The sequence below is a fragment of the Arachis hypogaea genome, chromosome 19, assembly GCF_003086295.3.
Source record: "Arachis hypogaea cultivar Tifrunner chromosome 19, arahy.Tifrunner.gnm2.J5K5, whole genome shotgun sequence".
NCBI lineage: Eukaryota > Viridiplantae > Streptophyta > Magnoliopsida > Fabales > Fabaceae > Arachis > Arachis hypogaea.
The window spans coordinates 144,127,208-144,199,296 of record NC_092054.1 but is presented as its reverse complement, the minus strand read 5'-3'; the positions used below and the strand labels follow the sequence as shown (position 1 = coordinate 144,199,296).

At 36.9% G+C, this 72,089-nt stretch overlaps 3 protein-coding genes across 9 annotated transcripts; 2 read left to right on the top strand and 1 right to left on the bottom strand.

The window, feature by feature from the left end:
* The first annotated feature begins 14,148 nt into the window (after positions 1-14,148).
* Positions 14,149-16,375, top strand: LOC112778955 (uncharacterized). The gene is made up of 2 exons (XM_072228580.1): positions 14,149-16,252; positions 16,359-16,375. Exons 1-2 carry the CDS (start codon positions 14,149-14,151, stop codon positions 16,373-16,375), a joined length of 2,121 nt encoding a protein of 706 aa, XP_072084681.1.
* Positions 16,376-33,177: 16,802 nt separating this feature from the next.
* On the top strand, positions 33,178-54,233 carry LOC112776898 (protein MOR1). Of its 4 annotated transcripts, none has more exons than XM_025821164.3 (54): positions 33,178-33,697; positions 33,878-33,983; positions 34,106-34,229; positions 35,263-35,342; positions 35,422-35,599; positions 35,690-35,754; positions 37,482-37,564; positions 37,677-37,762; positions 37,881-37,994; positions 39,300-39,419; positions 39,775-39,877; positions 40,259-40,395; positions 40,699-40,764; positions 40,846-40,963; positions 41,087-41,127; positions 41,909-41,980; positions 42,066-42,173; positions 42,279-42,384; positions 42,835-42,947; positions 43,059-43,146; positions 43,254-43,354; positions 44,827-44,934; positions 45,059-45,164; positions 45,240-45,319; positions 45,420-45,569; positions 45,692-45,767; positions 45,904-46,028; positions 46,118-46,228; positions 46,299-46,448; positions 46,561-46,635; positions 46,714-46,795; positions 46,906-47,018; positions 47,097-47,195; positions 47,285-47,359; positions 47,449-47,544; positions 47,639-47,740; positions 47,829-47,930; positions 48,148-48,330; positions 48,411-48,522; positions 48,786-48,862; positions 48,941-49,020; positions 49,261-49,320; positions 49,449-49,569; positions 49,749-49,871; positions 49,957-50,034; positions 50,126-50,284; positions 50,421-50,579; positions 50,832-50,929; positions 51,011-51,167; positions 52,694-52,810; positions 52,915-53,010; positions 53,139-53,210; positions 53,326-53,605; positions 53,696-54,233. In XM_025821164.3, exons 1-54 carry the CDS (start codon positions 33,538-33,540, stop codon positions 53,908-53,910), a joined length of 6,006 nt encoding a protein of 2,001 aa, XP_025676949.1. In that variant the 5' UTR covers positions 33,178-33,537; the 3' UTR covers positions 53,911-54,233. The 4 variants fall into 4 exon arrangements, with proteins under 4 accessions (XP_025676949.1, XP_072084183.1, XP_025676950.1 ...); XM_072228082.1 differs by having other exon boundaries at positions 33,242-33,697; positions 53,699-54,233; XM_025821165.3 differs by having other exon boundaries at positions 33,270-33,697; positions 37,674-37,762; positions 53,699-54,233.
* Positions 54,234-62,918: 8,685 nt separating this feature from the next.
* On the bottom strand, positions 62,919-66,069 carry LOC112779533 (uncharacterized). 4 transcript variants are annotated; one of them, XM_029295361.2, is made up of 9 exons: positions 65,763-66,041; positions 65,599-65,677; positions 64,988-65,061; positions 64,549-64,590; positions 64,116-64,157; positions 63,798-63,881; positions 63,410-63,497; positions 63,209-63,306; positions 62,919-63,127 (listed from the first exon to the last, which is right to left on the bottom strand). In XM_029295361.2, the coding sequence occupies exons 2-9, from the start codon at positions 65,627-65,629 to the stop codon at positions 63,110-63,112; spliced, it is 477 nt and encodes a 158-aa protein (XP_029151194.1). In that variant the 5' UTR covers positions 65,630-65,677; positions 65,763-66,041; the 3' UTR covers positions 62,919-63,109. The 4 variants fall into 4 exon arrangements, with proteins under 4 accessions (XP_029151194.1, XP_025679617.1, XP_072082597.1 ...); XM_025823832.3 differs by lacking the exon at positions 65,599-65,677 and having other exon boundaries at positions 65,763-66,069; XM_072226496.1 differs by having other exon boundaries at positions 62,919-63,306; positions 65,763-66,030.
* Positions 66,070-72,089: the final 6,020 nt, after the last annotated feature.

The window sequence follows — 72,089 nt, the reverse complement described above, 5'->3', positions numbered from 1 at the left end:
AAAAGAGCAAGTAAGGAAACAGACTAGAATAGTATCTTCAACGGATGTGATGACTCTTCAATATCCAAAAGCAAAAGCATAAAACTAATAAACTATGAATGTAAAGAAAACCTAGAGGGAGAGTAATCCTCTCTAGATTCAGATCTAAAAACCTAAAACTATCCTAATGAGAATGTGTGTTGAGTCTCTGCATGTTCCCTGACTTTAATCTGTGTTTCTGGGCCGAAAACTGGGTCAAAACGCGGCCCGAAATCGCCCCCAGCGTTTTCTGTTATTTCTGCAGATCGCGCAGGTCACGCGTATGCATCAGTCACGCGTGCGCGTCATTTGGTAAATTTCCTTGTCACGCGTACGCGTCGTCCACGCGTGCGCGTCTTTTGTGCAGACTCCAATCCGCGCGTACGCGTCAGGCACGCGCACGCGTCGCTGATAATTTCTTCATATCGCGCGCACGCGTGAGCCATGCGTGCGCGTCGATGCTCGCTGGTCATCTCCTTAGTTTCTTGTGTTCCTTCCATTTTTGCAGGCTTCCTCTCCATTTTCTAAGCCATTCCTGCCCTATAAAGCCTGAAACACTTAACACACGGATCACAGCATCGAATGGTATAAAGGAGAATTAAAATACACAAATTAAAGGTCTCTAGGAAGTAAGTTTTCAACCATAGAACATAACTAGGAAGGAATTGTAAAATCATGCAATTAGTATGAATAAGTGGGTAAAGACTTGATGAAACCACTCAATTGAACACAAGATAAACCATAAAATAGTGGTTTATCAACCTCTCCACACTTAAACATTAGCATGTCCTCATGCTTAGCTTAAGGAGATAAAATAAATGAGTAAAAGTAAGACTCATGCAATGCAATGCAACCTATGTATATGAATGCAACTATATGTTAAAATGATTTTGCCCACTTGGTTAAAAGTAAATAAGTTCTTCAAGACAAAAATAACTCAAATTTCACTAATTAAAATCATGCAGTAAAAACAAGTAAACTTGTAAGAAGACAGCTCATGAAAGCAGGGAACATAGAATTAAGCATTGAACCCTCACTGATGGTGTATATGCACTCTAGTCACTCTAGTGTATTGGGGTAATTCACTCTATTCTTTCTCTAATGATGCTTTCTAAACCTTGTTCTTCACCTAACCAATCAACAAGTTTTTAATGTATCAATGCAAACATCATGAGGTCTTTTCAAGGTTGTAATGGGGCCAAGGTAAAGGTGAGTGTATATATATATGGCTAAGTGAACTATAAATTGAATCCTCGATTAACCTAAGCTCTTACCTATACATACTCCATATTCTTCTTAAATCATGCCTAGCTACCCAAAATTTTCCCACTTTTGTATTACATACTCATGCATCAACTTTTCTCTTAACTTGTATCACATATGCATTGATATTTATTAAACTTAACTTAGCATTGGGATAATTTTGTCCCCTTATTTATTTATTTAATTACTTTATTACTTGAATATTTTTGGATTTTTTTTATAAAAGCAAACATAACATATCAATGCACATGGATATTTGATTTTTTTGATTTCACATAAGTAGGTACCCAAATTCCCAATATTTTGTCAATGACATACTATACACTTTCATCAACCCAAGTTCCCATAGTTCCCCACACTTAATTGATACACAATCTCTATCTTAAGCTAACCAAAGATTCAATTTGGGGTATTTAATTGTTTTTCCGCTTAAGGCTAGTGATGTAACACCCTACCACACAAAGCTTTACGCTTAAGTCGTAAAACAAAGGTGATGTGGTATTACGACCTCTAAAATAAAATAAGTACATATAATAGCAGAAGAGTTATAATATGCTAGGAGCCTTGAAGGATAGGGAAAATAAAAATCGCGAGATAAAAGCGCAACGCTCAAGGAACGAGTTAACTTGCATGCTAAGAAAACTGTAACTGTCAAACATAAGATAACAGAAGTAGGAATAGAGTACCAAAGATACAAAATATCAAGCTCCTAACTCAGCCTGCGAAGTCAAGACTGGCCGGAGAATATTTACACATATATATACATACATATCCAAAACCCAAAAGTACATATACACAATCCTACCTCTCCATAAACCTCTAAGAGGATCAAAAAGAATAAGTCATGCGGAGAGAAAACTAAGTACATATATATACATCATAGCATAACAAAATATCCCAGTAACCACTCCGCTTCAAGAGTCCAGACGCCTAACGAGATGCCTCTCGACCTGCATCTGAAAATTAACAACATAGTATGGAATGAGAACCGGAGGTTCTCAGTATAGTAAAGGTGCCACACACATAATATATAAGGTCCTGGGAATGCCAGAGGCAATCCTAGAACGCCGACACTCAGATTGTAGAGCTTAAAGTATTAAACAGAAGCCATAAAAGGTGGTTTCCTAGAAATATTTAATCCTAACTTAACTTAACCTTAAATCTAAGTCCTATACTGCCATTCCTCCATACCTCCAATTCCATCATGCATTTTCACAGACAAATAAACAGATAAGGGCAAACACAAGAAAGTTACAACTACTGCAGGTAACAAATACACATTTAGCATGGCAAATACAGATAGGCACACCCAATTAGAGCACAAGCAAGTAATTCAAGTAATATGCATATGATGCATGCCTGTCCTATGGCTGATGAGGCTCATCTGTCGGTTATCCAGCCAACCCGACAAGTCTGAATTGTCCTTAGACTGTCCCCCGACGTGCATCCCCAAGAGTCTATGCATAGATTTTTTCTCAAATAATCAATATTGCTCAATGGGGGTAACATTCCCGGGAATTTATATAGTGCCCGGTCACACTTACGTCGTAGGGTCAACAGAGTATCGAGTTTTCAACCTGGTACACGTGGTGGCAAGCCACGGCACTTAATCCAGGGAATCTCGTATCTCAGATTATTCAAATTCATAAGCCATATAAATAATTCAATTATAATTCATCAACATCCACATCATTCCCAATTGCATCTCATTCATCATCATACATTAAACATATTCAATCCTTATCCTTCATTTTATCACCTCCCATTCCATCCATCAATAGTTTCAATTCAAAACATAATTCATTCTTTTCTAAGAATCAAACTTCAAACTTAAAACATACTCACTTTCTTAATAACTCAAAATCAAACCATATAACATTTAAATCTAAATCTCTTTTAGATAATCATCTAAACAAAATCTCTAATTTTTTTATAAAATTTCGGCAGCATCTCCTCTAAAACTCGGACTTTGCCACCCTTTTCGGGTCCAAACCTGCTTTCTTTTCAATTCAACATACCCTTCCTCATCATCATAACAATCACCACAATAAATCTACTTCAAATCAACAATTAAACTCATACAATATTCAAATCCAACAACCAAAATTCAACTAAGGATCATAGTTCACAAATCCTAGGCTTTTAACACAAAATACCTCATTATCACAACAACCTCCACAATAGTTATACCTCAAATCAATAATTCACCAAATCATTAGTTAATCAACAATAACATTCAACCATAATTCTCTCCAAATTAACATAACAACATTCACCATCCAAAATTAAAAACTAATTATCCAATAAACTTCAACCAAATATATTCATCGATAAATTACTAAACATTAAACATACACCTGCATTCCAACTTATCCAATGGTCATCTAGCCTAAGTTTTCACAGAACATTATATATTAAATGCAAGAAACCTAAACCATACCTTAGCCGATTTCCACGTAACGACCAAAGCTATTTATTCAAAACCAAAACAGCCCCTCAAAACTCAACTAATCCGCTTCCTCCAAGTTCCAGTATTCACAATTTCAAGCTCCAATTATTTATTTTCAACCTAATACACATTCATAATACATATATACCCAATTTAATACTCAAAGCTCAAATTTAATGAAATTAAAATAGAATTATCGTATCCTCACCTTACCCAAGCTTCACATAAGCAAGAGTGAACGTTTCTCTCAAGCTAATTGGATCCTAAAACATCAGAAATCAAAGAAATTCAATATTCCCACTTAAAATTCGAAAATTGGGGGAAATGAGAGGCTGAAGTGGAATATCAAGTTACCTATGAAATTATTCCGGTAGAAACGTAGAGCTCGACGCGGTGAACGCGTGGCCGCAAACGGTGCGGCGATTGGAGCTCGGATCGAAAAGTTACGGTAATTTGAATTTACCGTAAAGCGTTGGAACGTTTTCTCGTTCTCCCATTCCCTTTGCTCGCTGGAACGTGTGTATGGAGAGAAAGAGGAAATGTTTGGTTTCATTTAATGTCCTTTTGGGCTGGTTTGGGCCCACGGGCCCGGTTCGGCCTGTTCGGTCCAATCTTGGACCGATTTTTTTGAAATTGGTGTCAAAATTCTCATTTCGATGAGCTCTATCCTAATTTAATATAATATTCACATTTTTAATCCTCCTTATTAAAAAATAATTTATTAACTAATTATCTACTAATTTAACCGGGGTTTACATTCTACCCACCTAATAAAGAATTTTGCCCTCAAAATTCAAATATAGTTACCTGAAAAGAGATGTGGATAGTCCTTTCGCATATCTGCTTCGAGTTCCCAGGTATGTTCCTCGATACCAGCTCGTCTCCAAGCTACTTTTACCAATGATACTTCCCTTCCTCGTAATCGTTTAACACTGGTGTCATCAATCCTCACCGGAATTACTGGGAGTGTTAGATCTTCTCTCACTTGGATTGGTTCTGGTTCTAGAACATGACTTGCGTCAGGATTATACTTCCGAAGCTGTGACACATGGAACACATCGTGCAAATTCGAAAGGTATGGCGGTAAGGCAATTCTATAAGCCACTGGTCCAATTCTTTTCAGAATCTCAAACGGTCCAATATAACGGGGATTCAGTTTCTTGGTCTTAATAGCTCTTCCCACTCCAGTGGTTGGTGTAACTTTCAAAAAGACATGTTCTCCTTCTTCGAACTCCAAAGGCTTTCGCCTCTGGTCAGCATAGCTCTTTTGGCGGCTTTGGGCTATAAGCATTCGACTACGAATCTTCTTTATCTGCTCAGTCGTTTCGGCTATCATCTCAGGCCCTAATAAACTCCTTTCTCCAGTTTCATACCAACACAATGGAGATTGACATTTCCTGCCATACAGAGCCTCATATGGAGCCATTCCGATGCTCGCATGATAGCTATTATTATAAGCAAACTCTACTAATGGCATATACCGGTCCCAGCTCGCCGGTTGGTCCAAAACACAAGCTCTTAGCATATCTTCCAAGGTCTGAATAGTTCTTTCTGACTGACCATCTGTCTGAGGGTGATACGCAGTACTCAAGCTTAATTGAGTCCCAAATGCACGCTGAAAAGCTCCCCAGAACCTTGATGTGAAACGAGGATCTCTGTCAGATATGATAGTAGAAGGCACACCATGCAACCTGACAATCTCTTTGATATACATTCGAGCCAATTCCTCCATTGTGCAACTTATTCGGATAGGAAGAAAGTGAGCTGATTTTGTCAGTCGATCCACAACCACCCAAATAGCGTCACAACCAGATCGGGTTCTAGGCAAACCTATCACAAAATCCATTGCGATACTCTCCCATTTCCATTGTGGAATCTCCAAAGGCTGAAGGGTCCCTAATGGTCTCTGATGCTCAATCTTAACCTTCTGACACGTTAAACATTTAGATACATGCAATGCCACATCATTCTTCATACCTGGCCACCAGAACATCGCTTTCAGATCCTGATACATTTTAGTGCTCCCTGGGTGAATTGAAAACCCGCTCTTGTGAGCTTCCTTCAAGATACTTTGTCGTAGGTCTCCAACATCAGGCACAATAATCCGGTTCTTGAACCTCCATAAACCATCCTGACCTTTTGACACTCTCCACTGTTTCTCCTGTTCGACTGCTGGTAATACCTTACGTAACGCTTCACTATCTTGATGAGCCTTTAGAAGTTCTGATTTAAAATCACTAGAAATTTGCAACTGACTCAAACACAGGATTCCAGATTCTTCTCTAACTCCCAAATTCAAACCTTGAAATGCCTTTAGTAACTCTTCCTCCCGTAGCATCATCCAAGCTGCATATAAAGACTTCCGACTCAAAGCGTCCGCCACAACGTTCGCTTTTCCTGGATGATAATTCAATTCAAAATCATAATCTTTCAGAAGCTCCATCCACCTCCTCTGACGCATATTCAACTCTTTCTGCTCAAAAAGATACTTCAAACTCTTATGGTCTGAGAAAACATGAAACTTAACGCCATAGAGGTAGTGCCTCCAAATCTTTAAAGCAAACACAACAGCAGCAAGTTCTAAATCATGTGTCGGGTAGTTCATCTCATGCGGCCTTAACTGCCGTGAGGCGTATGCTACAACATTCTGGTGCTGCATCAAAACACACCCCAACCCTTTCAGAGATGCATCACAATACACTTCAAATGATTCACTTGGTTCAGGTAATACCAATACAGGTGCAGTAGTCAACCTGTGCTTCAATGTTTGGAAACTTTCTTCACATTCCGGAGTCCAGATAAAAGGTGTATCCTTCCTAGTCAACTTAGTTAAAGGTAAGGCGAGCTGTGAAAATCCCTTAATGAATCTGCGATAATACCCTGCCAAACCTAAGAAACTCCTGATCTCTGTCACTGAAGTTGGTCGCTCCCAATTCATCACTGCTTCCACCTTAGCAGGATCCACAGCTACCCCCTGCTTACTCACCACGTGGCCGAGAAACTTCACTTCACTCTTCCAGAACTCACATTTAGATAACTTAGCATATAACTTCCTATCTCTTAGAATTTGCAGCACAGTTCGCAAATGATCAGCATGTTCCTCTTCAGTCTTAGAATAAACAAGAATGTCATCAATGAAGACAATAACAAACTTGTCCAGATACGGTCGAAAAATCCTGTTCATATAATCCATAAATACTGCCGGGGCATTAGTTAACCCGAAAGACATCACTGTATACTCATAATGACCATAACGGGTTCTGAAAGCAGTTTTCGGAATATCCTCGTCTCTAACCCTTATCTGATGATATCCGGATCGCAGGTCAATCTTAGAAAACACACTGGCACCCTGTAGCTGATCCATTAGATCATCGATTCTAGGCAACGGATATTTATTCTTCACAGTGATCTTATTCAATTGCCGATAATCGACACACAGCCGCATACTCCCATCCTTCTTCTTTACCAGTAACACTGGCGCTCCCCACGGAGAAACACTTGGTCGGATAAAATGCTTACCCAACAGATCTTCCAGCTGAGCTTTCAGTTCAGCCATTTCTAAAGGCGACATCCTATAAGGAGTAATTGAAATTGGACCGGATCCAGGTACCAACTCAATTGCAAATTCAACCTCTCGGTTAGGTGGGAATTCATTAATATCATCCGGAAACACATTTGGAAATTCACATACAACCGGAATTTGCTCTAAACTCTGATCATCACCTGATACTCCCGCAGTTAATAACATAATACCCTGACATTCGGTTCCAGAACAGTTTACTATCATAGAGTTCAAATAGTAACTATTCACCACAACCGGTGCTTCTGACCCTTCTGGCATAAACTGTACTGACTTCTCAGAACAATCAAGCAAAACATGATTCTTGGATAACCAATCCAATCCCAAAATGAGATCAAGACCAGTCATAGGCAAACAAATCAAATCATGCACAAATTCACGCTGTTGTACTCGAAAGGGAACTTGTGGACATTCTATCCTAGTCACCATAGCTTCATGAGTAGCATTATATACTTTCAAATCATAACCTAGAACCACCATTCTCAATCCTAATTCATGGGCCTTTTCAAATGCAATAAATGAATGACTTGCTCCTGAATCAAATAAAGCATTTAAGATTTTACCAGCCATTTCACAATTACCTCTAATCAGTGTCTCAGATCCCTCAGCACCAATGGTAGAAGTGGTGTATACTCTCCCCGGCTGCTGCACCCTACCAGTCTCATACTTCTTCTTCTCAGGGCAATTACTGGCTATATGCCCGGGCTGTCCACAGGAATAGCACACTCCAAGTCCTAGTCTGCACGGAACTCCAGGATGATACTTTCCGCACTTCTGACAATTCAGATCTTGCTGTGGCTGCTTCCCAAACCTTTTTCCTTGACTAGCATTGGTATTCGGCCTTCTGTAATTACCTTGACCCTGAGTCTGCTGTGAAACAAAACCTCCACGTTTGAAATTCCTACCTCTCGGAGCAAAGTTCCTCCCTGAAGGCCTCTGAAAAGGCATCCTCAAACTCCCTTTCTCTGCTGCCGCCTTCCTCACACAATCCTCAGCCACCCTACTCTTATTCACCAATTCAGAAAATACCCTGATCTCCATTGGGGCAACGAAGCTCAGAATATCGCTCCGAAGACCTCCCTCATATTTAATACACTTCCATTCAGCAAAATCTTCAGGCGCACCTTGACAGATACGAGAAAAGCGACATAACTCCTCAAATTTGCTGGTATACTCAGCAACAGTCATTTGTCCCTGCTTTAACTGCATTAATTCAAGTTCCTTGGCATTTCTAGCTGAATTAGGAAAGTATTTCTTATAGAACTCTGTCCGAAAAACCTCCCAAGGAATCGCAGCACCATCAGGCTGCAGGATACGTCGTGTTCCCTGCCACCAATACTGAGCTTCACCTTGCAACTGATAAGTCCCAAATTCAACCCATTGCTCTTCAGGAACCTGTTGTGCTTGTAACGCCCTTTCCATAGCCTGAATCCAATTATCTGCATCAGTTGGATTTGAGGTTCCCCTAAAAGTCGGAGGGCGAACTTTCAGAAATGTAGCAAGTGTCATAGGACCGTCTCCATCATTATTGTTCCCATGATTACCCTGATTTATCTGATTACCCAGTGCCTCAGCTGTTGCCTGCATAGCTGCAGCCATATTTCCCAAGGCAGCCATAAAGTCTACTGGATCAGTCCCTGTGGGTACAGGAGTAACGGTGCCTGTCCTACCTCTACCTCGCCCGCGACCGCGTCTGCGAGTCGACATCTGGTCCCTATACACACCGAACAAGTGATATTAAGTTGATCAGTCTCAATATCGCAGGTCTAATGCTTTAAGTTCCAAATGCATGCTCACAAACGTTTATGCCATATATATCAATCAGATATCCTAATAGCACATAAACACATATACAGAGAATGCACAGAAGCACAATCAGTCCGTCTTTCAGGCTCTATAGGAACGAACTGCTCTGATACCATTAATGTAACACCCTACCACACAAAGCTTTACGCTTAAGTCGTAAAACAAAGGTGATGTGGTATTACGACCTCTAAAATAAAATAAGTACATATAATAGCAGAAGAGTTATAATATGCTAGGAGCCTTGAAGGATAGGGAAAATAAAAATCGCGAGATAAAAGCGCAACGCTCAAGGAACGAGTTAACTTGCATGCTAAGAAAACTGTAACTGTCAAACATAAGATAACAGAAGTAGGAATAGAGTACCAAAGATACAAAATATCAAGCTCCTAACTCAGCCTGCGAAGTCAAGACTGGCCGGAGAATATTTACACATATATATACATACATATCCAAAACCCAAAAGTACATATACACAATCCTGCCTCTCCATAAACCTCTAAGAGGATCAAAAAGAATAAGTCATGCGGAGAGAAAACTAAGTACATATATATACATCATAGCATAACAAAATATCCCAGTAACCACTCCGCTTCAAGAGTCCAGACGCCTAACGAGATGCCTCTCGACCTGCATCTGAAAATTAACAACATAGTATGGAATGAGAACCGGAGGTTCTCAGTATAGTAAAGGTGCCACACACATAATATATAAGGTCCTGGGAATGCCAGAGGCAATCCTAGAACGCCGACACTCAGATTGTAGAGCTTAAAGTATTAAACAGAAGCCATAAAAGGTGGTTTCCTAGAAATATTTAATCCTAACTTAACTTAACCTTAAATCTAAGTCCTATACTGCCATTCCTCCATACCTCCAATTCCATCATGCATTTTCACAGACAAATAAACAGATAAGGGCAAACACAAGAAAGTTACAACTACTGCAGGTAACAAATACACATTTAGCATGGCAAATACAGATAGGCACACCCAATTAGAGCACAAGCAAGTAATTCAAGTAATATGCATATGATGCATGCCTGTCCTATGGCTGATGAGGCTCATCTGTCGGTTATCCAGCCAACCCGACAAGTCTGAATTGTCCTTAGACTGTCCCCCGACGTGCATCCCCAAGAGTCTATGCATAGATTTTTTCTCAAATAATCAATATTGCTCAATGGGGGTAACATTCCCGGGAATTTATATAGTGCCCGGTCACACTTACGTCGTAGGGTCAACAGAGTATCGAGTTTTCAACCTGGTACACGTGGTGGCAAGCCACGGCACTTAATCCAGGGAATCTCGTATCTCAGATTATTCAAATTCATAAGCCATATAAATAATTCAATTATAATTCATCAACATCCACATCATTCCCAATTGCATCTCATTCATCATCATACATTAAACATATTCAATCCTTATCCTTCATTTTATCACCTCCCATTCCATCCATCAATAGTTTCAATTCAAAACATAATTCATTCTTTTCTAAGAATCAAACTTCAAACTTAAAACATACTCACTTTCTTAATAACTCAAAATCAAACCATATAACATTTAAATCTAAATCTCTTTTAGATAATCATCTAAACAAAATCTCTAATTTTTTTATAAAATTTCGGCAGCATCTCCTCTAAAACTCGGACTTTGCCACCCTTTTCGGGTCCAAACCTGCTTTCTTTTCAATTCAACATACCCTTCCTCATCATCATAACAATCACCACAATAAATCTACTTCAAATCAACAATTAAACTCATACAATATTCAAATCCAACAACCAAAATTCAACTAAGGATCATAGTTCACAAATCCTAGGCTTTTAACACAAAATACCTCATTATCACAACAACCTCCACAATAGTTATACCTCAAATCAATAATTCACCAAATCATTAGTTAATCAACAATAACATTCAACCATAATTCTCTCCAAATTAACATAACAACATTCACCATCCAAAATTAAAAACTAATTATCCAATAAACTTCAACCAAATATATTCATCGATAAATTACTAAACATTAAACATACACCTGCATTCCAACTTATCCAATGGTCATCTAGCCTAAGTTTTCACAGAACATTATATATTAAATGCAAGAAACCTAAACCATACCTTAGCCGATTTCCACGTAACGACCAAAGCTATTTATTCAAAACCAAAACAGCCCCTCAAAACTCAACTAATCCGCTTCCTCCAAGTTCCAGTATTCACAATTTCAAGCTCCAATTATTTATTTTCAACCTAATACACATTCATAATACATATATACCCAATTTAATACTCAAAGCTCAAATTTAATGAAATTAAAATAGAATTATCGTATCCTCACCTTACCCAAGCTTCACATAAGCAAGAGTGAACGTTTCTCTCAAGCTAATTGGATCCTAAAACATCAGAAATCAAAGAAATTCAATATTCCCACTTAAAATTCGAAAATTGGGGGAAATGAGAGGCTGAAGTGGAATATCAAGTTACCTATGAAATTATTCCGGTAGAAACGTAGAGCTCGACGCGGTGAACGCGTGGCCGCAAACGGTGCGGCGATTGGAGCTCGGATCGAAAAGTTACGGTAATTTGAATTTACCGTAAAGCGTTGGAACGTTTTCTCGTTCTCCCATTCCCTTTGCTCGCTGGAACGTGTGTATGGAGAGAAAGAGGAAATGTTTGGTTTCATTTAATGTCCTTTTGGGCTGGTTTGGGCCCACGGGCCCGGTTCGGGCCCGGTTCGGCCTGTTCGGTCCAATCTTGGACCGATTTTTTTGAAATTGGTGTCAAAATTCTCATTTCGATGAGCTCTATCCTAATTTAATATAATATTCACATTTTTAATCCTCCTTATTAAAAAATAATTTATTAACTAATTATCTACTAATTTAACCGGGGTTTACAAGTGATGTGGTAAAATATAGAACAAATGGGGATTAAAAGGCTCAAGGTGGCGAACAAAGGTAATTGGAGGGGTAGGCTATTTGGGATAAGTGAGCTAGTAATCAAATAATGGCCTCAGTCATATGCATACATGTAAATACACTAAACATTGGACATATAGAATGGAACAAAGCAAGGACTGAAATCATAGGAAAGAAAAACACACAAGAATAAAATATTATGGTTAAATATTGTAACCATATAATTAAGCTCAAATTCTCACAAGTTGTGTGTTCTATGCTATAATTTATGTTTCAAATTACAATCCTCAAACAAGTTTAACACAAATTTTTAATTTAAATTAGTGAAATACTATAAAATAGAGTCTTGAAAAGAAATTTATTACTTTAACCAAGCAAAACATACATGCAAATAAACATGCAAATGCAACAACTAACAAGGAAAATAAATTATTGGAGTTGAAAAGAAGGTAACTAACCCATGGAAGTCGGTATCGACCTCCCCACACTTAAAGATTGCACCGTCCTCGGTGCATGCTAAGATGTGCAAGTGGACGGGTTGCTCCAACTGACGCTTGTAGATAGAGGCGCCTTAGCTGGAGGTCTCTTGGTTCCTCTCCGTGTCGGTGTCTTGTCAGTGGCCTTCTCTTTTCCTTTCTTGGTACCCATGCCTACGGAAGAAGAAAAAGGAAGAGTGTGAAATATAGATAACTAAGACCGGAAGGGAGGAAATTCCAAGTGATAAGGAATGCCAAAGGAAAGATGATAGCCCAACTACATGGTAGCTACAACATGTAGGGAAGACATCAATAAAGATCAAAAGGGCAATTCAAAATAATTAGATGTAAGAGGGTAAAAACATGCAAATAACAGGCATGAGAAGCATAGCTCAAGCATCAAGTAATAAATGTGCCAAATTAAAGAGCATGTGTAATGATGACAATTGTGAATGATAATTTCAAACACATGTGGAGTACAAGTGTTGTGAAAAAGAGGCATGCAAGTGAAAGAGTAAAATAAAATAAGATTCAAAATGCCATAAAAGCTTTTTCACAAACACCGGGTGTGCAAGTTAAAATAGGGATGAAAATAATGTAATCCAAATGTATATGAGAACCAAATTAATATGTCCAGGGGCGCAGGTAGGTATAAACAAAGGGGGGCAATGGCCCCCCCCCCCCCCCAAAATTTTAGCTTTTATTCAAAAAAAAAAAAATCTGATCCCCCTTTTTTTATTTCTCAGCCCCCCTCTTTTTGTTCTATCTTTTCCAACCCCCCTCCCCCTCTCACTTTTAATTTCTACAAAACCCAGCCCATTGACCCATTCCCTATCCCTTTTTCTATTTCCCAATCCTTATTCCTTTTTTATTTCCCAACGTATAATCACTAATCAGTTCCCCAATCCCCTTTTTTTATTTTTCAACATACAACTGAACCGGTCTCTTCCTCTCCCTCTCTTCCCACCTTGGCTTTCAAAAAATTTAGGTAACAACTTTTCCTATTCTTCTTCTTCTTTATCTCTTTAATCTTCTTATCTTTTACAATTTTACCTTTTTAATTCTTATTTTTTTTTTGCAGATTAAAAAAAAGAGAGTAGTTTAACAAGTGATTTTTCACTCCTCTTTCTCAAAAAAGGTTCTATTTTTATTCTTTTTTATATATTTAGTTATTTACTTAATTAGTTAATTTATTATTATTTGTTAATTAAGTTTATGTTATTATATGTTAGTTTGTATATTTAGTTTTTTTATTAGTTAACTATTTAATTACAATTTTATATTATTTATACTAGGATGTTAGTATTATTGTTCTGAAATTTTAATATTTTATTTTAAATTGAAATATAATTTTTATATTTTATAAAGATTTAGACTGTAATTTATACTTTTGGCTAAATATATTTTAAATTATAGGAACTTATTTGGCCATTTGAATTATGAGTAAGTTCAAAACCATTGATACATTTTTTAAAAGAAAAGATCAAGAGAATGAAGATGCTTCTACTATTACTACTCCAATACTTGAGGGGTCATCAAATTTCATTACTTCAAGTTCTTCATGAATAGCTCAAAGCGTCCACGACTTCTTCCAAATCAACTGGATGTTTTTCGTTTGGAAAGAGATCCTGGAATGCGACCAATGATTTGGAAGTTTCCTCCAAATAAAAGAGATGAAATCCGTCGGGCTTATATTAAAGTTGGGCCAAATCAGCCAATTCTTGATAATTATCCATTTTCTGGTGATAAAAGTCATCGTCGCTTTCAAGCTTCATGGTTTAAATTGTTCCCATCTTGGTTAGAATATTCTATAGAAGATGATGCTATATATTGTTTTCCGTGCTTTCTTTTTGCTAAGGAACCTTCAATCAATACGGGTTCAAATGCTTTTATTGAGAATGGTTTCAGGAATTGGAAGAAAGTAAATAGTGGAAAAGAATGTGCTCTTTTGAATCATATTGGCAAAGGTCCTAACTCATTCCATCATAAGGCGCTGAAATCATGTGATGATTTGATGAAACAATCACAACATATTGACAGACTTCTTCATAAGCAAACATCAGAAGAGATTGAAAAGAATCGAATTCGACTAGGAGCATCTATAGATTGCATTAGATGGTTGACATTTCAAGGTTGTGCATACAGAGGACATGATGAAAGCCAAAGTTCAAGCAACAGAGGTAACTTTTTGGAAATGTTAAAATTTTTGGGATCTTACAATGAAAGAGTGAAACAGAATGTTTTGGAAAATGCTCCAAAAAATGCTAAGTATACTTCAAATGATGTCCAAAAAGAAATTCTACATATTCTTGCTACTAAGGTGAGAAATTCAATTAGAGAAGAGATTGGAGATGCCAAATTTTGTATTATTGTTGATGAAGCTAGAGATGAATCTAAAAAGGAGCAAATGGCCATTGTTTTGAGATTTGTTACTCTAGATGGTTTTGTTAAAGAGAGATTTTTTGATCTTGTGCATGTCACTGATACTTGTGCAATAACTTTAAAGAAAGAATTGATTTCTGTCCTTTCTCATTATAATCTCCAAGTTGAAAATATTAGGGGTCAAGGGTATGATGGTGCTAGCAACATGCGGAGTGAGTGGAATGGTTTGCAAGCTTTGTTTCTTAAAGATTCTCCACAAGCATACTATGTGCATTGTTTTGCTCATAGGTTACAATTAGCATTGGTGGCAGCTTCAAGAGAGGTACTTCAAATTCATGAATTTTTTACTCAATTAAACTCTATTGTCACTATTGTTAGTGCTTCTTCAAAAAGACATGATCAATTACAAGAAGCTCAAGCAATTGAAAATGCAAACTTGGTTGCTCAAAATGAATTAGAAACAGGCAAAGGTGCGAATCAAATAAGCACTTTACAAAGAGTTGGGGATACTCGATGGAGCTCTCACTTTAATTCTATTTGCAGTTTGGTAAAAATGTTTACTGCTACCAATATTGTTCTCAATAATATCATTGAAGACGGGACAACTTATGCACAAAGAGGTGAGGCTTATGGTGTTAGTAAAATATTATTGTCATTTGAATTTGTTTTCACTTTGCACTTGATGAAAGAGATTATGGGAATCACTAATGTTCTTTGCCAAGCACTGCAACAACAATCTCAAGATATTCTTAATGCAATGCATATTGTTTCTACATCAAAGTTACTTCTTCAACAATTAAGAGATGGTGGATGGTGCAATTTTCTTGCAAATGTTAAAGATTTTTGTGAAAAACATGAAATTGAAGTCCCTAATATGAGTGCACAATATATTTTTGGAAGAGGTCGATCTCGTCAACCAAGTGTGACAGTTGAGCATCATTATCGAATAGATGTATTCTTGGCAACAATTGACTCTCAAATACAAGAGTTGAATAGTAGATTTAATGAGCAAACAATAGAGCTTTTGACTTTGAGTTGTGCTTTGGATCCTAAGGACAATTTCAAATCATTCAATATTGAAGAAATCAGCAAGTTAGTAGAGAAGTTTTATCCCCTTGACTTTCCTTCTAATGAGCTAAATATTTTGAAATCTCAGTTGCAACATTATCAGCATGATATACCAAATCATTTGAAAGGCATTGGTACACTTTCTGAATTGTGCAACAAGTTGCAAGAAACGGGAAAATCAAGAACTTATCACATGGTTGATAGATTAATACGTCTTGTTTTGACTCTACCAGTGTCTACAGCAACAACAGAAAGAGCTTTTTCAGCAATGAAAATTGTTAAGACAAGACTCCGAAGTAAGATGGCTGATGAATTTCTTGCAGACAATTTGGTCATCTATATAGAAAAAGAATTAGCAGCTATTTTTGACACAAATTCAATTATAGATGATTTTGAAAATAGAAAAAAACGTCGAATAGCCTTTTCATGATACAAAATTGTAAGTAGTAATTTTTATATATTATTGTCTTATTTTGATTGAGATTATATATTTATTTATTTTTTAATTTTATCAATAGAAATAGTAATATAAAATATAACACCACCCCCCTAAATAGTTAGCCTAGCTCCGCCCCTGAATATGTCAATTGTCAAATCACTCCATATAATATCCACAAGCTCAAGTATAATAAGGTACTATCCAAATAAAGCTCCAACACCAACAAAAAAAATGTATGAAGAAAAAGAAAAGTATGAAAAAGAAACCATAAATAACTAAGCATGAAAGAAAAAATTTTAGAAGAAAGAAAAATAATTAAATGCAATAATTGAAAGAAGAATGAAGGAAGAAAGGAGAAAGGAGGGAGAGAGAAGGAGAAAGGAGAGAAGAAAATGAGAGAAATTAAAAATGGGACGCGACGCGCGCGCAGGGCACGCATGCGCGTGAAAACTGCATTAACCATGTGATGCGTACGCATCGCCCACGCTTACGCATGGGTGGTCTGAAAGCGAAATGACGCGCACGCGTTAAGGACACGTACGCGTGGGTGATTTTGTGCCTCTAGCACATTTCCATCACATGGGCAGCACAACTCTTTGTTCAGGTGCTCTTTACGCCGATTTTCATCCCCACACGTACGCGTCACCGATGCTTACGCATGGGTTGAATTTTCTGCAGGGGACGCATACGCGTGAGGTATGCGTACGCGTGGGGTGGCTTTGTGCTTCACGCACCCCTCCCGCGCGTCTCTTGGGCAACTCTCTGTCTAATTGCGCAGACACATAAGACGCGTGCGCGTCGTTGATGCTTGCGCGTCGACCCCCTTTTTTTTATGCAGTATGTAGAATGCAAAATGCAGATGCTGATGCAGACATTATGAATGAACATTAAGAAAAATAGAATAAAATAAAACTAAGAATAAAAAAAACAAAATAAAACTAAGATTGAAAAAGAACTATCATACCATGGTGGGTTGTCTCCCACCTAGCACTTTGCTTTTACGTCCTTAAGTTGGACGGTCTTCAGGCTCATTCTGCTTCTGTTGGTGGGTCTTCCAAGAGAAAAACCTCTAGTTCTTTGTGATCCTTCATCTTTTCTCCATGATAAAGCTTTAGGCGATGTCCATTGACCTTAATAAATTTGGAGCTAGAAGGATGACGTAGGTGAAAAACTCCGTATGGCTCTGCCTTCTCTACTCTATAGGGACATTCCCATCTTAATCTCAGTTTGCCTGGCATGAGCCTCAATCTGGAGTTATAAAGAAGAACTAACTCCCCTGGTCTGAATTCTCTCCTTTTTATGTGCTTGTCATGGACAACCTTCATCTTCTCTTTGTATCGCCTGGAGTTGTCATATGCTTCTAGGCGAAGATTCTCTAATTCTGCTAGTTGCAGCTTTCTTTCAGCACCAGCTTCTTCAAAATTCATGTTGCACTCCCTCACAGCCCAGAAAGCCTTGTGTTCCACCTCTACTAGAAGGTGGCAAGCCTTTCCATATACTAAGCGGAAGGGACTCATCCCAATGGGTGTCTTGTACGCTGTTCTATATGCCCAGAGTACATCTTGTAGCTTGGCACTCCAGTCCTTCCTATGAGGCTTTACTATCTTCTCCAGAATGCGTTTAATTTCTCTGATAGACACTTCTGCTTGCCTACTGGTCTGGGGATGATAAGTTGTTGCTACTTTGTGAACTATCCCATGCTTCTTTAGCAATCCTGTTAGTCTCCTGTTACAAAAGTGAGTGCCTTGATCGCTCACGATTTCTCGTGGTGATCCAAAGTGACAGATAATATGGTTTCTAACAAAGGAAACGACAGTGTTAGCATCATCAGTACGGTTAGGAATTGCTTCCACCCATTTAGAAACATAATCTATAACTAATAGTATATAAAGGTAATCATTAGAGTTTGGAAATGGACCCATGAAGTCAATGCCCCAAACATAAAAAATTTCACAGAAAAGCATAATCTGTTGAGGCATCTCATTCCTCTTGGATATATTACCAAACCTTTGGCATGAGGAATAAGATTTACAAAATTTAGCAGCATCTTTAAAAAGAGTAGGCCACTAGAATCCACAGTCTAAAATTTTCCTAGCTGTTCTTTGAGGGCCAAAATGTCCACCACTCTCAAAAGAGTGGCAGTCCTCTAAAATGGACTGGAATTCTGATTGAGGCACACACTTTCTAATTACCTGGTCAGCGCCACACCTCCATAAATATGGGTCATCCCATATATAATATTTAGACTCGTTTTTCAGTTTGTCCCTCTGATGTTTAGTAAAATTGGGAGGGAAAGTATGGCTAACTAGATAATTAGCTACAGGTGCATACCAAGGAACTACTTCAGATACTGCATGCAAGCTATCAAATGGAAAAGCATCATTTATAGGAGTGGAGTCATCCTTAATGTGCTCAAGGCGACTCAAGTGGTCTGCCACTAAATTCTGGTTACCACTCCTATCCTTAATTTCTAAATCAAATTTTTTGCAGCAGCAGTATCCAACGTATCAACCTTGGTTTGGACTCTTTTTTAGCTAATAAATATTTTAGAGCTGCATGGTCTGAGTATACTACCACCTTAGTACCAAGTAAATAGGCTCGGAATTTATCCAGAGCAAAAATAATAGCAAGAAGCTCTTTTTCAGTAGTAGTGTAATTAGACTGAGCAGCATCTAAGGTCTTAGATGCATAAGCAATTACGAAAGGATCCTTACCTTCGCGCTGAGACAACGCCGCTCCTACTGCATGGTAGGAGGCATCACACATAATTTCAAATTGCTGGCTCCAGTCTGGTCCTCTCACAATCGGAGCTTGAGTCAGGGCGATCTTTAGCTTATCAAATGCTTGTATGCAATCCTCACTGAACTCGAACTCAATATCTTTCTGTAGCAGTCTAGATAAAGGTAATGCGGTCTTACTAAAGTCCTTAATGAATCTCCTGTAGAAACCTACATGGCCAAGGAACGAACGGACTTTCCACATGGAGGAGGGGTAAGGTAAACTAGAAATGACATCTACCTTTGCTGGATCTACTGAAATACCAGTTTTGGAGACAACATGTCCTAGAACAATCCCTTGTTTTACCATAAAATGACATTTTTCAAAATTCAATACAAGGTTTGAACTAACACACCTGTCTAATACTCTAGCTAAACTATCCAAGCAGAGGTCAAATGAATCACCATACACGCTAAAATCATCCATAAATACTTTCATACAGTTTTCAATAAGATCTGAGAAGATACTCATCATGCATCTTTAGAAAGTAGCAGGTGCATTACATAAGCCAAAAGGCATTCTTTTATATGCATACGTTCCAAAGGGACATGTAAAAGTAGTCTTCTCCTGATCTTCAGGAGCTACATGAATTTGAAAGTAACCTGTATAACCATCTAAAAAGCAATAATAAGATTTACCTGACAGGCGATCAAGCATCTGATCAATAAATGGCAAGGGATAATGACCCTTGCGAGTAGCTTGGTTGAGACGTCTATAGTCAATACAAACCCTCCATGAATTCTACACTCTAGTTGTTAGGAGCTCTCCATGCTCATTCTTTATTGTTGTGACTCCAGACTTCTTGGGCACCACTTGTACTGGACTGACCCATTCACTGTCTGAGATGGGGTAAATGATATCTGCTTCAAGTAGCCTGATTACTTCTTTCTTGACAACTTCTAAGATGGTGGGATTCAATCTTCTTTGGGGTTGACGGACAGGCTTTGATTCCTCTTCTAAATATATTATGTGCTCACAGACTTGAGGGCTGATGCCTACTATATCTGCCAAGCTCCACCCAATTGCTTTCTTGTGCTTTCTCAGCACACTGAGCAGTTGCTCTTCCTGTTAGGAAGTGAGTTCCCTTACAACGATAACTGGGAACTTCTAATTATCCTCAAGGTAAGCATACTTGAGGTGTAGAGGAAGGGGCTTCAATTCTAATTTCTGCTCATGGCTAGGCTCTGGATCATCCGGGGATAGTGATAATGGCAAAGTGTCCTCATTGTGTTCAGAGAGTGTCCCCACAATTGGACCTTGCTCCATGTGCTTCTCTTCTACTTCTTCTTGGTGAACTTCAGCTATAGTTTCATCAATGATGTTACACTGGAAGATAGAATGATCTTCCAAAGGGTACTTCATAGCTTCATTTAAACTGAAACTCACTGTTCTGCCATCTATCTCAAAGGAGTAAGTTCTTGAGAATGCATCCAGCTTGAACTTCGAGGTCTTCAGGAATGGTCTTCTAAGTAGGATTGATGATGGTCTTCCTGAGTCATTAGGGGGTATTTCCAGAATATAGAAGTCAATAGAAAATGTGAGCCCCTTAATACTCACTAATACATGTTCAGCGATTCCAACTACTGTAATAATACTTTTATCTGCTAACACAAAACGAGCTGCCGACCTTTTTAAGGGAGGGAGCCTTAAAGTATCATATATAGATAATGACATTATACTAACACACGCTCCTAAGTCACACATGCAATTAGAAAATATTACACCTCCAATGGTACAGTTAACCATGCATGTGGACCTGGATCACATTTTTTTGGTATACCTCCCATTAAAGCAGATATAGAACTACCTAAAGGAATAGTTTCTAATTCATTAATTTTCTCTTTATGTATGCATAAATCTTTCAGAAACTTTGCATATTTAGGTACTTGTTAAATAACATAAAAAAGGGGAACAGTTACCTCAACCTTTTTGAAAATTTCTACCATTTTGGGATCAAGTTCCATATGCTTTCTGGACTTCCTTGCAAGGTGTGGAAATGGGATAGGAATGGCGCCACTTGCAACTTCTGCATCCTTTGGTGCTTCATTCCTTTGCTGAACTACTTCTTCTTCAACCTTGTCTTGTACTTCCTCTTCTTCTTCAGCATCTTCCACTTCTACCATATCCTCAGCTGGGGTGTGTACCTGTGGGCTTGGCTCCTCTTGGTTCCTCTCTTGCAGTGTGGTTCCGGACCTTAAAGTGATGGCATTGATGCTATCCTTGGGGTTAGGTAAGGGTTGAGAAGGAATTCCACTGGAGCTTAAAGGTTGGTTAGTGAAAGTAGGTAATGAATCTATCCGGGCGGCGAGAGCTTGTAAAGTGGCATTCAGACCGTTTAGAGTAGAGTTCAGTGTAGTCTGCATGTCTTGTTGTCCTTGTGCGAGAGAACGAAGCATCTCGTCATTTGATGAGGAAGTGGGATAAGTGATCTGAGGGACCTGTTATTGGTTGTGCTGGGGTCCTTGTGATGGCCTTAGGTGAGGAGTTCTGTAAGGTTGGTTCTGATTCTGCTGTCTGTTGTTGTTATTCTACCTCTGGTTTTCACTGTTGTCTCTGCCTCCTTTGTTATAGTTGTCCCTCCAGCCATGGTTGGAATTATCCCTCTAACCTTGGTTGGAGTTGTCTTGCCATCCTTGGTTATAGTTCCCACCTTGGTTGTAGTTGCCGCCTTGCTGATTGTATCCTTGATTCGGGCGGTCATAGAAGTTATCAGTAGCTGCCACAGTATTGTCTTCTTGTTGGAGCTGCGGACATTTATCAGTATAATGACTATAATCAGCACATATGCCGCATACTCTTTGGGGGACTAACTGTTGGCTTTGCTGTGGTGGGGAAGGCTGAGATTGTTGTTGTTGATTCAACTATAATTGCTTCAGTAGGTTGGTCATTTCACATATACTCTGTGTAAGAGCAGAAGTCTCAACGCTAGAGAAAATTTTTGCAACAACTTTTGAGTGGCTGTTTCTGTGCCTGTGATTCCTGGTGGACTCAGCTAAGTCGCTGATCAGTTGCCATGCTTCATCTGCGATCTTGTACTTCTTCAGAGAACCATTACTAGCACCATCTAATGTAGTTTTATCCCGAGGCTTCATGCCTTGAGTGAAATAGCTGATCAACACTAGCCTGTCAATCATGTGATGGGGGCATGCGTCTAGAAGGTTCTTAAAATGTTCTCAGTACTCATAGAGAGTTTCTAATTCACCTTGAACAATGCATGAGATCTCTTTTCTCAATCTATCTGTAACCTCAGCTGGAAAGTATTTTTCCAGAAATTCTCTCCTGAGCATATCCCAATTGGTAATAGTCGCTTCAGGTTGGGAGTAGTACCACTCCCTCGCCTTTTCCTCAAGAGAAAACGGGAAGGCAGTTAATAGAATAGAAGTTTCATTTGTACCCTGACGCCTAACAGTAGAACAGGCTGTCTGAAAATTCCTGAGGTGCTTGATGGGCTCCTGAGTAGGTAAGCCATGAAACTTGGGCATCAAGTTGATTAGTGCAGTCTTCAGTTCAAAATCTGTAGCCAGAGTTGGATGATGCACTTGATACGGCTGCATTGTAAAATCTGGGGCTCCAGCTTCCTGGAGAGTAATTCTCCTAGGTGCCGCCATTCTATCTGCACGTGAATCAACTGAATCAGTAGTAAAGGAGCTTGTTTCGCTCTCGGATGGTGGTTCATATTCGCCCTCAAATGAGACTGGTGAATCGATAACAATCACTTCACCACCCACAGAGGCTAACCGACGTCGAGCTCGCCTAATACGTGAAATAGTTCTTTCAATTTCAGGATCAAATGCGGCTAAGATCGGATCAGGCAGTGAACGCGTCATTCAATGAGAGAAACATATAGCTCATGGTAATAAAAATAAAATATGCAAATAAAAATAAAATGTGTATACTAATTAATAATTTAGCACACTATTGCAACTCCCTGGCAACGGCGCCAAAAATTGGTGCGTGGCAGAAATTAGGCCAATTAAGAGATTGTAATATAAGAATAGCGTTGCGAGTATAGCTCTTAACCAGCTAAAATCCGCCTCATCAATTTAGAAAGGTTCTCACAAAGTTAGAATAAAAATACTGGGAGTATGAATCCCAGGTCGTCTCCCAATGAGTTGCTAGAAAGGGTGCTAATTTATTAATCAGGAATTTTTTCGAGAGATTTTGAGATTTGAATGACAAAAAATAAATAATTGTAATCAAAACAAAATTATATATCCGAATTAAAAAGCCTTGACTGGGGGAATGATTAATCGGAAGTTCTATCCTTGTTGGGATCTCTTAAGTGTAGTATCAAAAAGATTGTTGTTTTCACTTAGTTAATCCTTACTAAATAAAGGAAAGTCAAGTGATTGAGCTAACTCTTATTTGCAAATCCTAGTCCTCTCCCTTGGGAAGGTCTAGCGTTAGTAAATACAGAACTAGCCAACAACTTCCAGTTTAATCATCACTTAAGCCTTCCAACTCAAGTGTCTCCTTTTAATCAACCCCCTCAAGTAAGGAATCTACTCCATTGACATGAATATAACACTCAGAGAAATATAAGAAGAAGACATGATAATTTAAATAAAATAGGGATTCAAAATTATAAAAGTAAAAGTAATCTTTTGCATTAACAATCCATGAAAATAATCCAATTACCACTCTAAACAAGAATTAAGAATATGGAATAAATAAAAGAGCAAGTAAGGAAACAAACTAGAATAGTATCTTCAACGGAGGTGATGACTCTTCAATACCTAAAGCAAAAGCATAAAACTAATAAACTATGAATGTAAAGAAAACCTAGAAGGAGAGTAATCCTCTCTAGATTCAGATCTAAAAACCTAAAACTATCCTAATGAGAATGTGTGTTGAGTCTCTGCATGTTCCCTGACTTTAATCTGTGTTTCTGGGCCGAAAATTGGGTCAAAATGCAGCCCAAAATCGCCCCCAGCATTTTCTGTTATTTCTGCAGATCGCGCAAGTCACGCGTACGCATCAGTCACGCGTGCGCATCATTTGGTAAATTTCCTTGTCACGCGTATGCGTCGTCCACGCGTGTGTGTCTTTTGTGCAGACTCCAATCTGCGCGTACGCGTTAGGCACGTGCACGCGTCGCTGATAATTTCTTCATATCGCGCGCACGCGTGAGCCATGCGTGCGCGTCGATGCTCGTTGGTCATCTTCTTAGTTTCTTGTGTTCCTTCCATTTTTGCAAGCTTCCTCTCCATTTTCTAAGCCATTCCTGCCCTATAAAGCCTGAAACACTTAACATACGGATCACGGCATTGAATGGTATAAAGGAGAATTAAAATACACAAATTAAAGGTCTCTAGGAAGCAAGTTTTCAACCATAGAACATAACTAGGAAGGAATTGTAAAATCATGCAATTAGTATGAATAAGTGGGTAAAGACTTGATGAAACACTCAATTGAACACCAGATAAACCATAAAATAGTGGTTTATCAATGACGCGGACGGTCGACGTGGAGGTAGACGACGAGGGGGTAGAGGCAGACGGAGAGGGCGTGCGGCGGATCACGATCACGGTGATGGTGGTGACGACGACGACGGCAGCGATCAGCACGGACTTGTCGGTGGTGACGCTGGAGGGCATGCTGGAGTTGGGGGTGTTAGTCTCCATCATGGCGATCATGGTGGAGAGTGGTACCGCTCCGGTATGGGTGATGGGGCTGAGCATGGGGATGGTGGACTTGGTTCAGGGCCCCTAGGCGATTACTTCGTCGGTGTGCCTATCCATGATCAGACACTTCAGGAGAGTACCCCATGGGTTAGCCCGGGGACGATGTTTTCAGACTTCCTGACCGGTGATGGTCTTGATGCGGACTTTGGCGGATCACATTTTCTTGATGAGATTACTGCTATCATGCAGGAGGATGATGCGGCCCGTCGGCGTGGTCAGACGTCGGGGACATAGCCACCTTTAGATGTTGATCTGAATGAGCCTCCTACCGTGCCTGCTCCTGACCATTTTGCATTGGGTGGTACCCCTCCTTCTGCCTATACTGCTGGGTCACATTCAGTTGTCGGGCCGTCCGGGGCACCCGTCCAGCCTAGGCCAGTGGCGCAGTCTGCCCCGGATGAGGATGAGAATGAGATCGAGGATAAGGAGCCGCTTATTCGGAGAGGCCATAGGACATGGGTACCCTGTCGTTGCTTCACCGGTTCGCATCTATTCAGATGATTTCTCTATGTTGTATGACTTTATTTCATTATCACTGTTGTATCTTAGGCTGCGTTTGTTTACAGAGACAGGACACTGAGACAGGGACATTAAGATACAAAATCGTGTTTGGCAAAGGAGACATGGACAGAGACAATGTATCCAAAGACACTGAATTAGTGTATTTTGTGTCCATCCTGATAGGAAGGACACAAAGACACTAACAAGGGACACAACTTAATTTTTATTTTTTCTTTCATTATTCTTGTTCATTTTTCATAATTATATTTTGTATTGTTATATTTTTCATCTCAAATTTTTTTAATGAAAAAAATGAGAATAAATTGAATTTTCATAATTTGTTCTAGTTTATAACCAAACAGAATACAAGAACACAAAATTTTGTGTCTCTGTCCATCAGTGTCTTGTCCTGTCCTATTCTCAATGTCTTGTCCTATCATGTTCTTAGAAACAAACACAGCCTTAAGGAACTGTATTTACTTCTTTTATGTATTTGTATCAACCATGTTGTATTTTGGTTATTGCCTTTGAGTTCTTTCTTGTTTGATCATGTTTCCGTTAAATTGATAGTGCGAACTCCATTGTCTGTTTAAGTTCTTTTATACTTTGCTTGTCATGCATCATTTAATATGTAGATTGCGTTACCGCTTTATCTATTCATCGGACATTTCGTACTTGACAACGGAAACGGAACATGTTCATTAATTAATAAAACCATGCAAAGTACATCACAATAAGTTTAACATATTTTATCCCTCAGCAACTCCACCTAAGAAAACCTATTACAGTGTAATCCAAACGCAAAAGTAAAATGGACGCAGTAATAAAGATAACAATACACTTACTCAAATGCCCCCAGTATGGGATGGTCCTCCGACCTGTGGGCAACTCCGACGTGTGTGTCTGGGTTACCAACAGAGGCCACATCTCTTCGGCCGATTCGGATCTGCCTCGTCCATATTGGTCCGTATCCGAGTGGACATAGGACGACCCTCCTTTGCGCACCTCTTGTTTGGATCCAGGATCACTGTCGGCCTATCATATGGTGGCCAGAAACCCTCTGGGATGGGAGTGTGAATCCCATTCGATATACACTGAATACCAAACTAAGACGATACACCTGGTGGACGTACGGCTGCCAAGTAATCCGTGAGTAGGCACAGCATGCCAGGGCGTGCGGACACGAGAAATGAAGTGCCTGAAAGTATCTGTAGTCACATATCTGAGATCCAAGTGAGACCCTGTAGCTACCCAGTGAGAACGAACCAGTCGGAGTCGTCTCTACGACGGTGAACTCCGAGTTATCCCTGTCATACAACGTCACCGTGAAACACCTCGCCGTCTTCAAGTTGGCCTCGATACACTTCACCAGGTGTTGACTGAATTGTTGTTCGGTACCCAGCTGGGCCTCAGCCTCTCTCCCCTTGCGGACAAATAGTTCGGCCAATCTTCCGTATGTTGCCTTCACCAGCGAGCACACAGGGAGGTTTTTGACACCCTTGAGGATTGAGTTCACACACTCAGAGATATTCGTCGTCATATGCCCGAATCTCCGCCCCTCATCACAATGATGTGTCCACAATGAATACTCAATCCGGTTCACCCAGTCACACATCGCAGGGTCTTCAGACCGCAGAATATCAAACTAGTAATCGAACTCTACCTCGGTCTTAGCATACGCTGCGTTCACAAGAACCCTCCTTGCGTCTTTGCCCTTGAAGGTTAGGGCGAAATTTACTGCTACATGTCAAATGCAGAATGCACGGTATGCAGCTGGAGGTAGCCATCCTCCGTCGGGAGCCTCAAGCGCGGCCTTGATGCCGTTATGCTTGTCCGATATAACCAACAGACCCAGCTGCGGTGTCACGTGCTGACGCAGGTGGGAGAGAAAGAAGGACTAGGACTCGGCATTCTCACCTTCAACTAGTGCAAATGCAACAGGGAGTATGTTGGAGTTCCCGTCCTGTGCAATCGCGACAAGCAACGTTCCCCCATACTTGCCATACAGATGGGTGCCGTCAATACTAACCAACGGCTTGCAATGACGGAATGCCTCAATACACGATGGAAACGTCCAGAACAGTCTGTGAAAATAAGCTTGAGACTCGTCCAGTTGTCCCCCAACTCCAACAGGGCTCGTCCTAAGGACAGCAACAGTCTCAGGCATTGTCACCTGGACTCCTAAGACCTACCTAGGGAGTTCGTTGTACGACTCATCCCAGTCACCATAGATGAGGGCAACAGCCTTCTGTTTCGCCAACCAGACCCTCCTGTACGTCGGCCTAAACCCAAAGTGTGCGGCTATGGCATTTAGGAGCACCTTGATGCTGACGGATGCATCAGCCCTAACCATTGGCATAATGAATGCCGAGATCACATGATAATCCAAACTCATGTGGTTGCTAGAGATGGATGTCGCGAGGCACGTATGCGGTCCATTGTACCGTTTGACCTCCCAAATGCCCTTCCCCTGCCGGAGACTTAGCCGAATCAACCATGTGCACCCATTTCCAAACTCAGAACACTTGCCCACATACCGGCGATAGTCAGACTCCACTACCTTGTACTGTACCCCTCGGCGGATGCTGTAAGTCTTGACACTTAACAGGGCCTCATCTTTATCCTAAAATTGCTGACCAACCTGAAACTCTATCAAACCTGCAGACCCTTCCGCATCTTTAGCGCCAAATCCAGCAGGCTCCCCAGGAACCCCCTCCTGCCTCATGGCATCCAAGTCCAAAGATGAAAAATGTGGAGGGTACTGCTGTGTGCCAGAGCTAGAACCACCTCCCGCCCCTGCAGGCTCACTCACTCCAATATCATCGCCACTGTCATCAACAATCATATCCGGCTCCACATCATCGTCCTCTGAATCATCCAACAATCCATCTCCGGCCCCAGCCGGTGTAACACACTGTAAAGAGGTCGGCAGAAATTCTCCGGTTCCAACCTCGTCGCCTACGCTGCCGTTGAGATCAACAGCGAACGAAGGGGAGGCGACAGGTTGGACAGGTGGCTCGTACACAGGGACGGAGGAAGAAGCAACGGCAGGTCTGGAGCTAGAACCGGCTACCGTCCCTATGGTAGGGGTATTCTAGTTCGAACCCCCCGAGCTGGATACCACATCAACTAACTTTGCCAATAGCTCTGGTGTCCTCATTTCGGGAAACTGCCGGCGATAATGAAACATGACCTGCAAGTCCTCATCACTCCCGATCGTGAAACAATCATACTTCACGGTTTCTTGGAGCACCGTGATTGGAATGCGATAGAAAAACTTCTTAACCCGTTTCACACCTTCCAGACCAAGTTTCACCAGTATAGAGTTAACAAGTCATCATAGCTCATCGTAGGCCTCACGAAAATACTGAGAGGATCCTTATCAGTGAACTTCACACCGGAACGAGTTTTCTCTTAATCGAACCTCTGTGGTAAACCAACGCTACAAAACTCTCCTCATTAGCCATTTTTCCCTCTAATGAGAGCAACTCACATTCACACCATATATATACAGGTCTGGTCCTCACTAATTCGAACTAGCCTAATTTGAATTGTACAATGTGTAATTCGAATCAGCCTCTTTCGAATTACATAGGAATTGGAATTGGGGAGTAAATCGAATCAGCCTGGTTCGAATTACTGTTACTGTGTAATTCGAACCAGGTGAATTCGAATTACATGTTTTGGGTGACTCTTCATAATTCGAATCAGCATGATTCGAATTATATAGAAATGGAGTTCGAGCTTAGCTGATTCGAACTACATATTATTGTGTTTTGGTTGATTGATGAAGCTGAATTTAAATTAGCTTAATCATGTAAATTTGTGCTCTCCTTAGCTTATTTAAGTTTTTTGCCCTATTTTTATATGAATAACTATAATACTAAAATCTGTACACCTAACATTTGTAAACAAAAAATTATTGCAAATACATTAAGAAAGCGAAGCATTAATGAATAAATATAGATATATCCTAACAAATCATCATTATCGGTACATCATGTACCGTATATCCCACATTCTTCGATAGAATTAAAGATAAATCTATTTCATAGTGAGATGTAATTTTAGGAGTAATTTGTTTTTAAAATATATTTGTCAATTTTTTTAAGAAAATAACGGATATAATTTTATAACCAAAGTAACTCTTCATTCTTAGTTAAAGAATAATAAAATAAACTACTTATTACAATATTTATTTCATAACTAAAGTAACTTTTCATATATTGAATTATATTTTAAATAATATAATTTAAAATATTTAAAATTATAAATATACTTTAAATTAATTATTCTCTCCCTAATTAGAATATTACTGATCTCTTTTCTCTAATTTCAAACACATTAATTATATACATTCTCTCTTTAAATTTTATAGTGTAATTTTAGTCATTTATATAAATCTAATAGTTATAATTAAATCCTCTCATTTTTTATATAAAGACACTTTTCTCACTAGATATACCACCTATATATATTTACCTAAAGATATTATGTTTACCTAAAGAGAAGAGATTATGTTTACCTAAAGAGAAGAGATTAGTAAAATAAAAAAAAAATGAGATTCTAATTAATATAACAAACTCACACATTATGAAAATTATAAATTTAATGGTAATTAAAATCTTATTTTGTCATTTTAAAAGTTCTTTGCTTTAAAATGAAAAACTTGACTATAATGATAATAAAAATTATTCTATATTTTTTATATATAAAATATAAAATAAAAATAATATTTTAAATAATATTTTATTCTTTTAGATTATTAATTCTTTAATAGATGTGTTATTCAAATAATTAAAAAACTGGTTATATTTTATAATAATAATTTTTTTTATTATGATACATGTATAATATTTGTCTCCACTTTTAAAATTTTTTGGATCCGTCACTAATTTTACTTAGCTATATATATAAAGATAGGGATGTTTAAAATCTAATTCGAACTCAATACATATTTTGTTAGATTTGGATTTATCGTTTTTATCTGGCATTATTTTTTGAATTGGGTTCGGATTATGCTTTGGGTGACTTGTCTTAGGGCGAAGTTACTTTTTATTATTTAAAAAAAATATTTTTGAGTAAAGTTAATAATGAAATATTATATTTTTATATTTTAATTAATATTTTATATTATATAATATTATTATATTTTAAAATAATTTATTTTAATATAAATATAATATAATATTTGTTAAATTTAATTTTTGAAAATAAAATTTTATTAATTTAATATATAAAGTTTACGAAATTGTTTTGGTTGACAAAAGGAGCCAAAGCCCAAAAGAAGGACGAAAATTTCACAAGATTAACCATCCTGAGTCAAGATGTCCCAATTACATCACTACAAAGAGCAAAATTGATTCTTCGAAGGGGAAGTTCTAGATTTACAGAGTATGTCTTTGATTTTTTTTTTTGTACACGTGTGATCTTCATGCAAGTGGTCTTTGATTCTGTCATATATAACACTGATCCTGAACTTACCTTCATGTTAGGACACTTAATTTTTTCAACTATTCAAACTTTTCTGGAGCCTCTAGCGTCGACGCTATTTTCAGACCCATAAAAAAGCGCCCCAGTTTAGCAAGAAAGGCTGAACATATACCCAAGTTTCTTGAAAAGTCCATTATCCATCTCCTATCGTTGTTTCTGACCAGAGTCCCACACCTGACTAGACTTGGATTATGCTTAACTGCCTAATCGGCATTGATCTTGAGCCAATCTATTGGAGGAGAAAATTTATAAATTTTTAAATATTAATTTCACAGTAGATCAATTCAATTTAATTTAATTTATTTCTGTTAACTTTAAAATTGGATCAAAATAAATGAAATTGACATTTAGGATCACGATATATGCCCGCCATAAAGTTGTGAATAGAGGTGACAATTGAATGGGTAGGGGTGGATTTTTGTTCTATCCGATTTCGTCCCATTTTATAATAATCTGCATAGAATTCGTCCATCTCCTATTTACCAGTAGTAAAATGTTAAACTCTAACCCGCTCCTACATGTATCTATTTTACTTCTATAATTATTAAAATCCAACAAATAAAATTAAATTTCAAAATTTATTTAACCATCATCATATAAATAACATAAATTAAAATAAAAACTTAAATAAGTTAAATACTTAAATCTCAACTTGGTCCATGAACTTTCAATCGAGTCTCGAACTTGTCCCTCAACTTAAAATTGTCTCAAATATGTCCCTGAACTAAACAACAGTCGTTCCTGAGATATTTTCTGGCAATGGATTGATGACGTGGTTGTACGGAAGCCACACTAAAAACCAGGCGAACTTATAAACGTCGTCGTTTCTTTTTAGCGCCCAAAAACAACTCAAGATTTCATATCTGGTGCGAAAACTCGTAATATGCCTCCTCTCCTCCTCAACGATGATGGCTCTACCATCAACTCCCTCCGCTATGCCCAATGCATTCTCTGCAGCCGCCTCACCCACTCCGTTGCCCCTGATGTCGCTGCCATCGACTCCGTCAAGCGCCGCTTCGACTCTCATGGAGGCTTCTCTCTCGCTCTCTCTTTTGCCAACCTCTTTGCCAAGTTCTCCTCCAAGACCGGCCCCGGCAACATCAACAACAAGTGGACTGTCATCTGCCTTATCAAGATCATCTTCAAGGATTGCAAAGATGCGAATTTTAGTATTGTTTTTCTAATCTCTTGCCCAATTTGTCCTTCTCCGACAATGTCGATTTCCGTAAGGATAAGGATTCTTCTTCTGTTAAGCCTTTGGAGGATAATAACAAAAAAAATTGGTTTAACGGGTTCTATTGGTTTCAAAGGATCTCAAGAATAGGAAAAGCTTGCGTTTAGAGATTTTGTCAATTTGATTTGGGAAGAGAATGAGTTTTTTGAAAAGGTTTTGGTTAGAGATGTGCTGTATGCTTGCCAAAGAGTTGATGGGAAGTATGTTAAATTCGATAGTGGTATTGATGGAGGTGGATATGTGTTATCAGATTTGATTAGGGTACTTAGAGTTATTAGGTTTATGGTACATAAGCTCTGTAAATTGGGAGGAAGAAGTGAGCACAATAACCCCAATGCATAGAAATACTAGGATTATGCGCATTAAACTATTCTCAATACTCAAAACGACTTCGTTTCAGTTGTATTTGGAGGTCAAAAAGGAAATGACGTCGTTTACAAATTCAGTGTGATTTTCGTCTAACTACGTCATCAATCTGTCGTCGAAAAATACCCTCAAAAACGACCATTGTTAAATTTAGAGACAAATTTGAAATAATTTTAAATTTAGGAATGAGTTCGAAACTCGATTGTAAGTTCAGAAAACCACTTTAAAATTTAACTCTAACTTAAATATAATATAATATTATTAATTATTTTACATATATATATCAGAACAGATAAAAACGAACATTACCTAAATTCGATATTGTCTCCCCTCATCCAAAGACCTACTCCGCTCAAAACTCACACTATTTCAAAACTAGTAATTACCCACTTCAAACAAATAAGATAAAATAAATACTTATAAATTCGAATAATATTGTCATGGCTAGTCACAAAAATGAACAATACCGTTGTTTCTACAAGACTACAAATCTGTATTTTGACTATTTTCAACTCTAGATAACCGGTCCTCAAGATTGTTTTTGCCAGGTGAGAGAGCAAATTTCAAATTTTCCAAACAGTGACCTAAATTTGAAAAAATTAAACATGCCACGCGGCTCCATATTATTGGACGCGTTATACCCACTCGCTGCGCAGAACCGCGTGGGTGTTAAGTGTCAACATTAACGTAAACCCCAAAATACCACCTCTGTCCCAACTCCCTAGTGCCGAACACCGAAAAAAAAAAAACGTAAAACTAAATCCAAAACCAAAAAAAAAAAAAAAAAGAAAAGAAAATTTTTTCGCAGTTGTGTTTTTGAAGCGAAAGATAAAAAATCATTTCCACGCTCTTTCTCTGTTTTCCCTTTCATTTCCCCCTCTCTCTCCTTTCTCTCTCTCCACTCGCCGGCGCTACTCTCTCTCTCTCTACACACACAACACACAACGCAACCAACACAAACAAAAAAGCGCAACTCACAGAATACTCTCTTTCTCTGGCTATCTAAAATTTGGTTGCTTCTTCTTTCTCTTCGTTTCTTTCGGCGGAGATCGAATAGATAGGGTTGGGTAGCGGAGCGAGCGAGCAATGTCGGAGGAAGAGAAGCTTCTGAAGGAGGCAAAGAAACTGCCATGGGAGGATCGACTATTCCACAAGAACTGGAAGGTTCGCAACGAGGCAAACATCGATTTGGCCGCGCTATGCGACTCCATCACCGATCCAAAGGACCCTCGCATCCGTGAATTCGGTTAGTAATCTCCGCCTGCTAGGTTTTTTCCACGACGTTCCGATCTCGAATTTTGCGGATCTGGATGTGTTTCCGTTTTCGGATGCTCGTGCTTGTGCTGCATTTTGTTTTTCGGATCTTGATGCGGTTGGTTTTTCAAATTTGAATTTATTTATATTTTTTTATTTTTTTTGGTGGCAGGTCCGTTTTTTAGGAAGACTGTGGCGGATTCGAATGCGCCAGTACAGGAGAAGGCTCTCGATGCCCTGATTGCTTACTTGCGAGCTGCTGATGCTGATGCCGGCAGGTGAGTTTCCTAATAGATTTTTGTGTTGTTTTGTTTCTATGTTTCTGATTTCGCTCCACAGTTACCTGCATGGTTCTGTTTGATTTTCAACGTGAATTTGAATTTGAAATTGGGAAGAATAGGTTTGGGAAGGAAGTTTGTGATGCCATTGTAGCCAAATGTCTCACTGGAAGACCGAAGACTGTGGAAAAGGCTCAGGCAGTGTTTATGCTCTGGGTGGAATTGGAGGCTGTCGATGCTTTTCTGGTATTTCTTCTTTCCCGTGATTGTTTTGGTTGCCTCTGAATGAGGTGTCTTTTGTAGTTCGCTTGGTATTTTGTGTCACTGTGTCTGTCTTGCTGCCAGGTGGTTAGTCGTTGCACAGTTTGTCTCAGTCAATAGGTTTTTAGTGTTTGTTTGATGTATATTTACAATGCACACAGATAATAAAGCTTATTGCTGTTATAAAATGCCAAATTGTAGCGTATGTCCTCCTTTCTTGTGTGCTTTACTCGTGCCAGATCTAGTTTAGTCACGTCTTAGTTTCATCTGTTTGCATACTTTTGGCGAAATGGGTTTATGCTGGGATTTAGGTACTGGAGAATGGAGATTCTTCTCAGGGGGGCTAGTGAGTGTACTTATTGCTCCTGTGCAAATCCAAGTGCATATTCATCCTATTTTACCTCTGAAGAAGAATACAAAAAAGAATGGGTTTTAGTCTTTAGTAAAACCCAAGTGCATATTCATCCTAGTATTAGTTTTTCATAAAACTTTAATTTATTTGTAATGCGTAATGATGCAACTTGAGGTTTTTTATATACAGAAGTGTCAACTAATACTAGTCCTTAAAATGAGTATTGAGACCATGCATTTTGCCCCCATCAGGAATTTATTTTTGCGTAGAAGAACAATAATTTTATTAGATTTGTAAAGGTGCACAATGAGGAGAAGCTTTTCTTAGTAACAAAATGGAAACCCCACATGAACATCAGTAATATATTGCTATTCTGATCTCTTATTATTACTACTCATGATCTTGATGTGCATTTACTTAACAAAACGTCAGATTCTATTTTATTTTTTATTCTTATTTTTTTATGTGCTTCTGAGGTTTGATTGAGAGTTTTTTTGTTTATAATAAACTTTCTGTGTTTCATGGTTCATAGTATGTTTTACATATTGAATTTTGAATGTTTAATTCCTTCTGGGAGTTACACATAAATAGATTTCAAACTACTAGTCTTCTCCTTTCCTATTTTTTTTCTCAACTATCTAGACTTTTGCCTTCTGATAATTTTAGGATGCAATGGAGAAGGCGATAAAAAACAAAGTTGCTAAAGCTGTGGTTCCTGCAATAGATGTTATGTTTCAAGCCTTAAGGTGTTGTTCTCTCCATTGCGAAATCTACGATAGTTTAATTAATTTATTACACAGAATTATCATTTTTTCATACTGCCAGTGAGTTTGGAGCGAAGATTGTGCCGCCTAAAAGAATTTTGAAGATGCTTCCTGAACTCTTTGATCATTCCGATCAAAATGTTCGTGCATCCTCTAAAGGGTTGACTCTTGAGCTTTGTCGATGGATTGGTAAAGATCCTGTAAAATCAATTTTGTTTGAGAAAATGAGAGATACAATGGTATGCCAATATTTATTATTGTAGTTCTTAATCCCCCCTCTCTTTATCTTATATATGCAAATTCTGATTCCAATTTACTCTTTTCTAAAGAAAAAAGAACTGGAAGCTGAGCTTATAAATGTTATGGGAACAGCAAAGCCATCCCGCAAAATAAGGTAGATTTTCTTGTTTTGAATTCGTCCTTCCTGAGTATCATTGCAATGTTAGGATGCATTAAGTGCTCACTGGGGCATGTGTCTGTTACTCCAATGTGATGCAATACACAACTCCCCCCCCCCCCCTCCCTCCCTCCCTCCCTCCGTCTCCTTCTCTCTCTCTCTCTCTCTCTCTCTCTCTCTCTCTCTCTCTCTCTCTCTCTCTCTCTCTCTAACAAATTTTGAATTATATTGATTATTGCATTCCTTTTCTTTTCACTGATTTAAGTTTTCGATTTTTAAAATGTATATCTGCTGTGTTTGTTCCAGATATTTGTTCATTTTCTGTTGTGTTTAGACTCCTGAAAAGACATCTAAATGCTAAAAGGAAACATTGAAAATATTGTTATATTCTTACCAGAAATTGGTAGGCACTTTATGCTTCTTATGAAGTGTATTTTCTGAAAATCTTTTCAAAGTAAAATATTAATAATCTGAGACAGGGAAAAAAATTTAAAAAGAATTTAAGACTAACTAAAAATAAGAGGTGGAAGAGTCTTAGCAGGAATGTATATGTGAGTAGAAACTGTATTTGGTTTCCACATTGTTACTGTAAAAACTAACTTCAGAATCCAGACGACATGAACAAGACTATTAGTAGGGTTTAGGCCAATAAAACATGTGACCAAAAGGGTAGTTATTCTTGCTCAAGATCTTCATATAGGAAAAATAGTAAAAATGTGACGACACAAAATGATGTTTTGTTGTAACTTGGTGGATTCTGCTGGAGGATGACTAATGAGGACTAATAAGTTCAACAGAATACAACATGTTCAAAGATGCTGAAAGTCTTCCAATAATACATAAATATTACACGATATGCAAGCTGATGCCCATCAGCAAACTAATTGAAACGACATCTCAAGACTTGCTGTTTTAAATATCTTCATTTCTCTCAATCGAAATAGTTATAATTCTTGGTGGTAACTATTTTCATTTAATTTCCGTTTTTTTGTTTTTTTCTATGCTTGAAGTCTTGTTTAGCCACATAGGCTGCGTTTGGTTTTGAGAACAGGACAAAATAGGACACTGAGGACATAGTGTTTTTGTGTTTTGTTTGGTGATAAACTGAATATAAGATAGAATAAATAATAAAAATCCAGTTTACCTTCATTTTTTTTTCTTCACACAAAATTAAAAAAAGAATAGAATGGTAAAAAAATGTAATTTGAAAAATTAATAGGGACAATAGAAGAAAAAAACAAATTGTGTCTCCGCCAGTGTCTCTATGTCCTTCCTGACAGGAAGGAAGGGCACAAAGTAGACTAATTCAGTGTCTTAGGACACAATGTCTCTGTCCATGTCTCATCTACCGAACATGATTTTGTCTTAGTGTCCTGTGTTTGTAAAAAACGTAGTCATACAAATGCAGTCATAGGGACTTTCGATGAGAAGATGGCATTGGTCAAGCAAGCTTTGTATACCCAAAGCAACTAAACAGCCTGTAGCTATAACAACATTTTATATACCAAAATACAGCTTACAATAATTAGTCAATGCTGTATTTAAGACACTCAACAAATCCATATGAGAGGTGTCATGGAACACTGTTTATGTGCTGTAGTGTTTTGTAAATTTAAATTTGTGTTAAACCAACAGTGAATGTAACTAGTGCTTTAACAACTAATGTGAATAAAATTCAATTTGTGGGTTTGACATCATCTTAATAATTGCCCATCATGTTTTAGATCTGAGCAAGACAAGGAGCCTGAACCAGAAACTGTAGCTGATGTTGTTGGTCCTGGCCCTACTGAAGAATCTGGGAATGATGGTATGTAGTTGATTTTGGAGCTAGTAGAGTTCACTTTATTTTTCTGAGAACATGACTTGCCTTTCCTTGGTGGTGCTACCATCCCTAACTCATCAATCACTTCGATTAGCAGCTCCTCAAGAGATAGATGAATATGACCTTGTTGATCCTGTTGACATATTGACTCCTTTGGAGAAGTTAGGATTCTGGGAAGGAGTGGTCAGTTTCCTTGCCCATCTCTCAGATTGTATTTATTACTATTTTAATACACCTTTAATTTATTGTTGGATGGCTTTGAACCCTTCTTTCATTTCCTTTCTGTATTATTAATCACTAGAAAGCTACCAAGTGGTCTGAACGGAAGGATGCTGTGGCTGAGCTAACAAAGCTTGCATCAACTAAAAAGATTTCTCCCGGTGATTTTTCGGAAGTTTGTCGGACCTTAAAGAAGGTATTTTGTATGATTTGTGTCATGCAAATGAAACAGCTTGGCCATCTACTTGTCATGCTTTGACACTTTTTCTAGCTCTATTTCAAATCTAATAGTGTGTTTGTTTCCTAGTTAGGATATATATCATGCTGATTATCAGGTGATGCTGATATGGGATTTCTTGTTGGAAACTACCCTGAGGTCTTATTTGTTAGTATTGCTAGCTCTAAAATAAACATGGTTAGGGTAGGGTTGCATTTAGTGGAAGTCCAATGGCTCAGGCGTTTTTCATTTCATTTATTTATATTTAGTTGTTTACCTACTCTAGGGTTTGTCTCGTCTTGTTTCTGCATGCAATGTTGGTCAACTGATTTCTAAATATTCCTGATATTTGTTGCTACTTTTCACCACTTTTTTTTTTTAAAAAAATAATCATGTTTCTATACTTCTGAAAACATTTTTCCCCTCAAAGAAAAGATGTGGTTATAACCAAAAGCTGGTAATTTTAAGCTGAAAAATAGCTTATGAAATGTATGAACATTTTTGAATCTTATGGTTATAAGCAGAAATTGGCTATTTTAGAATTGTAATGATTTTACTGGATATTGTAAACTATCATACCCTTTTCTAAATATTCCTGATATTTGTTGCTACTTTTCACCACTCTTTTTTTTTTCCCTATCTAAATAGTCATGTTTCTATACTTCTAAAAACATTTTTTCCCCCTCAAAGAAAAGCTGTTTTAGAAAATTAGATTATAACCAAAAGCTGGTAATTTTAAGCTGAAAAATAGCTAATGAATATATGAAAATTTTGAAGCTTATGATTATGAGCAGAAATTGGCAATTTTAGAATTGTAATGATTTTACTGGATACTGTAAACTATCATACTCTTTTTATTAATTTTTAATTTTACAATATAATAGCAACATTTTTCATACAATTCAAACAAAATAGATTACTTTTAAAATAAATTTTCAGCTGAACCAGGAAAACAGAAATTAATTCTTGCATAATTGATTATATAAAAATCAATTATATAAATATATTTGGATTGTTAAAATAACTTTAATCTTTAAGCTTTCCCGAATGCACCTACTAACATGTTTGTGCTACACACATTAGATCATAATATATCTTTATAATAAGGTTGCTTCATAATTTGTAGTGATACATTTTGTTCTGTTTTGGCCTTTATCTTAGTGATACATTTTGTTCTGTTTTGGCCTTTATGTTGGATCTTCTGTAATTGTGAACTTCATTGACATTTTTTAATGATATGTTTATTTTTCCGACTAAGGTTAAACTAGTAGCTTTTGCTTGCAGCTTATCACAGATGTGAATATTGCTGTTGCAGTTGAAGCCGTTCAGGCTCTTGGCAATCTTGCTCGTGGATTAAGAACCCATTTTTCTGCAAGTTCTCGTTTTGTGTTGCCTGTTTTACTTGTAAGTACCAGTGCACATAATATATGGATGGGTAACAACTGAATGCACTTTTTCCGCAGGTTTTATATGTATTAATTGGTTCTTCTATTGCATATTCTATATTATTTGTGAATTTTCATGCATGCCTCCATGTGCTCAAAGTTTGTATGTTTTCAGTAGCAATTTATTAATTGATTTTGGTTTCGAGAGCTAATTGTCTTGTGTGTTTGAATTCCTTGTGGTAATAGTAGCATTATGATTCTAGCTTTCATAGAAATAAAAATGTTTTAAAAATTAAATAGTGAAGTGTGTTTTCAGTAGATCATTTACTGAACTTCAGAGTAATGCTTACTTAATGCAATTCCTTCTTGAGTAGGAAAAATTAAAGGAGAAAAAGCCCACTATGACTGAGGCATTAACTCAGACTCTTCAAGCGATGCACAAAGCTGGATGCATAAGCCTTGTTGATATTGTTGAAGGCAGGTTACCCTCCATATTCTTTAAATTAGCCTTAACTTAGGATTGGATTTCTATGACTATTCTATTTTTTCTATGAATATTAAGTGTTTCTGCTATAAAAAATCTTGACATGAATATTGTATGTAGTTACTATTTAACAAAACATTTGATCTTTTCCCTTGTACTGCTTGTTTCTTGAGCAATCTTGTTGGAAAACGTTTTGTTACTCTTGTTATATTGTATTGTTAATTTAATGAACTGTATGATACTCGCATGGATTTTTATTGGTGTTTCAGGGTATTGTCTTTTCGTAGCTTAACGCCTGATTAGTTGTATCATTTTTTTCCGTTAGTGCAGTACATATGCTTTTTTTTGACTATACTATATTTATCCTGCTGCAGATGTTAAAACAGCTACGAAAAACAAAGTCCCCCTCGTGCGATCATTGACCTTGACCTGGGTTACATTTTGTATTGAAACCAGTAACAAAAGTATAATTACTAAGGTGCATAAGGATTATGTGCCTATATGTATGGAGGTCAGTTTTATATGAACCGTTTAATATTCTTTTACCTTGAAAAGTATTGTCTTCAATTCAAATGTGATGTATACTTAATTACTTCTATGTTGTCTGAATATGGTTCAGCACCTTTCATTGTCATGATTTATACCGAGTATTGGTAAAATAGTTTGATATCGTGTTTTCCTTGAGCTAGGACCACATATATTTGCATCTATGGGAGTTTATTCCAACCATCTGTAAAAAAACACTTATTATAAAATGTTTATGTACTGCCCTTTATCTATTCTGTTTGGAAATACTAAAATCTGGATCTTGCAGAGCCTAAATGATGGTACTCCTGAAGTGAGGGATGCAGCATTTTCAGCATTGGCAGCAATAGCGAAGGTAAACATGTTACCTTCAAATCTGCTTGCGTTTTTTTTTTTTTTTTAAATGTTAGAACCTCATGATATTTATATTCTTTAGTCGGTTGGGATGAGACCTCTGGAGAGGTCACTGGAGAAACTTGATGATGTTAGGAGAAAGAAACTTTCAGAGATGATTTCAGGGTCTGAAGATGCTGTGCCTGGTGGTTCTGCCACAGGTTTGTAAGTTTGGTTTTAGTTTGACTGATTTACTTCCTAAGCCAATGTGTTGAAAAGGTATTCTGATTTTGTTACGCTATTTTGTATTTTTCTTTCGGTTGACATTTGGTATGATCTTCCAGCACCTGTGCATGGTACACGAGGAAGTGCGTCATCTGCAGAGGTGGGTTCACTTTCCTTACATATAACCAATGATGAATGAAATGGTATGGAAATAATGGAATAGGGTAAGTGAAGTGGAGTAGAGGCTCCACTCCATTGTTTGAATATTTAAAGATATGGTGGGGTTGAGTGCCCAAGGCACATAAAAATGGTGGAAATTATAGTAGGAAGGGAAAGAATGAACTATGAAGGGAATCATGACTAAAACAAATGAGGATTTCATCCCATTGGCCCAAATTGGGGGAAAGAAAGACAAGTCTGTTGGATTGGATGGAATCCATTTCATTTTCTTTCATTCTATTCCATCCACCCTTTCCCGCCTTTGAAACTATGGAATCTCTGTTTTTCTCTGTCTTTTCTGTCATTCACTACTGAACCAAATCCACTCTTAATCTTCACTTAGGTGACTGGCTTTTGCATTTTATCATTCTGTATTGGGTTGTTTTTTGGGATTGAATGGATATCGACTTCCTTTTGGTATGAGGAAGGTTGTTAAATATATAGTTGAGAGTTCATTTATTTTTAATAAGTGGATTGGGAATTCTCATCTTAGAAATCTTTATTTGTTTGTTGTTTTTGTATCCAAAATCTGTAATCTTACAGAACAATGATTTCAGTCTGTCATGACTAATCTTATGTGAATAAGTGATATTACGGTCAGTGAAGGAATTTGAAAACTTGGAAAGTCAGAAAACTAGTATCTTTTAAGTGTGAAGTAGAAGCCAAAAGTTCAGAAAATTTTGAGATGGGAAATTTATTTCCTTTACCTGATTTGCATCCAGATCTCCGAAGGTGCATTTGTTAAAAGGTCAGCAGCAAGCATGCTCAGTGGAAAAAGACCTGTTCAGGCAGCTGTAAGTTCACAACATCTTGCTCGAAACTAATGTGGTTAGTTTCTCTCCATCCGAGTGATATATTGAACATTTTTTTGCATCCCAGCCTGCCCCCAAGAAAGGAGGTGCTGCAAAGTCTGGTACAAACAAAAAGGCAGATGGTGTTGCACAACCGAAGGTTTCAAAATCAATTGAACCACCTGAAGATGTTGAGGTAAATTGTTCAGTTTGTTTCCATCCTTTTGATTCGAGTTTGCCATCATAGTTTGTAACAGGATTGCTGATGATAGTTTAAGCCATCTTTGTAAAAATTATGCAGCCTGCTGAGATGAGTCTTGAAGAGATTGAAACCCGAGTAGGTTCTCTTGTACAGTCAGATACCATCACTCAGTTAAAAAGTGCTGTTTGGAAAGAACGTCTTGAAGGTTTGTGATTGTTATCAGTTTTATGAGAATTGTACAAACAATTCTGGGAAAAAATATTTCCTTTGTTTTTTGAGGATTGTGCAAATGCAGTAGCTGACAGGAACTTACCTCAAGACTTTTTCATGTTATTAACCTGCAGTCTATGTTCTGGCTCTTTTTTATTGGGGGAGTGGGAAGTTGTGAGCTTTCAACTGCGTTTTTCATTGCTCATTTATCGTGTAGTTGTGAGCTTTGGATATAATCTTGTTTTTATTTTGATGGATTCATTTTAGAAATTGTTTCTCATAAATGAATTTTTTTAACGCTTTCTGCTCTGTTAGGTAATTTGGGTTAATATAGTTTGTGACCCATACTAGAAACACAAGGAGTCAAATTTCTAGGCCCCACTGATTTATCTATATTGTTATTTTAGCATACTTGATTAGGTTTCTGAATGTAAGATTTTTACAGCTATTTCTTCACTGAAAGAGCAAGTAGAAGGCTTACAGGATCTTGAGCAATCGGTCGAAATTTTGATTCGCTTACTCTGTGCTTTGCCTGGATGGGGTGAGAAAAATGTTCAGGTTAGTTGTATTTTCTTAAATAACATGCTTTATTTTTCTCAATTTATTGATAGTTGAAAATTAAAAATATGGTGTAGTATGCCTGTTAATCTCTGTATTCTCCTTGAGCAGGTTCAGCAGCAGGTTATTGAAGTTATCACTCATATAGCTTCAACTGCAACTAAATTTCCAAAGAAGTGTGTAGTACTATGCCTCTCAGGTCAGTATTATGGTTTGATTCAGGTTATGCTTAGAATAGCTAGTTCTGTTGTAACAAGATCTTTTTGTGTGGCTTTCTTTACTCATGTTTGACATTCATCTTGATAGGGCTAAGTGAGCGAGTAGCAGATATTAAGACACGTGCACATGCTATGAAGTGCCTAACTACTTTTTGTGAAGCAGTTGGTCCAGGATTCGTATTTGAAAGAGTAAGCATCATGGCTAGTTATGAGCATACCTTTTAACCAGTGGCCACAAGGGTGTTCAGTACTTGTCTATCCTAAAAATTCTGAGCAAGGATGGGCATGGTTGATTGGAATTTATGATTCTATCTTTTCTGTCTGCCTCTATAGTTTTGTGGACTATCTTTTTGAACATGTTTTATGAGTGATTTCTGGTTCCCATGTTTGATAATTTTCTGTCCCTAAGTCTAAAGATTCATGAGATGGAATCATTAAATGCATTTGACTTCATAAAAGTTGTGCCAAAGTTCACCGACTCCATTCAAGGTTTGCCCTAATTACACCTGAGACCCCTCTTGTTGATTAACTTGTAGTGTCCTCCCCTAATCCCATGTTTTACATATCAAGTACCAAAGTTGGTCCTCTCGTCTTCTCTCCATTCCTACCAAACCAATCCTCTTGTGCACCCCCACACCATAGCCCCTCTACTCCCCATCCCCCACCGAAATCTTGTATTAACTGTTTTAAAAAGGCCAGACCAAAAGTGGAAAAAGAAAAAAAATAGGCATTCAAATGTTATCCACTAACAAACAAATTTTTAATACATTACTACAGGAAGATATGTTCTTTCATCATTTGTCAACCAAATGGTGGAATGAGTTTGATGGTGCATAGCTATAGATCAGTTAGGGACTGCAACTAACTTACCTCTGCTCCTGTGCCGTAACTATATATATAGTGAACTGAGTCTCTCTTCTCCGTCCTCTCTTCGCTCACTTTCTTAACTTTCTCTCCAATTCTGAAACTCTTATCATTTTCATACTCTAAATCCTGTGCCCCATATTGTGCTTTCACATCTTAACTTAAAAATCCAGTGCCTATTTCATATTTATCAGTCAGTTAATTCATTCTCACTCTTTTAGCTTGAGAAGCCTCTTGCAAAGGTCAACTCCCATGTTTTGACCAACATCGATAAGGTCACCTCCAGGCCTGATTTGCCGTCCCTGAGATCCATTGCAATACTGTGTTGGATGTTGTCTTAGGCATGGTGAAGATGATGTATGGCTTCTAAAATTATTTAGTAACTTGGCAGAAGAGAAGATGAAGACTGAAATAAGTATTTTATTAAAATAGGGAGAAGGGCAGTGGTTTTATAGGTGCTTTTCTTTTGGAGTCAATTTTATATATTATACTTAGCTGTATTACTTCTTCGAGTTTTTAAATATTGCTGTATCTTTGTAACATTATTGTATTATGTCCATGCCATGTATTAGTACTCATGCTTCATAGGTTATATAATAAGAAAGTAAAGTGGCTTAAAGCAACAAAGTTCTAAAAATCTTGTATCTGTTATTGATTTTGTTGAGATTTTAAATGTTTTTCTTTTATGTACTATTTATTCATATCAAGCTTAGTTTGAACTATATACCTTTTTTGCTTTTGCTTTTTTTAATACCTTAACATATGATCTGCTAAAATAACTGTTTTTTGTCATGTAGCTCTACAAGATCATGAAGGAGCATAAGAATCCTAAAGTTCTTAGTGAGGGACTTTTGTGGATGGTTTCAGCTGTTGATGATTTTGGTGTATCACACATAAAGCTTAAGGTGTGTTTTCTGAATTTACATGCTTTTGTTTAAATATGCTAGTATTTTATTGTATTATTGTCTTACGGATACTCTTCGAGTCTTGGTTCTAGTTTGTATGTTCTGATGCAATCCTGTTTTGCAGGAGTTAATTGATTTTCTGAAAGAAACTGGGCTGCAGTCAAGTGCAGCTGCCACTAGAAATGCTTCAACTAAGCTTTTGGGTGTTCTGCATAGATTTGTTGGCCCAGGTTATTACATTAACTTTTGAATGTCCTTCCCTCGTTATTTATTTGTTAAAAGGTTCTAAGCTTTTCCCTGTGCAGATATTAAAGGGTTCCTTACTGATGTTAAGCCTGCATTGCTCAGTGCTCTTGATACTGAGTATGAGAAGAATCCATATGAGGTATGCTGTTCATGATGTATTTTCTGTTAAATCTTTTTTGTTTCTTAATTTTCCAAAGGTCCAATTTATTTTTTTATTTTTTTTCATTTGTTTGCTTCAGGGAGCATCTGCAGCTCCCAAGAAATCAGTCAAAACATCAGACTCGTCTTCCTTAGTTGCTGCTGGTGGGTTGGATAGCTTGCCTCGTGAAGACATTAGTGGAAAGATTACTCCGACTCTCCTGAAGAGCTTGGAAAGTCCTGATTGGAAGGTTTGGTTGACAATATCTTTCAAATAATTTGATGTTGCTGGCTTGCTTTAACTATTTATTATAACTGAAATGAATGATGTTATTATGATGTTTCATGACGTTCTTCTGTGATTTTCTTTTAGGTTCGTATGGAGTCAGTTGAAGCTGTAAATAAAATACTGGAAGAGGCTAATAAGCGCATTCAGGCAACTGGAACTGGTACTTTAGTAGCATTTGTATTATAATTTTGAAACTGTTGCTATGTGTGTCTTTTCCTCACCCTCTTCCTCTCTAATCCTTGTCTTGTTTATTTATGGTGAACTTCATTATATTTGTTCATTTATCGTATTATCAGGTGAGTTGTTTGGTGCTCTTAGGGGGCGACTCATTGATAGCAACAAAAATATAGTCATGGCAACCTTGACAACAATTGGTAATGTTGCATCTGCGATGGGACCAGCTGTAGAGAAGGCAAGCAAGGTGATTGGATCGTTTTCTGCTTTTGTATTTTCTATCTTGTTAATAATCTTGTGTTGTCATCTCAAGTTGTGCTTTATTGTTCGTTTCAGGGTATTCTGGCTGATATATTGAAATCCCTTGGTGACAACAAGAAGCACATGAGAGAATGTGCACTCAATACTTTGGATTTGTGGCTTGCTGCTGTTCATCTTGATAAAATGGTCTGTCTCAATCTTTTGTTAAGCGATTCTTCTGTCTTGTGTCTATTCTCTGAGTATGCTACTATTGTAGGTCCCTTATATTACAATTGCTTTGACGGATTCTAAACTTGGTGCGGAAGGGCGTAAAGACCTTTTTGATTGGTTATCTAGGCAACTTTCTGTGCAAAGCAGTTTTGCTGAAGCTGCACAACTTCTGAAGCCAGCCTCTGCTGCAATGACAGTAAGTTTTGGTCACTCAGTTTTTTGCTTTTTCTGCCCCCCCTCATTCATTTATCAAATCAGTATGTGTGGCTAATATTGTTTAGATCAAATGTTTGATGGATTATATGTAGGATAAATCATCAGATGTTCGCAAGGCAGCCGAGGCTTGCATTAATGAGATAGTGAGAGTTAGTGGGCATGAAACGGTGTGTATAAGAAGAATTTGGTTTCCTCCCTTCTTATGAAATTCATGTGAATCATCTTTAAATTTTTTATTTTTCTAGATTGAAAAAATAGTTAAGGACATTCATGGACCAGCTCTAGCTTTGGTTCTTGAGAAGTTGAAACCATATGGAGGCCTTCAAGGTAGGGTTTTGTATCATAGCTCATTCTTAATCTACTTTGTTGCTCAGGGTTAATGATTAACATGAGTATTCTTATGTTTATTTTCTTTCCCATGCAATATTTGTGCTTAGAATCATTTGAGTCTGCTAAGGCAGTTTCAGTGGGCGCATCAAAAGGTGTTCAAAAGGCTGGGAAATCGACTGCTAATGGTGTTCCAAAACACGGAAATAAAGCTGCATCTTCGGTATGTTTGAGTTTGTGTTGGTTGTTTGCTTTTAAGATTTGTTTGGCTTTCTAACTACTTGATTCATCATCTTGATAGCGGGCTGTTGCAACAAAGAGTGCTAGGTCTGAGCCTATCTCTGTCCAAGATATAGCGCTTCAGTCTCAAGCTTTATTAAATGTTAAGGATTCAAATAAGGTACTGCTAAGCTCTGTATACCATAATCTACTTTAAATCTTCAAAAAGAGTTGATGGATGAACTGTCAACTGTGTTGCCTTACATGCAGGAAGATAGAGAAAGAATGGTGATTCGAAAGTTTAAGTTCGAGGACCCACGCATTGAGCAGATTCAAGATCTAGAGGTGAGTCCATTTTTAACCAATGACCATGCTTATGTTTTCTGTGATTTTTGAATTGTAATAAATTTCTGTCCAACATTCTTGTGATGCAGAGTGATATGATTAGGTACTTCAGAGAGGATTTATCTAGGAGACTCTTAAGTGCAGATTTTAAGAAGCAAGTTGATGGACTAGAAATGCTACAAAAGGTCTTTCCTTTTTTGCTTCTTTTTTAATTTGTGTGCGTGCTTTCAGGGTATTTGATGTGCTATTAACTATATAAACTCCAATTGATCTTCTCAGGCACTTCCTTCCCTTGCAAAGGAAATTATAGAAGTTCTAGATATACTTTTCAGGTGGTTTGTTTTGCAGTTCTGCAAATCCAACACGACCTGTCTATTGAAGGTTGAACTTAATGTTCACTTTTTCCCCCTGGAAATAATAGTATGTTATATTGGTCCTTTGATCATAACTATACAATTTAATTGCTTAGGTGCTAGAATTCCTTCCTGAACTGCTTGACACCTTGAAGGATGAGGGATATTCTTTGACAGAGTCTGAAGTAGCGATATTTCTTCCTTGCCTAGTAGAGAAGGTATATTTAACAACTATGATAATTTCATCAGCTGTGGATGTTTCTCTGATAAATCTCTGTGGTTTAATTTGAACTCAGTTGATTTAGTTTAGTTTTGGCTTGAGTACAATAGTATGTATAAATACTTCACTATCCTCGGTGATGTCAAAAAATGAATAATTTAATTCACGTGGAAAGAGGCAAAATGTCATATATTTTCTCCCTTCAAATGTTGCAGTTAGGGCATAACATTGAGAAGGTTCGAGAAAAAATGCGGGAGCTGACAAAACAATTTGTTCTTGTATATTCTGCATCTAAATGTTTCCCTTATATATTGGAGGGTTTACGCTCTAAGAACAACAGAACTCGAATTGAATGTGCTGATCTTGTTGGATTTATCCTCGAACATCATGGTTCAGAGGTGATGTAGTGAGGTTCTTTTAAGTGAATTTATTTCGAGTATTTTTCCACGGATGTTTATTTGTGACATCATATGTGCAGATTAGTGGGCAACTAAAGTCACTGCAAATTGTTGCAAGTTTGACAGCAGAGCGAGATAATGAAACAAGGAAAGCCGCATTGAATACACTAGCCACTGGATATAAGATTCTTGGTATACTATACCCTGAAGATCTATTGTGATTATAAAATAATTTTGCTTGGTGATTGTACTGAATTATTGTCTGGAAAATTTGCCATTCATGAGCTCTCATTAAGATGTAATTTATCGGTTGAAGGCACTGCATGGAGGAAGTTATTGTTTTACTTTTTCACTTGAAGTTGGGGGATATTGATGTGACATTTTATTTGGCTTTTGTCTTGTTTATATCTCTTGGCCTTTCTGAGTTGTTTCTCTTCTATGATCATTCTGTGCAGGTGAGGACATATGGAGATTTGTTGGAAAGCTAACAGATGCTCAAAAAAGCATGTTAGATGAGAAATTTAAGTGGAAGGTTAGTGCATACGTTGCTCCTTTTTTATTCCTTTTCAGATTTATTGAAGTACTGATGATGATGGGAGTAATTTGTCAGGTTCGCGAGATGGAAAAAAAGAAGGAAGGAAAGCCAGGGGAAGCAAGGGCTATTTTAAGACGCTCTGTCAGGGAGAATGGGTGTGTAGTATTATTATTATTATTTCTTTGAATATTATTCACATTATGCAGTTACGGCTGAAATTTAGACCCCTAATTTATTTCCTTCTGGTTGGAGTTCTTTCTTTTGTAAATCTAAAAAAGAAGTTAAAAATATAAGGATGAATAATGAAAAATGTGATAAATCTTTCGAGAATGTTCTCAATCTCTAGCTAAAATGTTCAGATGTTCAAGCTTCTATGTGTGTTGCTTTGGTTTCAGGTCTGATGTTGCTGAGCAGAGTGGTGAAGTGGCTAGATCTCTTTCTGGTCCAATTCTGAGGTATGCTGAAATTTTTGTCTAGTTTCTTTTCCTTTTGCTCCTTAACTATAGAGGATTTTTCGGCCTAAATTAATACATAGTTCCTATACTCCTATGTATCCCTAATATCTTGCTTTTTGATTTGTTAGGAAAAATTTTGGTCAACTGGAGGTTGACAGACAATCAATGCCGCGCCCCATGGCCGTTGCTAGTGGCCCCACAGATTGGAATGAAGCACTTGATATTATTTCTTTTGGTTCTCCTGAGCAAGTAATCATTTTTCTTATTACATTTTCTAAAATGTGGTTAACCTTTCTAGAATTAGCATAGTGATAAAAACAAGTATGACATATAAGATATGCCTTTTGACTTTTATTTTCCTGGCTTCTCTTCATGAAATTGGAAAATGAAGTTTAAGCTCTTATTTCAAAAATATTTTTGTGCTGCAGTCTGTTGAAGGAATGAAAGTTGTTTGTCATGAATTGGCTCAGGCCACTAGTGATCCTGAAGGCAGTGCTATGGATGAACTTGTAAAAGATGCAGATAGACTAGTTGCCTGCCTCGCTAATAAGGCAAGATATTCCTAACAATCAATCCCCTTTATCTAATTAGAATGATTTTCAAGTGCTGATTTCGTCATGCTTTAATTTTAAATAGGTTGCAAGGACTTTTGATTTCAGTTTGACAGGAGCTTCATCACGATCTTGTAAATATGTGCTCAACACTCTGATGCAGGTCAATTTTATTGTTATTATTTCAAAAGTTTGTAATATTTTGTAACTTACAATAGTTGCTATTTACTAATCCTGTCCTTGGCTCTGTCCAGACTTTCCAGAATAAACGTTTGGCATATGCTGTGAAGGAGAGCACTCTTGACAGTCTTATTACTGAGCTTCTTCTGTGGCTTTTGGATGATAGGGTTCCTCATATGGATGATGGAAGCCAGTTGTTGAAAGCACTGAATGTGTTGATGCTTAAGATTTTGGTTAGCAATTTTTTATTTTTTATTTCTTGTTGTACAGAAAATTTGGATATGCTATGGCAAATGCAAGATTGTATGCCAAAAGCTTCACAAAATTTATATTTATAATTGGTTTTCTAACTAATGATTCTTAATACAGGATAATGCAGATCGGACTTCATCCTTTGTTGTCCTAATAAATCTTTTACGTCCGTTAGATCCATCAAGGTGGCCTTCACTGGCAACAAACGAATCATTGGCCTCTAGAAATCAGAAATTTTCTGATCTGGTTGTGAAATGCCTCATCAAGCTTACAAAGGTAATATAAGCTGCCAAAATTAAAATCCAAAACGGCTTGCAATCATTCATAACATTGCTAAAATCTGGCTCTGTTTAAGCATCTGGATGCATTACTCTGCCTTTAGACTGTACTTTTTCATTGAATCAAGTTTACTTCAATAATTGTAGAAGCCTATACTTAATTTTCCTCTTCAATCAGCTTAATTGAAATAGTCAATTCTATCTGGATATATTTGTCAGCAATTTTTTCACTTATTTTCCCGTGCTGCAGGTTCTTCAGAGTACCATTCTTGATGTTGATCTTGATCGCATACTCCAAAGCATCCATTTGTATCTGCAAGACTTGGGGATGGAGGAAATTAGGAGAAGGTATATAACTATTGTTGGGTATAGGTACTCTATCTAACAAGCATCACTTAATTTCTATTTTATAAATATTTCTTTTGTCAGGGCTGGTGCTGATGACAAACCCTTACGAATGGTGAAAACTGTTTTGCATGAGCTTGTCAAGCTTAAAGGCACATCAATAAAGGGACATCTTTCAATGGTTCCCATTGATTCAAAACCACAACCCATCATCCTTGCCTACATTGAGCTTAATCTTGAGGTATTCACTAAAGCAAATTATTTGATTGAATAATGCGAGGTAGGGGTGTCCATGGTGCGGTTTGGTTCGGTTATTTAGAAAAAGTCATCCGATCCAATTTTATATTAATTCTTTGGTTTGGTTTGGTTTTTTCGGTTTTTCAATTCAAAAAAGGTATTATGTTCTAGTTATTTCCCATGTACTAAAACCCTGTCCTATGTTATTTTCAACAAAAAAAATGCAACAAAATAACAAGTTTAATTTCACACAGTCATAAATAAAAGTCATACAACATAACAAAAATCTTGACACAAGAAGTTCAACAACAAAAGAAATTATAATACAACAATGGAAAAGCATGAAAAGTTCAACACAACAAAGAGAAAAAAGTTGTTTCCGTTAATTTTTCCAGCAAACGAGCCACATTTTGATGTTCTCTAGCAAGACAGCAAAGCATTGTTCTTGATTCTCAATCCTCAAATTAGGGTTACAGGCCGGTGCCTCAATTTTTGCATTATTTTCAAAAAAATTAGAATCATAACAAGAATCATAAAAATAGAATTTGAAATACAGAATCATCAAAACAATTAAGAAAACCCTAAATCATCACCAACAATTTCAGAAGCACAAGCAGTAAAAAACCCTAACACTAACAATGTCACAAAAATAGAAGAAGCAGCAACAGCAAAAAAACCCTAAATCATCACTAACAATTTCAAAAAAAAAAAAATAAAAAAGCAGAAGCAGAAGCCATCAGTGAAGAAATAGAAGAACAATAATCAACAACAATCAGCAATAGAATCAACTTGACACGGAGGGTCTATTCTTGAGGAGTTGATGATGCAGACAGAGTGGCCGAGTGCAGGGAGGTCTTTCTGTGCGTGGAGGACGACAGCGTTGGTGCGTGCTGTTGCTGTGCGTGGAGGACAACGGCAGCTGCTGGTGCGTGGCGCCGTGGAGGAGGACGGAAAGAAGCGCTTCGAGGATGGGGGAGGGGTCGCAAGTCAAGGGTGCTGTGGGGCGGCGTTGACGGTGGAGAAGAGGGAGGAGTTTCGTCGCTATGAGAGGCTTAGAGAGTGAGAGGAGATTCGGTGCTGGGAGTGAGAGTGTTTTCGGCGCTGGGAAGAGTGTGACTGAAGAGGGTGTTAGGTCATTTGGGAGAGGGGGGAGGGGTTTGGTTAATTTAGGGTCTTCATTGAACACCGGTTTGGTTAGGGTTTTTCCTAGCAGAACCAAAAACTGAACTGAACCGCAGCAAAAACTGCAAAACCTTTTTTTTTCGGTTCGGTCTATCGGTTTTGTTTGGATTGGATCGGTTTTGAACACCCCTAATTGCGAGGAAACCAATTTTTTTTCAGCTAATTTTTTAAATATTTTGTTAATCTTAAATTCTATACCCTAAATCATAAATCCTGGATCCTAAATTATAAACCTAAACCTAAACCTAATATTAGATAATGTTGGCTAACTAAAGTTGGTTGCTTATACTTTCTCTAATTGATTTTATTGGGACAGAACTATTAATATGTTTTGCACTTTGATCTTAGACACTGGCTGCTGCAAGAATGTTGACTGCATCTGGACCTGGTGGACAAACTCATTGGGGTGATTCTGCAACAAATAATTCAGCATCTGGCACACATGCTGCTGATGCCCAATTGAAGGTACAATGCTTTATATCTCACTCTTATCATTTTTGTCTCAATTTTGTTGTCAGTTTGTAGTTATTGTTATCATTGCCTGATATCCAACTTTAATGCAACTTCAGCAAGAGTTGGGTGCGATATTTAAGAAGATTGGGGAGAAGCAAACTTGCACAATTGGTCTATATGAATTATATAGGATTACCCAATTGTACCCAAAGGTAAGAATCCAGTATGTTGTGTTGATTTTAGATCAGATATATGTTTTTTTTTTTCATTAAAAAAAAATGTATAACCATCTTTATCTTGTTTTATTTTTTTCCCACTTTGCTTTATTCTTTTATGTTAGGTTGATATATTTGCTCAGCTTTCAAATGCTAGTGAGGCATTCCGCACCTACATCAGAGATGGTCTTGCTCAGGTTGAGAATTACATGTATTTTTAGATGTGCTTAATAATTGAACTAATGTGGTGCATTCTACGTACAAGATTGTAAAAAGATGAGTACGTTACCATGGGTGATTGATTTTATGCAGATGGAAAAGAATGCTGCAGCTGGAAGAACACCTTCAAGTTTGCCAATGGCAACTCCCCCGCCATCGTCATTAAATATTTCTTCACCGGATTTTGCACCTCTTTCCCCTGTCAACACCAATCCACTGGGTGATGCTAAATTAAATGTGAAACCTGAACCAACAAATTTTAATTTACCCCCATCATACAATGAGGAGAACCGAGTTAATGCCATTACTTCTAGAGCTTTAGGTTCTGACTACATATCAGGTGATAAAAGAAATGAAAGATATATGACAGGAGGTATGTCATTGTTCATCTGCTTATTTTGCACTTAGCTTTAAAATTTTACATAATGTTGTCCGAGAGAAGTTACTTTTTATTATACTGCAGTAGCGAGTGGAACATTGGACGAAATCAGAGAGCGGATGAAGGCCATGAATGACATGAATAATGGAGTTCCCCCTAGTCAGATTCCTCATCCATCAGAGCATGTTGGTCTCGGGAATGCTATGCAAGGTGGTGTGCTTCCTATGGATGAGAAAGCTTTGTCTGGGCTTCAAGCCCGGATGGAAAGACTGAAAAGTGGATCCCTTGAACCACTGTAACGAGAGATTTGGTTAAGAGAGTTTCTTGCCATTGCCAGATTTTGAATACATTATTGCCACCGATTTGGTGGCATGCAAGTGCAATCATATATAGTGCTCTCAGCACCGGGTTGGTATACATTAGTATGTATAATAATAGTCGATAGAGCTATTATCTCCTTTTAACAAAAAAAAAAAAAAAGAGCTAGTATCTCCTTCATACTATGGAATTTATGACGTTTCAGAGCATCATAGGAATAGTCGCAATCTAATGTAAATTGTAGTGAAGCTGTATTCTTTTTAATGTAGATCGTCAATTTAATGCAATTATTATCATTTTGGTAGTGCTGTTGAGTTTTGCTTTGTTATTTACTCTACTACTAAAATTTGAGTGATGATTCATTTTTAATTTTGGGATTGGATTTAGGGCATTCTACGGATGTCCTTCGCATCTTGGATTTTTATTATTTTATTTAGTTATTTATTTTTGTTTTTCTCTTTACCATTTGTTGTTTACAGCCTTTTAAAAACTCGTACTATCAGATATTTGTTATCAAATATTTGTTTTGAAATAAATAACTAAGGAAGATATAATAAATATAAAATAAGAAAATAAATAGGAAATATTAGTATTAATATTCACTATAATTAATATTTTAATATAATAGAAATGATATATATATATATATTGTGTATGAAAGAGAGAGAAAAAATTTTGTATATAGACAATATAAAGAGAGAGAGAATTATTATTAATTGTGTACGAAAAAAGGAGAGTATGTTATTATTGTACATCAATTTTTTTAGATCTCGCTATTTAGAGGTAAAATGTTGATTTTTCCAAACTTCATTTATGTTAAGTTTGGCTTGGGAGTTTTATTTTTTCATAGGGAAAATTATCCACCCATATAATGAATGGGCATCTACATTATCATATTTATCACAACACTCCTCCTTTCGATGATCATTTAGAATTATGCCTCGTTAAAACTTTACTAAAGAAAAACTCAGGAAAAAATTTTAGTAAAGGAAAAAGAGTACAATATCCTTTGTGATGGAGACTGCCTCATTAAAAAAGGGGTGAATGCGGATCAGATTGAATCGGATATGGCCAAAATCTTGATCCGATCCGCACTAAAATCATCGGATCGGATCAGATCCAATATCCGCAGTTTTTAACTTTGGATTCGATCCGCACATTTGCGGATCGGATATATCCGCAAAACACAAAAATCTTTTTTAAAGCTTATTTTTATTAAAAAATATTAATAAATTTCCTTTTTTCTACTCTTTTAAATATGTTTACTCTTAAAATAATATTAAACATACTTTTCTTAAATAATAAAATTAAAATAATACAACATATATGATAATTATTAGTTGAAATAAAACATAAGAAGAATATTTACTTATTTATTTATTTATTTATTTATGCGGATTCACGGATATGCGGATACCTACATAAAATCTGCAATCCGATCCTATAAGTGTGCAGATCCGATCCGATCTGACAGCTCTGCGGATCGGATCTATATTCCCAATTTTCGGATCGGATTCGGATAAATACCGCGGATATGCGGATTGGATCCGATCTATGAACACCCCTAATTAAAAACCTTGTCAAGAAAAATCCAATGAAAAAAAACTTGACCAAAGAAAAAAGAGTACAGTTTCCCCCTCTTATCGACATTATTTAATATCTCGAAATCGGCGCATCCCAACCTGATGTACCAATATTTTAAAAGAGGATTTTGGGGAGTGACTTTGTAAATAAATCTGCCAGATTATCGCTTGACCGGATCTGTTGGACATCAATTGTTCCTTGATTTTGAAAATCATGAGTGAAGAAGAATTTGGGAGAAATATGCTTTGTTCTATCACCTTTGATGTATCCACCTTTAAGTTGAGCAATGCATACTGTATTATTTTCAAACAGAACAGTTGGAGCTATCTTCTGATCAATCAGTCCACATGATGACATAATATGTTGGATCAGACTCCCGAGCCAAAAACACTCGCGACTAGCTTCAAGTATCGTTAGTATTTCAGCATGATTAGAGGATGTTGCCGAAATCGTCTGTTTTGTGGACCTCTATGATATAGCTGTACCACCATATGTGAACAGGTATCCTGTTTGAGATCTCCCTTTGTGTGGATCAGACAAATATCCTGTATCTGCATAGCCAACTAGTTGTGACTTGGATCCATAGGGATAAAACAATCCCATATCAACCGTTCCATGAAGATATCGAAAAATTTGTTTGATTCTATTCCAATGTCTTCTGGTTGGAGGGTAAGTATACCTTGCTAGTAAATTTACCGCAAAGTCAGGTCATGTATTATTAGCAAGATACATTAGCGCTCCAATGGCACTAAGATATGGTACTTCAAGACCAAGGATATCTTCATTTTCTTCTTTAGGACGGAATTGATCATTTTTCACATCCAAAGACCTTACGATCATTAGGGTACTTAATGGATGTGACTTATTCATATAAAATCCCTTCAAGATCTTTCCTGTGTATGTTGTTTGATGAATGAAGATCCCATTTTTTGTATGCTCGATCTGCAGGCCGAGACAAAATTTAGTCTTTCTAAAATCTTTCATCTCAAACTATTCTTTTAGAGCTTTTATAGTTGTTGGAATCTTTTCAGGGGTTCCAATGATATTTAAATCATCAACGTACACAGCAATTATAATGAATCTAGATGCATATTTCTTTATGAAAATACATGGGCAGATATCATCATTCTTAAATTCGTTTTTGGCCAGATACTCACTAAGACGATTATACCACATTCATCCAGACTACTTTAGACCATATAAAGATCTTTGCAATTCGACTGAGTATAACCCATGCGGATATTCATTGGATGGTTTAGATATTTTTAGTCCTTTAGGATCTTTCATATAGATATTACGATCTAATGATCCGTATAAGTAGACTGTCACCACATTCGTTAAATGCATATGTAGTTTATGGTATGCGGATAAACTGACCAAATGACGCAATGTTATTGCATCCACTACAGGGGAATATGTTTCTTCATAATCTATGCTAGACCTTTGTGAAAAACTTTGTGCCACAAGTCGAGCTTTGTAGTGTACAACTTCATTTTTCTCATTTCGTTTTCTCACAAAAACCCATATGTATCCAACAGGTTTTACATCTTCTGGTGTACGGACTACAGGTCCAAAGACTTCACATTTTGCAAGTGAGTCTAACTCAGCCTTCATAATTTCTTCCTATTTTGGCCGATCATTTCTTTGTTGACATTCTTCAAATGTTCTTGCCTCAAGATCCTTACTTTCATGCATGATATTTAATGCCACATTATATGCAAATATTTCATTGACAATTGTCTCATTTCGGTCCCATTTTTCTCCGGTAAAGACATAATTTATGGATATCTCATCATTTTCAGAATTTTCAGGTACCTGAAGGTCTTCTGGCGTTAAAACTATATCAGAATTTTGGACAACTGCAGGTGTCTTTACTATGTCTTTTTTAACAGGAATAATATTTACCTCTTTTTTTTTTCCGAGGATTTTTGTCTTTGGAACTGACATGTCTACCACGCTTCTGGCGTGAATTTGTTTCAGTGGCTACTTGTCCAACTGGGACATCAATTCGAATTGAGACATTTTTTGCTGGTATATAAGATTTGGTTATCCTCTTTGTATCAGAAAATGCATCAGACAATTCATTTACTATTCTTTGCAAATGTATAATCTTTTGAACTTCTAATTCACATTGTCCCGATCGAGGATCTAAATGCATCAAGGATGATGCATTCCAATTAAGTCTCTTTTCAGGAAGCTTATTCTCTCCACTTAATGTTGAAAATTTTGATTCATCCAAACGACAATCTGTAAATCGGACTTTAAATACATCCCTAGTTTGTATCTCAAGATACCTTACTATAGAGGAATAATCATATCCAACATATATCCCCAATTTTCTTTGGGATCCTATTTTGGTGCGAGAAGGTGGTGCAATGGGAACATATATCGCACACCCGAATATTCTTAAATGGGAAATATTTGGCTGCTGGCTAAAAGCTAATTGCATAGGAGAGAACTGATGGTAACTTATTGGCCTCAAACGAATAAGTGCTGCGACATGTAAAATAGCATGCCCCAAGTCGAGGTTGGGAGATTTGTTCTCATAGGTAAAGGTCTAGCAATTAATTATAGGCATTTAATAAGTGATTCTGCTAACCCATGTGTGTGAACATGAGCTACTGGATGTTCAACGCTTATTCCGTTAGCCTTATAATAAGCATCAAAGGCTTGGGAAGTAAATTCACCAGAATTATCAAGACGAATTGCTTTAATTAGATTTTCTGGAAACTGTACTTTTAATCGAATAATTTGAGCAAGTAATATCGTAAACGCCAGGTTGCTAGAGGACAACAAGCACACATGTGACCATCTCGAAGATGCATCTATTAGGACCATAAAATATCTAAAAAATCCACATGGTGGATGAATAAGTCCACATATATCGCCTTGAATCTTTTTTAGGAATTTATGTGACTCAAATCCAATCTTTACTGGTGATTGCCTTAAAATTAGCTTTCCTTGAGAACATGTAGCACAACAAAATTCACTAGATTTAAGAATCTTCTGGTTTTTTTAGTAAATGTCCATGGGAGTTTTCAATAATTCTCCGCATCATGGTTGTTTCTGGATGACCTAATCGATCATGCCAAGTTATGAATTCATTTGGGCTAGTAAATTTCTGGTTTACAATGGCATGTGATTCAGTTGCACTAATTTTAGTATAATATAACCTAGATGAAAGTGAGGGTAGCTTTTCTAATATAACCTTTTTATTTGAATCATGAGTTGTGATACACAAGTACTCATAATTTTCCTCATTCATTGTTTTAATATGATATCCATTTCGGCGGATATCTTTAAAACTCAATAAGTTCCTTAGAGACTTAGTAGACAATAGTGCATTATTTATTATGAATTTTGTTCCTCCGGGAAACAAATTTATAGCTCTTTCGGAGCCTTCTATCACATTACCTGAGCCAATAATAGTATTAACATATTCTTCTTTCGACAAAAGATGGGTAAAATATATATTACTTTTGAGAATAGTATGCGAACTTGCACTATCCGCAAGGCAAACATCTTCACTATATGTCCTTGCCATTTACTTCAAAGACAAATAATAATAATAAAATGAGTAGAAGCATATGAACATAAAATTATTTTCTTGATTTTTCTAAAAAATACTGTATATAGTATCATATACTAAAAATTTTATTATTATTATTTTAGAACTTGGCACATATAGTAATTTTGAAATTTATAAATATTTTATTATACATCATACTTAAATTCAGATGCAAGAAAATAAAACTTAACAATAAGTTTGTTATATTATTTATTTACATGAATACTTAACAATCTCACATATTAAACTATTCCATTATTGATCAAATGACTAATATTTCCTTCAGCATCCTCAAAGAAATAAGATACATCATAACGAGTGGTGGAATTTTCAACAGCATCATTTGAAACGAAATTCATCTCCTTTCTTTTGTTGTCCTTTTTCAAAGATGCTTGATAAATATCGACTAGGTGCCTTGGTGTATGACAGGTACGCGACCAATGACCCTTTCCACCACAACGAAAATATTTATCCTCTGTTGATTTATTTTACCCATTATTTCTTTCTTTATCCCACTTCTGGTGAGATCCTTTCTTCTGAACATAATTTTTCTCCCTTCCATAATTTTTCTTGTTACTAAAACCTTATCATTTACCTCTTATGGGGTAATGATTTGCCGTATTTGCTTCAGGAAATGGGGCAGCGCCAGTTGGGCGCGCTTCATGATTTTTTAAGAGCAACTCATTATTGCATTCAACAACAAGAAGGCAAGAAATTAGCTCAGAATATTTTTTAAATCATTTCTCGATACTACTGCTACAGGAGTACATTCGAGGCATGGAAGGTCGAGAAAATTTTCTCTAACATGTCAATATCAGTTATTTTTTTCTCATATAATTTCATTCGTGAGGTGATTCGAAACATTGCTGAATTATATTCATTTATGGATTTAAAATCCTGTAGACGCAAGTACGTGCATTCATATCGGGTTGAGGAAATATCACCATCTTTTGATGATTATACATTTCTTCAAGGTCTTTCCACAGATCTGCAGGATCCTTTAATGTGAGATATTCATTTTTCAATCCTTTGTCAAGATGACGACAAAGGAAGATCATGACTTTAGCTTTATCCTTCTGGGATGCATTATTTTTAGCCTTAATGGTATCTCCAAGATCCATTGAATCAAGATGGATTTTAACATCTAGTATCCATGATAAATTGTTGTTTCCAGATATATCAAGAGCATTAAATTCAAGATGTGAGAGTTTCGACATAATAAAAATTTATTACCTCAGCCTTCCTAAAATTTGATCAGAGTCTCGTGCTGAAAACGTGTTGTGAAATAAATAACTAAGGAAGATATAATAAATATAAAATAAGAAAGTGTAAATAGAGAACACTAGTATTAATGAATTATTCTCCACATACAAGCCTTTTACCCATACAAGTCCATATATTTTATTTCACACCAGACGCGCCTTTTTTAGCACGTCGATTTTACCTACCTCATAATTTAACATAATTTTCAATCAACGCGCGCACGTTCTTCTTCTTCTTGTTACTGCACGTTCTTCTTCGTTATCGTCGTCATCAACACTACCTCTTCCTCCTCCTCCTCTTCCTCCTTCTTTTTTCATTGGATTTTCTTCTCTTCCTTTCTTTTTCTCTTTCTCCTTCATCATCAGTTATTGAATATAATGAATAATTCAAGTTCAGATTGTCAATTGAATCAGAACGAAATTGATTATTGTTTTTGAATCCAATCAAGTGACTAAGGTGTGGTTCAATTCAGAAGAAAAAAATACAGCATTAAAGGAAACATTTTTCTATATTTGTAGCAAATTTGGGTGTAACACGAAGATATTTGAGTGTAAAACGAAGATATTTGGGCGTATTTTTATTCTGATAAGTTCTGCATAATTCAAAACTCTTCCTCTTCCTCCTCCTCATCTTCTGCTTCTGCTTCTTTTTTTTTCATCATCATCATCACCATCTTCTTCTTCTTTTTTTCTTATTCATCTTTTTCTTTTTATTTTACCTTCTCAAGTTTCTTCTTATTTTACTCTCTTAACAAGAATAAAAACAAAAAAATCAAACAAAAAAGAAAAAACATATAATGCTCTAAAATTATTTGGAAGAGGATAAATTTACATTCATTTAACTAAAAGAAAGAAAGAAATAAGAAAAAGAAGAAGAAGAAAAAAATGCAGCATTAGAGGAAATATTTTTTTGTACAAAAATGCTATTTGTACACTAAAATAAGCCACTAAAATTAGCCACCAATGTATTTGTGTATAAATACATGTGTGGTTTAATTTATTTTCAATGTATATTTGTATTCCAGTATGTATTTTATACTGGTGGTTAATTTTGGTGACTGATTTCAGTGTACACGTAGCATAACTCATTTCTGTATTTGCAACAAATTTGGGTGTAACACGAAGATATTTGGATGTATTTTAAGGAATCTTAAGTGTATTTTTATTCTGATAAGTTCTGTATAATTCAGAACTCTTCCTCTTTCTCCTCCTCATCTTCTGCTGCTTCTTTTTTTTTTCATCATCATCACCATCTTCTTTTTTTTTCTTATTCATCTTTTTCTTTTTGTTTTGCCTTCTCAAGCTTATTCTTGTTTTACTCTCTTAACAAGAATAAAAACAAAAAAATCAAACAAAGAAGAAGAAACACATAATGCTCCAAAATTACTTGGAAGAGGATGAACTTACATTCATTTAACTAAAAGAAAGAAAAAAATGCAACATTAGAGGAAATATTTTTCTGTACAAAAATGCTATTTGTACACTAAAATCAGCCACTAATGTATTTGTGTATAAATACATGTGTGATTTAATTTATTTTCAATGTATATTTGTATTTCAGTATGTATTTTATACTGGTGGCTGACTTTGGTGGCTGATTTTAGTGTATACGTAGCATAACTCATTTCTGTATTTGTAAGGAATTTTAGGTGTATTTTTATTCTGATAAGTTCTGCATAATTCAGAACTCTTCCTCTTCCTCCTCCTCATCTTCTGCTGCTTCTTCTTCTTCATCTTCTTATTTCATATTCTCATAATTCCTTTTAGAAGGAAAAAATCAAACAAAGAAAAAAAAAAGACATAATGTTGCAAAATCAAAAGAAGAAGGAGGAGAAACACGACGATAAAGATGAAACACGCGAAGAAAAAGGAGGAGAAACACAAAGAAGGAGAAGAAGGAAGAAGAGGAGGAGGAGGAGAAACATGAAGAAAAAATGACAGCTGTGGTTTTCATCGAGGAAGAAGAAGAGTCGTTCATAATGGTGAATAAGCGCTTTGGAAATGTGATGCGCGTGTTAACACGCTTATATAGGTGAGCATAGTTTCTGCTGGGTTTAGCCCAACTTATAAGACTTGTAAGCCAAACAGACTTGTATGTGTAGCATAACTGAGTATTAATATTTACTACAATTAATATTTTGATATAATAGAAATGATTTATATATATATAAGTAATGTATGAAAGAGAGAGAAAAAAAATTTTGTATATAGATAATATAAAAAGAGAAAAAATTGTTATTGATTGTGTACGAAAGAGGAGAATATGTTATTGTTGTACATCAATTCCCTGAGACCTCACCATTTATAGATGTAAAATGTTGACTTTTCAAAACTTCATTTAACTTCAGTTTGACTTGAGAGCTTCATTCTTTTATAGGAAAAATTCATTCTTTTATAGGAAAAATCAGTAGCCCATATAATAAATCCCCATCATCATGTTTATCACAACAATATTAAACTTTTAATAAACTTATTATCCCCAAGGATACCGTATATAATGAATAACATCCAATTCATTTCATTGTCGTTTTTGGTTTTTTCCTTCTGTATGAATTTAATTTATCTAACTGACAAATTTGGAAAATATGCACGAACTCTTAAGTTGGCAAAACACCAATTTAATACACAACAGATTAGGCTTTAATTACACACTTTTTAATTACATTCGGATTTACAATGCATACTTCGTTATCCATTATGTGTTGAAAAATAGTTGGCCTCGATAAGATGAAATTGCTTTTCCTCGGATTTGGTGGATTCTACTCATCACAGTTGTTCTCCAGTCTACATGGCATAGTGTGGTCTTCCATAACCATAAGGCACATTAAGAATGAGAAAGAAATGGTGGAAGAAACAAACACCTACCAACATCTCATGGTCTCCCATAATTTCATCTATCAACTCCTGCAGTGGTTTATTGGCACTGTTCGGAACAAGAGCCGCAAACGCAGTTGACTTTAGTCCTGCGTAAAACATGTATTATTGATGAAATTCTAAATCTGTTGAGCACACATAGATTTGATGTCAATCATGTCATGTTTGAGTTTGTGGTCATATTTTATTTACCAGTTTCTGGGAAAGCATCAATAAACATCATCATCTCCTCTCCAGTTAAACCGGATAAGAAGCATATCCGAGGAAGCGACTTTGCAATCTGCAGAGAACAAAATGCCAAACACATGCAGCAGATATTTGGACATGATTCAAATTTATAAGCAAATCTCTATTGACTTGCATAATTCTAGATTCTTATGCTCAGTAAATTACAGAGGCAATAATTTCTCTATAATAGGTGAGAATCATCTGCAAACTTGGCACTAGAAATCTTACAATAGTGACATTCTACACAATGATTCATATCTGGGGATCATACAAAGCAATGATGGATTTGTATGAAAGGATTGGCAAAAATCACAAGAGAAATAGCAATTAATTAGCTGTACCAAAAGTTTACCTTAACCCCTTCCAAACTGTTTTGTGTTGTATGCATTGCCTCCCAAAGTGAACGAGTAATCATGTCTTCAGTACAATAGATTATCTGAAATGTAATAATATGTTAAAAACTAAGCTACCATACGATAAAAATTTTAACTACCCTAGCAAAATAGAAATGCCCAAAAGCTAAACTATTTGAATATTTTTCAATTAGTCTGAATGCAAGATAAGTTTGGTGGAAACAGTGATCAATTGAGTAACCTACCTACCTCTACCATTACCAGGCATTTAGATTTTACAATAAAATATGGACTTCAAAGACGAGATTGGATGTTACCTTCAGGAATTCACCATCCAATTCTTTCAAAAGCTGTTGAATCTGTGCAACATCATCTTAAACAATAAGCCATAGCTATATTGAAAGAATTACAAAGAATATTGGGGGTGTGCAACCAAATTGTAATGATTCCATCGCAAAGTAGCCCATTTGAGATGTTATTTAACTGTTTACATACAAGATTTTCAGTGGTAGAATAAATATCAATGAAAGCTATTGTTATCCAAAATTCGGGTGATTACCCTAAAAGAATAAACAACAATCAGACAAAATTTTGGTTTATAAATTCCAGTTCACTGAATGACCATACTTATACAAAGAGATATGAACGATCAAGTTAAATAAGGCATTCTAAATTCTTTAAAAAAACAAATCTTTTTGAGACATGGTATCAGATTAATATGTTATTTCTTTACAAGGATTATGATATCACCTTCAAAGCCTCATCTTCATCAAAGCCCAACAACAGCAATGCCTGCAAAATGCAACAAACTTTTAACTCCATATGAAGTCAGAGCAAAAACACTGATGTTTTCTATTTCTAGCAGTAGGATCTGATCCCAGGCAAGGTTATCAAAATCTTGGTTTACCAGTTTAGGTCCCCAAATCGAGCTAACAAGTTTAGATTTACAATTCGATTTTGCCTGAACTGCACTCTCGAGTTTGATTGCTTTGATACCAAGTATCCAAAAGAAGTTACTCAAGCTGGAAAAGACAAAATATAGTCTGTCCAAAACTTAAGATATGATCAGCAAGTTCTGATTTTCATGAGTATGCCATTTTTTTTTCAAGTCTTATGTTGAAATATATTTATCATATGCAAGTAAGTTAAAAAGTCTTATTCAACTAAGTTAAGACTAACCATGACTTACAGGTGGACCATATCTAGGATCCTCAGCATTCAAAGGAACGAATTTTGAGTCTTCAACAATCTCAACAGGAAGTCCTGTACGACGAAGAAAACTTATTAAATAAAATGTGGGTGCTAGATTTCAAGAAATGCGGTAATAAAACCTATCTAAAGTATCCATCTTCCTTCTGAAAACAATGGAGGGAAAGGGAAAAATGAAGATAGCAACAAAGGAATCTTATCATACAAGGTGGAGTCGATTACACCGATCACTCAAGCCATACAATATTGATATATCAGAAATTATTTTCACATTCAAATCTCTTTTAATAGTTTCACCTATGGTTTCTCTTGGCCCATCTCTGCTTAAAAAAATTGAGTAAACTGAAAAAATAAAAAGAAGAATTGTGATAAATATATCTTCCCCATATAAATATGATTTTGAAGTTTAATTGAAGGTTGTTGCATCTAATTGTCAATGTTTATAAAAAGCAAATATGATTTTTGACATCTACATATTCCTTCTTTTTTTGGTTCAATTAGAAGAATGCTATTCATGATTGGGGGACAAAAATCACCTCAAAGATATGAACTTTAGATTACAGGCTTCAAAAGCAAAGTTGTAGTTCTCACCGATAAGTAATCTCAACAGCTCCAACTCCATAATTCACCAACAAAAATTAGAACTTCGGGCACACATTTAACATCAACACTACTCACCAAGGGGATAGGATCACTGTCATTTATTTAGAAACTGAAAGTCTAAAATTCAAGTGAAAAGAAGCTAAAAGTTTTACCTTCAGAGGAAGATGCTCTGAGTATATAGTTGGGGTTAGAGGAGGGAGGCAGCACCACGCAGTTGAAGTTGAAGAAGGAGGAATAAGAAACATGATGATGATGATGATGATGATGATGATGATGAGAGCGCAAGAAGCAATTCGGAGAGAATGTTGTTGGTGTTGCTGTTCCTGCTGCAGATACCATCATTGCTGCAATCCAAACTAATGTTGGGTTTGATACTCACACGTTATCACTTAGAAGAGTGGGTGTTAATTGTTATACACCAACAATACACCTTAGAATTCTGAGATTTGACCCAACAATTTTATATGAGAAATTATTATGCAAGTAATTTTTAATATTTTTAAAATAATTTAATTAATATAAATTGTATTAATTCATATGTGTAAATAAATATAAATATAAATATATTTTTTTGTATATAAGATTTTTGTAAATATAAATATAAATTATTACTCATAAAAAAATAATAAAAAATAATAATATTTATTAATCATATAACATAATCCATTTTATATTATGCCATTCTAACACAAAAATTCGTATTTTTAAATGTTTCAAAAAATTTTTGCACCAATATCTAACTCACCAATCTATGTGGTTTCGGAACAAAAATAAATACCAACTTTTTCACAATACATCGTTTTTTTTCTAAGATAGACAATATTCATTTCATCATATAAAATGAGTACATTGTTGTGGTCTGGTCCATAGTTGGACAGCAATTAATAAGAGAGAAATTTTTCAAAATGCCTTTACATCAAAACATAATAATCTAACGGGAAAAAAGAAAAGTCAATATAAAATTACATTGCTGAACTAAAGAAAGCTAGTGAAAGAAATGAAAAGGTAGGGATTAGATTGCATGTCTCAACTAAAGAAAGCTAGTGAAAGAAATTAGTGGAGTTTGTGCGTTTGATATTCAGAGTGGAGTTCATTAGCTTGAGCATACATTTGTTGAGGAGGAACGTCCTTTCCTTCAAAGACTTTAGCGTTTCTTCCTTTCCATATTGCCCAAGTTAGCATAGCTGCCAATGCCAATTCCTTCATTCCTTGCGATTGTCGTCGTGCAAGCTCGCTCAATTTCGACCACCATCGCCACGGTTCTTGATTGTTGTTAACTGTTGATGCCGCGTTGAGGTTGGATAATTGCCAAGTCTGATTTGCAAAAGGGAAGAGTACTAAACAGTGAAGAGCCGTCTCTCCTTCTCCTCCACACCTAGGGCATACGTCCTGTACATTGTAGAATCTGCTTTGGATGCATTGTCGAACCAGAATCCCGTTGTGAAGTAGTCTCCAGATGAAGATCTTTACCTTCGGGGGGCATTGCAGATCCCAGACTGAGTTCCAAATGTTCTTTTGGTTACAGACTTCAGGGAGCTCATCAATTGGAGGATGGAAGAAAAAGCAAGCTATTTGGTATCCCGATGCTACTGAGTAGTGACCTGATTTCTCATTTGCCCAGGTAATCCTATTCTCCCCTTCATTAATTGTTGTTTGCGAAATGCTTGCTACAATATCTGGATTAAAGATGGACTGGATTAATTGTGCATCCTATGTTCTGTTTTGTTTGAGTAGCTGATTCACCCATATAATATCTGAACTTATATTCTGTTGTTGGTAGATTGAGATAGGCCTGAAATTCCTAATCCAAGAGTCTTAAAAAAATTTAACTAAACCTCCACTCCCTATCTGCCACATTAAGCCTTTTTCAATCACTTTCCTTCCCTCCATTAAACTTCTCCAAGCCCAAGAGGGGCTTGATCTAGTGTCTGCTTTAAGAAAAGATGAATATTTAAAGTAACGACCTTTGTATATCTTACTAACTAATGATTTCTATTTAGTTGCTATTCTCCAACTTTGCTTGGCTAACATTGCTAAGTTGAAAGCTTTAAGATTCTTGATGCCTAACCCCCCTTGCTTCTTGTCTCTGCAAATTATATCCCATTTAATCCACCACTGTTTTCGCTCGGTTCCCCTTTGACCTCACCAGAAATTCATAATTTTTCGTTGGATATCATCAATTAGCGAGTCTGGTAGCTTGAAGCAGCTCAGAGTGTAGAGAGGAATAGCTGTTGCAACTACTTTAATAAGAACTTCCCTTCCACTGACCGAGAGTAATGACCGTTTCCAGTTCTGTAGCCTGCGTTCCACTTTGTCTTTAATATAATTAAACATACTCCTCTTGGATATGTTAATTATTGCTGGCAGCCCCAGATATTTGTTCTGGTTCCATACATGTGGAATTTGTAAAATATGGCCTAATTCATCTCTTATATGAGGGGGGCTATTCTTACTGAAGAAGGTGGATGATTTGTGAAAGTTAATCTGCTTCCCACTAAGGTGTCCGTAGGTGTTCAATACCTGAAGTAGTCTCTGACAAGCCTCTCCATTCGCTTTACAGAAGAGTATAGAATCGTCTTCAAAAAGTAGATGGCTGATTGTAGGGCATCTGCTATTGATCCTCAATCCTGAGATCTCGAGCCTCTGTTTATAAACCTTCTGCGCAAATAAGAAATAGATAGGGGGAGAGGGGATCGCCTTAACGCAATCCCCCGCATGGTTTAAAGTAACCATGAGATTGTCCTTTCACAGTAACAGAGTAGGATACAGTAGTGACACACTCTTTCATCCAGCCAATCCATTGTTCACAAAAACCTAGCTTTGCCATGACCTCCCATACAAAACTCCATTCGACCCTATCATAGGCTTTGCTCATGTCAAGCTTCACTTCCACCTCGTGATCACCACAAGTTTTATTCTTCAAAAAAATGCATGAGCTCATGAGCTATTAGGGTATTGTCACTAATCAGCCTTCCTTTGATGAATCCACTCTGATTCTCACTAATCACCTTATTCAACACTCCTTGCATCTTGTGAACCATTATCTTTGAGATGATTTTATAGAAAATATTACTTAAACTAATGGGTCTAATTTGAGCCATATTTTCTGCTTGCTGAACCTTTGGTATCAAACAAATATGCGTGTGGTTAAAACTTCGCAACATCTTTCCTCTTGCAAAGAAACATGGCTGCCTCCGTTACATCCCTTTTAAGTAATGTTGAAAGAATTTACCTGTGAATCCGTCATCACCCGGGGCCGAAAAGGGATTAATGGAAAAGGTTGCTGTTTTAACCTCTTCTTCCATGACTCTCCGCACTAGTCTTCTGTTAGTCGTGACATTGACCCTTACCTCCATGTCCTCTATACTCTCCATCGCTGAACTTGGGTTAGAGGTTGAGAAGAGTTCGGTGAAGTACTGTTGTGCAATCTGAACCATTCCTTCCTAATCGAATTTATAGTTACCCGAGTCATCTAACAGCTTTTGAATCTTGTTTTTCCTGGCTCTATTCTGAAATTTTGCAGGAAAAAAATTTGTATTTTGGTCCCCCCATTTCAGCCATTGAACCATTGACTACTCCCGCCAATACTGCTCTTCCTTCTCATACGCATCTGTTAGATCAACCTCTAGATTTAGAATCTGTCTCCTATCCGCGCCATTCCCTTTCTCCTTCTCCTGTTCCAGCTTGTTTTTAAGATCAATAATGAGTGTCTTCGAGTTGCTTCTGCTGCTTTTCTGCCACTCCACAAGCATATGGCGACATTTTTTCAGTTTGCAAAACAATTTGTACATAGGAGATCCATTTATTTGGGTCTGCCATGCCTCTTTCACAATGTTTGATACCTCCTCGCTGTCACACCACCTTTCTTGGAACTGAAATTTTCTCTTATTTCTGCTTTCTTCGCTGTTGGAATATAATAGAAGTGGACGATGATCTGAACTAGTATCCTCCAAGTGGGTGATCGTTGCTTTCGGGTACTCTAACCTCAAATGTGTGGAGGTCAAACATCTATACAGCCTTTCTCTAACAAAATTCTCACCAAATTGTTTGTTGCTCCAAGTAAATTTTCTTCCGATATTCCTTAAGTCCACCAACTCACCTTCATTAATGAAATATTGAAAGCATCAATAGAGCTTCTCGTCTTCACACGACCCCCTTCTTTCTCATGGTATTCTGAGATGGCATTAAAATCTCCTATCACCATAGAATATTGACCTGAGCGGTGAATAATCTCTAAAATCTTGCCAAACTTCTCCTTCCTCCGATTCTCCTCACAATGAAGATGAACAGCCACCACCTCCCATTGCTTTTGGAGTCTGCGGTCAGTCCATGAGAATTGAATCATAAATTCTTCTTGATGCCGAACTGTAATATCTGACTCTTCCTTCCATGCCAACACCAAACCTCCTGCCGATCCCCTAGGATCCACACAAGAAAAGTTCAAAAAACCCAACTTCCTACAAACTTCCGACACAGTCAAGGTATTATTTTTCGTTTCGCACATAAATAATACCTCGGGGGAATGGGATTTACAAATTCCTTGTATGCTGTGAACTGTCAGGGGTTTCCCCAAACCTCGACAGTTCCACGTCAACATCTTCATAGTCCTTCGGGTGCCCTTTCAAGGGTGGCACCCTCTCCCTCAACAGTAGTAACAGTGGCTTTTTGGCGTATTTTCTTTGAAATTTCCATCTCCATTCCTTCTTGGGCCTTCCTCTTTTTTCCTGTCACATTAATCATTTTTCTTCTAGCGAGATTTTTCAAGTTTGGCTTCCGTTTATTTTGTTGTCCTCCTTGGTAACTGCCTATTCTAAAGACAAACCCCTTCATGTTCTCCATGCTTTTTGGGTTCATCGTATCTGACTGTATGTTATCTGCTGCAGAATCTGCTCTGCTTCCCGTATCCTCTAATTCAAGCATCAATCTTTCTCCTTCCTTTTCTTCCTTCTTCTCATTATGCCCTTCTTGCTGTCTTCCTCTCCTATTTTTCTCCATAGTAAGACCAGCCAGCTCCTTGAGGAGGTTAACTGGTGTGGGCCTCTTATGCCTCCTTGCTCTCCAATCCTCCGAAGAACCAGAATTAGTGTTGGGATTTTTTGTGGTGTTCTGTTCTCGTTTTCCCGCCTATTCAGATCTCAGCCAATCCCCCCATCCTTCGTCTTCCACATCCCCTCTTAGCGAATCATCTAAATGTCTGCTGCAATTTCGTATCTCATGTCCCAAGAACCAGCAATAATTGCAAAAGATTCCAATCAGTTCATAGAGAATTGAGACATCCATAGTCCTCTTATTTGGGCCTTCAATTTTGATGATTCTTCGAAGTGTCTTGGTAACATCCAGGTTGATCAGCACTTTAACAATCCTACTTTCTTTGCCTCTCACTTGAAAGATGTCAACGTCTAGGACTTCTCCTATTACTCTTCCAATTTTTCCACCTAATTCCTTTGTTTTGTAATGTTTCGGTGATATACCACTATTTCATGGTACATCTTGTGCTTGATTGAGTGGATTTTATCCACTAGTCTCACACTTATTCATGTAAATTGCATGCTTTGCACTTTCTTCCTGATTTTGTGCTATGATTGAAAACATGCTTCTTTGGCCTTATATTTGCTAATATTAATCCTCTTTTATTACCATTTGATGCCGTGATATGTGCGTTAAGTGATTTCAGGGATTACAGGGCAGGAATGGCTTGGAGGATGGAAAGGAAGCATGCAAAAGTGGAAGGAATACAAGAAATTGAAGGAACTGCAAAGCTGTCAACCCTAACCTCTTTGCACTCAAATGGTCATAACTTGAGCTGCAGAGATCCAAATGAGGCGGTTCTAGTTGCGTTGGAAAGCTAACATCCGGGGCTTCGCAACAATATATAATTTGCCACAGCTGCCCCGAAGATAGGTAATACGCACGCGTGGATCACACGCACGAGTGACCTGGAGAAAAATCAATCCACGCGTACGTGTGGACGACGCATACGCGTGACTTTGCCGCAACCTGTACGTATCAGAAATCCCTTGGGGCAATTTTTGAGTTGTTTCTGACCCAGTTTTCGGCCCAGAAAACACAGATTAGAGACTATAAAGTGGAGGAATCCATTCATTCATAACACAACATTCATTATTCACAATTTTAGGTTTTAGATGTAGTTCTCTAGAGAGAGAGGCTCTCTCCTCTCTCTTAGGTTTTATAATTAGGATTTCTCTTAGCTTATGGTTATTTCTTCATTCCAGGTTCAATGTTGCTTTACTTTATGTTCTCTTCTACTTTTATTTATTCTATTACTTTAGTTGATTACTTGATGTTGCCAATTTGGTTTATGGATTCCTATGTTTAATTTGCTTTTCTATTTAATATAATTTGAGGTATTTCAGAGTTATGACTGCTTTCTTCCATTTATGATATAAATAATTTGGATTTTTTTCTTTTGGCTTTGGACAAGTAATTGGTGACACTTGAGTTGTCAAACTCAGTGGTTG

Coding starts and splice junctions, on each gene's coding strand:
- LOC112779533 (XM_072226495.1), bottom strand. CDS start 65,952: ATGATGGTATCTGCAGCAGGAACAGCAACACCAACAACATTCTCTCCG. Junction 64,591..64,987: donor ATCCTAGATATGGTCCACCT/GTAAGTCATGGT, acceptor TGCATTTTGCAG/GCATTGCTGTTGTTGGGCTT. Junction 63,882..64,115: donor TGGATGGTGAATTCCTGAAG/GTAACATCCAAT, acceptor ATTACATTTCAG/ATAATCTATTGTACTGAAGA.
- LOC112778955 (XM_072228580.1), top strand. CDS start 14,149: ATGATTTGGAAGTTTCCTCCAAATAAAAGAGATGAAATCCGTCGGGCT.
- LOC112776898 (XM_025821163.3), top strand. CDS start 33,538: ATGTCGGAGGAAGAGAAGCTTCTGAAGGAGGCAAAGAAACTGCCATGG. Junction 48,331..48,410: donor TCGAACATCATGGTTCAGAG/GTGATGTAGTGA, acceptor TCATATGTGCAG/ATTAGTGGGCAACTAAAGTC. Junction 49,570..49,748: donor CTTTTGGTTCTCCTGAGCAA/GTAATCATTTTT, acceptor TTTGTGCTGCAG/TCTGTTGAAGGAATGAAAGT.